The sequence below is a fragment of the Schistocerca piceifrons genome, chromosome 2 (genome assembly GCF_021461385.2).
Source record: "Schistocerca piceifrons isolate TAMUIC-IGC-003096 chromosome 2, iqSchPice1.1, whole genome shotgun sequence".
NCBI lineage: Eukaryota > Metazoa > Arthropoda > Insecta > Orthoptera > Acrididae > Schistocerca > Schistocerca piceifrons.
The window spans coordinates 426,479,457-426,551,545 of NC_060139.1; positions in this window are offsets into that span (position 1 = coordinate 426,479,457).

Below are 72,089 nucleotides of genomic sequence, written 5' to 3' on the forward strand. Positions count from 1 at the left end.
GAACCTGTGACAATACGAGTTACTGTTCTATGGATCTTCTCTGTTTACTCTATCAGTCCTTACTGGTGGGGGTAACAGCATGACGTTCAATATTCAGATATGAACGTTACTGGCAGGGGCTGTAAAGTTGATTCCATGTTTTTAGATATCCAGAAGGCTGTTGACACTGTTCCTCACAAACAACCTGTATTCAGATTCCATGCCTATATAGTATCGTCTCAGTTGCCCACCAGGATTCTTGATATACTATTAGAAAGGACACATTTCGCAATAATTGACGGAAAGTCATCGAATAAAACAGAAGTAGTATGTGGCGTTCCCCAAGGAAGTTCTGTCGGCCCACTACAGTTCATAATCTATATGAACGCTTTAGGAAATAATCTGAGCAGCCCACTTAGATTGTTTGCATATGATGCTGCCATTTACCACCTTGTAAAGCCATTAGAAGATAAAAAATAATTGCAAAACGATTTAAACAAAGATACCTTTATGGTGCAAAAAATGGTAATTTATAAAACAGCGACTACTATTAAATAAATAATATGCAGATAATATTATTCCTGTTAAAGTATACTTATTTGACTGTGATCGGACTAATTTGATTCCCTAGGGATATCTACTGAAAAAGCATTGCCAAGACAAATGGAAATCGGACCAAAGTTCAATCAGTAATCAAGTAAATCGTAATTAAGTAAAAGGAAACCGTCACCAGCATAATTAGGTGAAGTTTCACCCAGTACCAGCATGGTATACGAACAAGTTAACTATTGGAACTGACTTTCAATGATACTGAGTTTCTGTTTTGCTGGTAAGATACCGGGTGATCAAAAAGTCAGTATAATTTTGAAAACTGAGTAAATCACGGAATAATCTAGATAGAGAGATACAAATTGACACACATCCTTGGAATGACATGGTGTTTTATTAGAACCAAAATAATACAAAAGTTCAAAAATGTCCGACAGATGGCGCTTCATCTGATCAGAATAGCAATAATTAGCATAACAAAGTAAGACAAAGCAAAGATGACGTTCTTTACAGGAAATGCTCAATATGTCCACCATCATTCCTCAACAATAGCTGTAGTCGAGGAATAATGTTGTGAACAGCACTGTAAAGCATGTCTGGAGTTATGGTGAGGCATTGGAATCGGATGTTGTCTTTCAGCATCCCTAGAGATGTCGATCGATCACGATACACTTGCGACTTCAGGTAAACCCAAAGCCAATAATCGCACGAACTGAGGTCTGGGGACCTGGGAGGCCAAGAATGACGAAAGTGGCGGCTGAGCACACGATCATCATCAAACGACGCGCGCAAGAGATCTTTCACGCGTCTAGCAATATGGAGTGGAGCGCCATTCTGCATAAACATCGTACGTTCCAGCAGGTGTTTATCAACCAGGCTGGGAATGATGCGATTCTGTAACATATCGGCGTACCTCTCACCCGTCACGGTAGCAGTTACTGACGTTTTGCTGTCCAGCGCCATCTGTCGCACATTTTGTGAACTTAGTTTTTTTTTTCTTGTTCTAATAAAACCCCATGTCATTCCAAGCATGTGTGTCAATTTTTACCTCTCTATCTACATTATTCTGTGGTTTATTAAGTTTTCAAAATTTATATTGACTTTTTGATCACCCTGTACAAGACAGTAGCAGAATTTAGCAAGTGATGTATCAGTTATTTGTCTGTAATACACGGGGAAGTATTAATACGTTTAGGCAACATGTGGCTCTCAATAACACTTGCTGTCCGTACATTACAGTAGGAAACTAATGACTGATGGTGGAGCACTACTGACCTGGACAAGATTTTATTTTGTCAGTTCAGTTATAGGAAATTACCACTATTGAAATAGTACTGACTACTATTTGCATTCTCAGGGGAAATTCACTTTCTGATATTAATTATCTTAACTGGGACGTGTGTTGCCTGGATCTAGTATAGTTTGAATATTTGTATCCAGTTGCTTATTCTTGATTGCTGTTATTGTGATACAGGTATGACATTTAATCTGGGTCATCTATTACATTGGGACCCCAGAAGCTAAACTGTCGGTAGAGTGAAATAGAGGGTGACCAGTTTAATGACAACACAATATAGGAAACACTGTTAACTACATAACACATGAAACTGTAAATACTATTAATTCAATGAGAAGAATCTTTGAACTGAATGATTTAAATCTTGTCTTAGTAATTGTAGTTTGATGAAACTTTAACTGTCCATTTCTGAAAACTACGTGGAATATTTCAACACTTATGCTCAAGAAATGATTATGTACTTTAAAACTACACAAAGTTTTATAACTTTTGTTAAGGGAGATGGTTACTTTTCAGTTCAGCAAAATAGGATATTCGGATATATCGTAGCACTTGGGATAGGACCTGGTCTAGGTATATGAATGAGGGCAAAAAACGGCTGCTCAGCACAAAGTTTACAGAACATAAAATTGTTATTGAAAAGAAAACCATAAAGCTGGTCCATGAAATTATACAGTACTCAACTGATAAGTTGAGCTGAAGGTGGTGGCAATGTCGATCTCCTGTGCTATTCAAGAATGGCGGCAAAAGTATCGATGGCTCTTTGGTACAACAAGTTCTTTAAATTCTCTTCTCAGCGTTTGATTTTCATAGTACAGAGCGAACCATAGGATGCCATGAATAATAAGACGAATTACTACAACATCCGAGGCTATGTTATATAATCTTGCAGTTCTTCCCGCCTCCTTCAGTTTACATGATGCGCACCCTTTGCCTGCTAGCCGCAAACTGACGCATGCCACACAGCACAGCTCCACCTTTTCTGTTCCCACCTAACCATTTTCGTTGCGGAGTGACTTCCCCCTAAGTTTTACACGATTACAAATCTACTTTCGCTGTCCATGTACCAGAATTACAACTAAATTTGTTGACTTTTACATTCTTTCACACCACATTAATTCTGAAATTACATTCACAGTTTAATTACAATTACATAAAGTATCATAAGTAGCAACTAAAGCATTTACATATATGTTGCATCAAAGAGCATGGTTATACAGAAGTCACATTAGGTAAAAGCAGACAAAGAAGTTAGATAAGACCATTATAGGTAATATCGATAATAGTGTTACACACTGACTCTAAACAAAGTGTGAAGGCATCCACATTACTAAAAGGAATCCGCAAAATTTCGTCTACACGATTAATCACACAAATCTAAAGACTCGAAATTCGTTTAAATGCTTTGGGATTACAATTATGAATAACTTAAATTGTAACGATCACATGGATAATGTTGTGGGGAAAGTAAACGAAAGACTACGATTTTTGGCAGAACGCTTAGAAAATCCAAAAGGTTTACTTAAGAGACTGATTACACTACGCATGTCCGCCATCTTCTCGTGGTCAGTGTACGATCAGCATTATTTAGGGTCGACGGAGCACACTGAAAAAGTTGAAGAAAAGGGCAGCTCGTTCTTATTATTGCGAAATAGAGGAGAAAATGCCACGGATACGGTAAGCGAATTGGAGCGGCAATCCTTAAAACAAAGTGGTTTTTCCAGCGGCAAGTTCTTCTCATGAAACCTCAATCACCAATTTTCTCGTCAGAGCGTGGAATTATTTTGTTGGCGCCGACCTACATTGTGAGAAAAGATCATCATAATAAAATAACAGAAATCAAAGTTCGCACGGAAAGATTTAAGTGTTAGTTTTTTCCGCGAAGTGTTCAAGAACAGAACTGTAGAGAAACAGCTTGAAGGTGGTTTGATGAACCCTCTGCCGGGCACTTAATTATGAACTGCAAAGGAATCACATAGACTTACATGTACATGTTTCAGTTGAACGAGACTTCTATAAGGTTCCTCCTTTGTAAGTGGACTTCCTGAGCGTGATTACACTGTATCTCTGTTCGGCATGTGAATTTCTAATTTTAAGTGTTCGTCCCACTTTGAATCGTACGTATGTGTACTGGAAGGACCCGCGGTCTGTGGCTACCATCTTTGATTAGTGAGCGAAGAGTCCTCGGTCTAGGTTTGAACTCCACGACTGCTTAAATTTTGACTAAAAATCGTCAGAAGTGGCGGCTGAAGACATCCGACATAAGAAGTCATCCTCATTCAACCGACGGCCTTGTAAGAGAGAGCGGAGGAGCAGGTAGAAGTTCAGGATATTCTCTTGCCCTTGGGGAGCGAAACTGCCCCACAGGGCGGAAGATTCAGCAATGATCAACGGCATGAGGATGCAGAAGGCAATAGTAACCACTTCATTAGACATACATAAAGCGAATCCACAGGACATGTGGCCTGTAATTGTAAAAGTGTCATGATGACCTCTGCATTGGTAAAAGATTCCGGAATAATATCTCATTCAAATCTCCGTGAAGGCACTGCCAAAGGGGAGGTGAAAATGAGAAAAAGGTTAAATAATCAGCGAAAGGATAGCGCTCTACGAGTCGAGGGGGGGGGGGGGGGGGGAACGTCAGAAGTTTGAACATGGCATGGAAGCTAGAAAATCTGAAAATGAAAATGGTAAATCTGAATCTGGATCTAGTGGGTGTTAGTGAAACGAAATGCAAGGAAGGAAAGGATTTATGGTCAAACAAGTATAGAGTAATCAGCAACAGCAGAAAACGGTATAACTGGAGTAGGATTCCTTAATATTAGAAAGGTAGGACAGACAGTGAGTTATTATGAACATTTCAGTCATAGAGCTGCTCTCATCAGAACCGACAGCAGACCAACACCGACAACAATAGTTCTCGTACACATGCCGACGCCGCAGGCAGAGGACGAAGAGATGGAGAAAGTACATGATGATATTGAAGGGCTAATACAGTACATAATGGGAGACTGAAATCTAATAGTCATGGGGGACTGGAACTCAGTTGTAGGTGGAGTACAAAAAAGGTTACTGGAGAATATGGCCTTGGGACAAGGAATGAGAGAGGAAAAAGACTAAGTCGGTCTGCAATAAGTGTCAATTAGTAAAAGCGAAAACTCTGTTCAAGAATCGCAAGATGAGTAGGTATTCTTGCAAACGGCCGGAAGATATGCAAAAATTTCAGTAAAATTACGTCGTGGTCAGGCATAGATCCCGAAATCAGATAACGCATATTAAAGCGTCCCCAGAATCACGTATAGACTCATACCAAAATTTAGTAATAATGAAGAGCAGGCTGCAGTTTAAGAGACTAGTCGGGAACAATCAGTGCCCAAGAAGTGGGATAACGAAGTACTAAGGAATGGAGAGACGCCCTTCAAGTTCCCTGATATGAAATACCTCAGCCGATCAACGAAAGAGGGAACTACAAAAATGTTCAGGAAAATTCGGGAATAGAGAAATACATTTCAGTTAGGAACGAAATAAATAAGAAGTGTAGGGAAGCTAAGGTAAAATGGATGCACGAAACGAAAACTGCAAAAATCGAAAAAGAAATGTTTGTCGAAAGGACTGACTCAGCATATACACTACTGGCCATTAAAATTGCTACACCACGAAGATGACGTGCTACAGACGCGAAATTTAACCGACAAGCAGAAGATGCTGTGATATGCTAGGGATTAGCTTTTCAGAGCATTCACACGAGGTTGGCGCCGGTGGCGACACCTAAAACGTGCTGACATGAGGAAAGTTTCCAACCGATTTCTCATACACAAGCAGCAGTTGACCGGCGTTGCCTGGTGAAACGTTGTTGTGATGCCTCGTGTAAGGAGGATAAATGCGGACCATCACGTTTCCGACTTTGATAAAGATAGGATTGTAGCCTATCGCGGTTGCGGTTTATCGTATCGCGACATTGCTGCTCGCGTTGGTCGAGATCCAATGACTGTTAGCAGAATATGGAATCGGTGGGTTCAGTACGGTAATACGGAACGCCGTGCTGGATCCCAACGGCCTCGTATCACTAGCAGTCGAGATGACAGGCACCTTATCCGCATGGCTGTAACGGATCGTGCAGCCACGTCTCGATCCGTGAGTCAACAAATGTGGACGTCTGCAAGACAACAACCATCTGCACGAACAGTTCGACGACGTTTGCAGCAGCATGGACTATCAGCTCGGAGACCATGGCTGCGGATACCCTTGATGTTGCATCACAGACAGGAGCGCCTGCGATGGTGTACTCAACGACGAACCTGGGTGCACGAACGGCAAAACGTCATTTTTGCGGATGAATGCAGGTTATGTTTACAGCATCATGATGATCGCATCCGTGTTTGGCAACATCGCAGTGAACGCACATTGGAAGCGTGTAATCACTGGCGTATCACCTGGCGTGATGGTATGGGGCGCCATTGGTTACACGTCGCGGTCACCTCTTTTTCTCATTGACGGCACTTTGAAGAGTGGACGTTACATTTCAGATGTGTTACGACCCGTGGCTCTACCCTTCATTCGATGCCTGCGAAACCCTACATTTCAACAGGATAATGCACGGCCGCATGTTGCAGGTTCTGTATGGGCCTTTCTCGATACAGAAAATGTTCGACTGCTGCCCCGGCCAGCACATTCTCCAGATCTCTCACCAATTGAAAACGTCTGCTCAATGGTGGCCGAGCAACTGGCTCGTCACAATACGCCAGTCAGTACTCTTGATGACCTGTGGTATGGTGTTGAAGCTGCATGGGCAGCTGTACCTGTACACGCCATCCAAGCTCTGTTTGACTCAATGCCCTGGCGTATCAAGGCCGTTATTACGGCCAGAGGTGGTTGTTCTGGGTACTGATTTCGCAGGATCTATGCACCCAAACTGCGTGAAAATGTAATCACATGGCAGTTCTAGTATAATACATTTGTCCAATGAATACCCGTTTATCATCTGCATTTCTTCTTGGTGTAGCAATTTTAATGGGCAGTAGTGTAGAAAACTCAGTACAACCTTCGGTGAAATTAAAAGCAAAGGCGGTAACATTAAGAGCTTAATGGAAATTCCACTGTTAATTCCAGAGGAGACAGCGGATAGGTACACTGAAGACCTGTACCAGCGGGAGGCTTGTCTATTGTCCTGACAGAAGACGAAACAGGAGTCGACTGGGAAGAGGTAAAGTATGTAGTATTAGAATCATAATTTAAAAGAGCTGTGGTGCACATACACTCCTGGAAATTGAAATAAGAACACCGTGAATTCATTGTCCCAGGAAAGGGAAACTTTATTGACACATTCCTGGGGTCAGATACATCACATGATCACACTGACAGAACCACAGGCACATAGACACAGGCAACAGAGCATGCACAATGTCGGCACTAGTACAGTGTATATCCACCTTTCGCAGCAATGCAGGCTGCTATTCTCCCATGGAGACGATCGTAGAGATTCTGGATGTAGTCCTGTGGAACGGCTTGCCATGCCATTTCCACCTGGCGCCTCAGTTGGACCAGCGTTCGTGCTGGACGTGCAGACCGCGTGAGACGACGCTTCATCCAGTCCCAAACATGCTCAATGGGGGACAGATCCGGAGATCTTGCTGGCCAGGGTAGTTGACTTACACCTTCTAGAGCACGTTGGGTGGCACGGGGTACATGCGGACGTGCATTGTCCTGTTGGAACAGCAAGTTCCCTTGCCGGTCTAGGAATGGTAGAACGATGGGTTCGATGACGGTTTGGATGTACCGTGCACTATTCAGTGTCCCCTCGACGATCACCAGTGGTGTACGGCCAGTGTAGGAGATCGCTCCCCACACCATGATGCCGGGTGTTGAACCTGTGTGCCTCGGTCGTATGCAGTCCTGATTGTGGCACTCACCTGCACGGCGCCAAACACGCATACGACCATCATTGGCACCAAGGCAGAAGCGACTCTCATCGCTGAAGACGACACGTCTCCATTCGTCCCTCCATTCACGCCTGTCGCGACACCACTGGAGGCGGGCTGCACGATGTTGGGGCGTGAGCGGAAGACGGCCTAACGGTGTGCGGGACCGTAGCCCAGCTTCATGGAGACGGTTGCGAATGGTCCTCGCCGATACCCCAGGAGCAACAGTGTCCCTAATTTGCTGGGAAGTGGCGGTGCGGTCCCCTACGGCACTGCGTAGGATCCTACGGTCTTGGCGTGCATCCGTGCGTCGCTGCGGTCCGGTCCCAGGTCGACGGGCACGTGCACCTTCCGCCGACCACTGGCGACAACATCGATGTACTGTGGAGACCTCACGCCCCACGTGTTGAGCAATTCGGCGGTACGTCCACCCGGCCTCCCGCATGCCCACTATATGCCCTCGCTCAAAGTTCGTCAACTGCACATACGGTTCACGTCCACACTGTCGCGGCATGCTACCAGTGTTAAAGACTGCGATGGAGCTCCGTATGCCACGGCAAACTGGCTGACACTGGCGGCGGCGGTGCACAAATGCTGCGCAGCTAGCGCCATTCGACGGCCAACACCGCGGTTCCTGGTGTGTCCGCTGTGCCGTGCGTGTGATCATTGCTTGTACAGCCCTCTCGCAGTGTCCGGAGCAAGTATGGTGGGTCTGACACACCGGTGTCAATGTGTTCTTTTTTCCATTTCCAGGAGTGTATTATGAAATACGGAAGATGGGATGGACGGCATTCAGTCGGAACAGTGGCAACAAAATGATTAGTCACGTCAGTGTGTAGAATGTATGAGACTGCGATACACCATCAAACTTTCGCAAAAACGTCATCCATATACTGTTTCGACGATAGCAGGAACTGACAAGTTTGTGTTTTCTCGTACACTCAGCTCAACAGCCCATGCATCCAAATTACTGACAGGAATAATACGCAGAAGAAGGGAAAAGAAAACTGAGGATCTGTTAGATGTTGATCTGTTTGGCCTTAGGAAAGGTTAAATCTCTAGAGAGGCAGTTCGTCATGGCGATTGATAATGGAATCAAGACTTAGGAAAAATTGAGACACGTTCATATAATTTGACGGCCTGTAGCATGCGTTCGGAAATTTAAAATTGTGCAAGATGTTCGAAATTAAGAGAGAAGTAGGGGTAAACTATAGGGAAATGTGGGTATTTATTTTTATTTAATCGTGTCTGAGCTACATCTGTAACTAATTAATAGGCGATATATACTAGGTTACAAATAAAACTAAATAATAGTTATACATTCATATATACATTCATGATCTTCACATATCGTAAGTCACCGTTATTGTCTATAGCAAGGCTCTCCAGTGTTCGGCACACTTCACTGCAGCGTCGTTGGCCAACCACAGGCCTTGGAAAGTGCATGGGGCCAGCAAGTATGAACAGGTCAAAAGATGTGTCGTCGTTTGTTTTCCTCCACATTAGCAGGGCTCTTCTTCGGCGTATCCCCACACGAACAGGTTATCCTTCGATCTTCCCATTTGACATTTAAGTCTGTTTGGACTCTTCCAGACTCTCCATTCCAATTGTGATCCAGCAGGAAGTTTTTCTTTCATGATCCAACATTTCAGGCTGCCTTTATTCAATTCCTGTTTCCACATTCATTCTCTGGTTGTGGATTGACTTTCGTTTAGTGGACATTCAACTTCTATGAAATCTTTCCTAAATTTAACTCTTGCCACCTCTGGCTGATGTGCGTACAGGGGATGTCTTCTATCTTCGCACTACCTGCTTCGTTCGGCCATCGCCAACGTTTTCCGTCTGATCTGTGTGTGGAAGCTACTCCAGAACACATATAAAGGAGATCACGGTTTGCAGGCTTCAGGTATCCCGTAATTAATCGACATGAGTCATTCAGTGCTGCATCTAGCTTCTGGCCATGTGTCGATCTTCTCCATACGGGGCAAGCATATTCAGCGGGAGGAAAGCACAATGCCAGGAACGATACACGTGTAAATCCAGGATTTTCTCCCCAGTGGGAGTTGGTAAGTTTGCAGATTATACCGTTCCGTGTGTTGACTTTCACTCTAGTTTTTTCTACATATTTCTTGTAAGACAATGTTCGACCTAACGTGACTCCAAGATAAACTGGGTCTGGGCAGTGTTTGAGTTTAACTGAGTTCCACATCAATTGTAATTCCCTGTTTGCTTCCTTATTGTTCAGATTAAATAATCAAGTCTGCGTCTTTGCTGGATTCGGTCGAAGCTGGTTCCTGTTGTAATATTCAGTTAGAACTTTTCATGCATCTGTTAGGTTTCTCTCAATCTGTTTGATCTTGATTGGCAGTTAATTTCTGGTTGGTCATTTGTGTACAGATTGAAAAGTAGTGGTGACAAAACACTACCTTCTGCCATCCCATTCTTATGGTTCCTGTAGCACCTTCTTTGCTCTTGAAATTCCACGTAGAATCTTCTGTTGGAGATCAGTGATCTCACAACTTCAGTAAGTTTGTAGTTTCCGGTGATTCTGAAAATTTTTCCCAGGAGGGTTTTATGGCTTATATTTTGTGATTTATCGTGTCGTATGCTGCTGATAAGTCGGCAAACACCACAACAGTCCTTTCTCCCTCCTCAAAACCTTCCTCTATGTATTGTGTTAGGCAGAGGACCTAGCCAGTGCAAGACTTACCGGGTCTGAATCCTGCTTGTTGTGGAATGATTTGGCTTTCTAGATGCGGTCCTTATTTTATTCAAGATAAGACTTTCATATAGTTTGAAAGGGCAACACAGCAGCGATATTGGACGATAGTTCTTGGCATCATCTCTTGATTTACCTGGCTTTGGGATAGCTACTATTTGGCCTTCAACCATAGGTACCGTCTTGTTAGACCAGCAGAAATTATAAAGAGCCATTCCTTAGCTATTGGCCCTATGTTCTTTATGAATTCATTAATGACGTCATCGTGACCCGCTGCCTTCTCTGGTTTCAAGGAACTGATAGCAGCTTCCAATTCTGTTGAAGTGAAGTAGGCTCAGATGGTATTTCAGCTACTTGTGGCCTCCTATATGAGGTGGCAATCTTGCTGTTCCTCGTTGGTTTACCATTCAAAATGAGCTGATTGTGCGATTTGATTAGCTGTCCTTGGGAGCTGCCGGGTGACTAGTCAATCGTTTTATGAGGTTCCACGCTCTTCTGTTAAGACTCTCCAACGTATGTTTCCAGGATTTGTCAGTCTTTGCTTATAGTTTCAATCAGCTGATCCCCAAGTTTTATTGTTTCTTCACTGAAGGGGCCCTGGCTGTTCTGCTCCAGGTATTCGTTATAGATTTGTTTCATGTTGTTGGAAACTCCAGGAATATAAAGTGTTCTACAGTCTCTGGGTACGCTGAGTCTTGCTGATCTTTTAACAGCTTGGACGAACTTTCCATAGTTTTCAATGTTTGATGGGAAATGTACGATTTTCACATCCAAGGTGTCTGCAAATTTTTTCCTGTTGGCCCTTTTGAAGTTAAAAAGTGTTTTGAAGGGTACTTTTTGTGGCACTATTACTGGTTTAAGCTTTAGCATGATTGGTCTGTGTTGGGTCTTTAGGATAAGGTTGAGAACGAATTTATTGCATGACTCAGACTAGGTTTTGGAAATACATATGAGGTCTCTATTCCATCTTGCACCGTTGAATGATGCAGGCTCTTTCTGATCATGGATGAGATTCAGCTCATTTCTTCTGCCCAGCTTTCCAGTAATTATCCGTCATCATTTAGTCTTGGTAGCCCCACACTCTACTGTGATAGTTAAAGTCTGCCATTGTTAGCTGTGGGTGACAGACATGTTGCCTGAAAGCAAACCTTTCCCCTGGTGGTTTATATGTTGGTGACACCATAATGCTTCCGATGGTAACAGAAATGATTTCCGTGTTGTTAACGGTGTTAACTTATGTGCTGGACACATTGATTCCAGGCCGAATAAATAGAGCACTTCCATATTGGTTGTGAGGGCATTCCTTCACCAAGGTCATCCCAGGAATAGTTGTGATGGCCCTCTATGTGTCTCCTGGAGACGCAGGACGTCGCAGGAATGAAGTTTACATGCGTTGGGAATAAGTTCTTCTTTCTCAGTTGATATGCCCCCAGTATTAAGAGATATGACTGTCAAACATGGCCTTGAAAAGGGCCTTTTCTTCATTTTCGATTTTAAATAGATGTAGCTCATTGTGTGCAAGGATCTGCCGGTATTCACCGCTGCCCAGGGGATGCCCCACTGCACATGTACAATCATCTGGGAGGCTCCCTCCTTGTATGTAAAAGTATGTAAATAGCCAATAGGGACCTATAAGACTGGAAGATCAGAAAGGAAGTGCTCAGATTAAAAAGGTGTAAAATAGGGATAAAGCCTTTCACCCCTACTGTACATTTGTTAAGACATCAGGGAATGACTTCCATGGTACCAGAGAGATATGTAGAGGGCAAAATCTTTAGAGGGAGAAAGAGATTGGAATACATCCAGCAAACAATTGAGGACGTAGGTTGCAAGTGATACTCTGGGATGAAGAGGTTGGCACAGTGTAGTGGGACGTGAAATTGAAGCGTCACCCATCCACCAGTGTCAGCCCAGTTTGCAGGTGAATATAAGTTAATTTACTGTTTTGTTTATGTATTTTTGTAATATTTGTAATGGCTGTGAATTGTCTAAAGTTTGTATTTATTTTTTATGTTTCATGTACGGAGAGGGCGGCGCAACGAACGGAGACAGCATCTTCACTGCCGGGACCAGAGAGAAAATTGCTGGCCACTATACGTCGCGGGTCGACAGCCAAAGAGCAACAAAAGATCCTGAAACCGAGTTGTTGCGTCGTGCTTCTAAAAATTGAAAATTAAGAATTCGTAATGTTTCTACAACAATGACGTCATAGAAAGTTTAATCATGTTGTAAATGTTCAATCTTGTCAAGGCTCAGGTTCATGTCTATATGTAGGAAGATAATAAAGTAGTGGATGCTACAAAAGTTTAAATACGTGTTCCGAGAATTTATTTATGAAGAGTTATGTTACGTAATTTATTTGACAAGATTATTAATTTTTGACAACGTTCATCGCGAGTTTGATTCTTGAAAGTTTATTCAATGTGGTTCTAATATTTATTAAATCAGATCACTTGCATTAATATAATTTCTGAGAAGAAACAAACGACATCTAAATTGAAAAAGTTTGCGCAAACCAATTGGACTGAGTGACGTAATTCGGCGCATACTACTCAAATGATGATGTTTTAATTACAGTTTCGTTTCGTTCAAGAACCATTCAGAGACAATTTAAAAAAGAATTTAAATAATTTTGAAGTGTGTTGTAACTGACGTAGGTGACGAAGTCTGCACATGGTCGTATGTCAAAAGAAAATAATTTATACAAAACGTACGTCGTTACACTACAACAGGAGATCAATTCGTGGCGGGCCGCGTCAAAAAGTTAGTACACTGATGACACAAAGAAAAAAAAAAGACAGGGATGATGCAGTCTTTCGCCCCTAAACGTTCAAGCGATATGTCGAAGAAGCAATGAGGGAAATAAAAGAAAGGTTCAACAGTTCGTTGAAATTCAGAGTAAAAGGATATCAATGATAAGGTTCGCCGATGACGCTGCTATTGAGGCGTAGCGCCGTATAACAATCCTGCCTTGGAGGCGGTTAAGTGGGAGATGTGTCTCAGAGCAGGATAGTGACAGATGGTGACGCGAGACTGGACGCGCACGTAGTTTATCTATCAGCCGATAGAGGACAATATTGGATAGGGGGACTGTGATTTAATTTCGATTGTGCCCACTATAGTGCACTAAAGTAATAGAACGTTTTTCATAAACTGTTCTAGTATTTTCATAAAGCCTTATTATGTCTTTTTGTGTATGTAAAATGTTATAAAGGTGTTTTAGCAGTATGAATGATGCTTGAGTGTGGTTTAAGGTTAATATGAAGATAATTGTTTAACGAGTTATGTAGTAGGATTTAGTGTGGGAGCATTTCCAACAAGTATGGATATGGACAAAGGGAATTTTTGTAGAATAGATTTGTAAAGTAAGTTTATGGTAAAGGGAAAGTTAATTCTGGTATAAATAACAATAGTAAATAACTTTATGCATAAACAGAACTTCAGCGTATTAGATAATTACGTCGGTAAAAAGTGCAGTCGTTAGGTTTACTGTTTTGCGATTGTTATGGATGAAAAGCACAGACTGACGCGGGAGAATGTTGTTTTGCTATTGGCTGTTGAGTAAACTGACCACTGGTAAAGCAATATTCTTCGCGCGCCTTTCTCTGCTGGTAGAGAAGACTTACAGTATTCTAGGGGAGAGTCGAAGCCTAGCCATGAAACAGTTGGGAAGTGTGTAGTAGTAGTTCCGATGGAAACGATAAGTTGCCGGATCTAGCAGTGTTTCATACATCAAAAGTGTTGTAAAGTGACGGCATAATTATTCCGATGGGTGTGAAGAAATTTCGGAATTTTTAAGTGAATTTTGTGACGAGAAAAGACATATATTCCGCGTGGCGTATTGAGCAGGTCGGTGGCTAAAAATTGTGACTGCATTTGGCACCGACAAACTTAATATTTGGCGAGCATTATCAATCAAAAACAATCAGTATTTTTGTAGCTATTACGTTTTCGGGAAATGCAACACCATAAACTTGCTAATGTGAGTGAAAGGGATTATGAGTGACTGTGTTAAGCCGGCCGCGGTGACCGTGCGGTTCTAGGCGATACAGTCCGGAACCGCGGGACTGCTACGGTCGCAGGTTCGAATCCTCCCTCGGGCATGGATGTGTGTGATTGTCCTTAGGTTAGTTAGGTTTAAGTAGTTCTAAGTTCTAGGGGACTGATGACCTAAGATGTTATGTCCCATAGTGCTCAGAGCCATTTGAACCATATTTGACTGTGTTAAGACTAGCATGGGCTTGGCAGTGATACTTGTTCACCTAAGTTTCAGAATATATTAATTGAGGATAAAATTTCCAACCTTTTATTTGTGTGAAAACTTTCTCCCGAAACGTAGATTAGTGACGTAAATTGTAGCCTGGTCCACGTCGAGGTACAGTAGGTTTCACTCGGCTTTCTTACTGATGATCCGCTGAGACAATGTTCACAGGTAGGTGCAGGTTCGTCGTAAAGGGACGGAAAGAACCACGCCGCCGCACTATCCTACATCTACATCTACATTTAAACAACGCAAGCCACCCAACGGTGTGAGGCGGAGGGCACTTTACGTGCCACTGTCATTACCTCCCTCTCCTGTTCCAGTCGCGTATGGTTCGCGGGAAGCACGATTCTCTAATATTACATTCGTGATCTCCTCGAGAGGTATAAGTAGGGGTAAGCAATATGTTCGATACCTCATCCAGAAAAGAACCCTCTCGAAACCTGGACAGCAAGCAACACCGCGATGCAGAGCGCCTCTCTTGCAGAGTCTGCCACTTGAGTTTGTTTAATCTCCGTAACGCTTACCAAATAACCCTGTGACGAAACGCGCCGCTCTTCTTTGGATCTTCTCTATCTCCTCCGTCAACTCGATCTGGTACGGATCCCACACTGATGAGCAATACTCAAGTATAGGTCGAATGAGTGTTTTGTAAGCCACCTCCTTTGCTGATGTACTACATTTTCTAAGGACTCTCCCAATGAATCTCAACCTGGTACCCGCCTAACCAACAATTAATTTTATATGATCATTCCACTTCAAATCGTTCCGCACGCATACTCCCAGATATTTTACATAAGTAACTGCTACCAGTGATTTTTCCGCTATCATATAATCATACAATAAAGGATCCTTCTTTCTACGTATTCGCAATACATTACATTTGTCTATGTTAAGGGTCAGTTGCCACTCCCTGCACCAAGTGCCTATCCACTGCAGATCTTCCTGCATTTCACTGCAATTTTCTAATGCTGCAACTTCTCTGTATACCACAGCATCATCTGCGAAATTCCGCATGGATATTCCGACACTATCTACTAGGTCATTTATATATATATTGTGAAAAGCAATGGGCCCATAACACTCCCTTGTGGCACGCCAAAAGTTACTTTAACGTCTGTAGACGTCTCGCCATTGAGAACAACATGCTGTGTTCTGTTTGCTAAAAACTCTTCAATCCAGCCATACAGCTGGTCTGATATTCCGTAGGCTCTTACTTTGTTTATCACGCAACAGTGCGGAACTGTATCGAACGCCTTCCGGAAGTCAAGCTAAATGGCATCTACCTGGGAGCCTGTATCTAATATTTTCTGGGTCACATGAACAAATAAAGCGAGTTGGGTCTCACACGATCGCTGTTTCCGGAATCCATGTTGATTCCTACAGAGTAGATTCTGGGTTTCCAGAAACGACATGATACGCGAGCAAAAAACATGTTCTAAAATTCTACAACAGATCGACGTCAGAGAAATAGGTCTATAGTTTTGCGCATCTGCTCGACGACCCTTCTTGAAGACTGGGGCTACCTGTGCTCTTTTCCAATCATTTGGAACCTTCCGTTCCTCTAGAGACTTGCGGTACACGGCTGTTAGAAGGGGGGCAAGTTCTTTCGCGTGAAAGTGAAGAAGAACTGTAAGATATTTTGAATGAAATGAACAGTCTAATGAGTGGAGTATATGGATTGTGGATAAATCTAAGAGGGACCAAAGTAATGAAAAGTTGCAGAAATGAGAACAACGAGGAACTGAACATTTCAATTGGTGATTACAAAGTAGGCAGCGGAATAACCTATGATGGACGGAGCAAGGAGGACATAAAAGACAGCCTAGCCTGGCACTGGGCAAGAGAAGGAAATTGCTGAAAGTGTACGTTTGGAGCAAAGTATTGTACAATAGTGGGACATGCGCTGTGGCAAAACAAAAACAGAAAAGAGAAGAGAATCGGAGACTTTTAGATGTGGTGCTTGAGAAAAATTCTGAAAATTAGGAGTACGGATAAGGTAGGAGGAATCAAAGAGGTCCTCCGCAGAATCGGTGAGGAGTGTAACAAACCAGTGAGAAGGCTGATGACTCAAAAAAAAGTGGGCATTAGAAAAATGGTGGGAAATTGTTGAGGGTCAACTGCCAATCCGTGCTCCAAGCATTGAATACTTCCTGACAATTCAAACGGCTCTGAGCACTACGTGACTTAACATGTGAGGTCATCGGTCCCCTAGAACTTAGAACTACTTAAACTTAACTAACCTAAGGACGTCACACACATCCATGCCTGAGGCAGGATTCGAACGTGCGACCGTAACGGTCGCGCCTAGAACCGCTCGGCCACCACGGCCGGCACCTGACAATTTGCTACAATTATCTAGCATCCCGGGATTTCTGTACACAACACCATCACCCATGGAGATCCTCATGGAGCTTCTGATATTATCCACTAGATCATTAATACTTATTGTTAATAGCCATGGTCGTGCAACACTCACACATCAAATACTTAACGTCATTCAGTAACTGCAATACCAGATCGCTTACGTCCAGTATCTAGGCTGTAACTCTTGCGTAACATTTAATCTTTCTCGATCTCCTTCTCCATTTCAGTCATACGACAGCCGAAGAAACTACCCTGTAAACTACGTCTTACCCAAAACACTCCGCATTCATAAGATTAAAGCTTCATGAATTGTAGTTGTAGCTTCTATCTTGGCTGTAAACCAACTTTTCCCTTCTGCCAAACAGTGAATCAGTATCTGTCACACTGTAAGCTATCCCTGATTTTATTACTCATATCTATTTGTGTATTCTTTCTTGTATCTAATATATTATCTTTAACCTAACATTTCGTGCTCGTCCTCAGGCCAATGTACTTCTACTCAAGGTATGATTCATTCTGTACTGTTACCGTATGTTTCTGTTAGGTATAATTACTTATGTTGGACGAGAACGGAATGAGGATACTACTTAATAGAACGTTAATTAGGCTGTCGTTTCTTAAATTCTGTGTTTCCATTAATTGTTATTACTAATATAAATATCGTTATATATAGCTCTGCACAGTGTAACGTTGACTCATTAAGGATATGTGGCTAGATGTAAGAGGGGGCCGAAAAAACCTAACCCTTCAAGGTGAGACAACTTCGTAGATAAATGTATAAATAAATGCAGCTACTCAATATCAGTGGTAAAGAACCTCTCAGTCTCTTATTTAGCAATGTAAAACGAACATAAGCTATTTTCTATATCTGCCTAACGCAGGAGAACGAGTGTCTCAGAAAGTCATTCGGTTTGGCAAGACTAAATTTTTACTCATGAATGAATATACGAACTTGAGATAAAAATTAATACATATGTGTAGTGTCTGATGTGTTGGACATGTCAAACACTACTGACACCAGTTGCATACATTTGTGTAAGAGAGTGACGGCTCCTTGACGTTTGTCTCAGTGCGGATGCACCACTATCGCCCGAACCCAACCGGGAATCAATAATTTACGAGTAGCGGCTAATGGACGAGGGACGCTGCATCGCAGCGTGCGATAAGTTGAGCATTTGGGTCGGACTGAGAGGATGGCCGAGGCGGGTTGGCAGACGGCCCATAGCTGTGGCACGAGGCGGACATGTTAGGCGCTCCGAGCAGCGCTCCTCGGGCGCGTATGTTAGGAATTCAATTCTCCATCAAGAGCAGCGTCGTGTACATCAAACTGTGGACCGAAGAAGTTGGCGCTGAGGTTTGCGAAGTTCCATCCGCGGACTGAAACTCAAGTACTCCGATGGCCACGTCATAGATGTTCTTTTAGAACCTCGGTTTGAGATACCGGAAGACGTGGTAGTATCTGCCTTTAGACCTTACGGCAACATAATCCGTCACGTCGCTGAAACATGGCACATCTTCGAGACCTAGCACGTCTTAAATGGCGAGCGTCAGACTAAAGTGGAAGTGAAGAGGCGTGTTACTGCTTATTTGTGACAGACGGAGTGTGGACGATAGTGACGCACGACGGTCATCCGCGAACTTGTGCGGGCTGTGGCCAGGAGGGGCACGTCCGGTTGGATTTCCTCCGCAGGCGCCTGATACAGACAGCGACAGGAAATGTCACGGCACTCGTCATATCTACAGCACTCCCTGTCACCTACGCCGCTGCTGCAAAGATGTCGGACGCACCGCCCAGATTCTTTCCGATCTGCCATCATTACTGCACACTGACGGGGCGGAGAGTCTTCGGATTCCCTCTCCATCACCTCCCGTGAAAACGACACCTTCCGACACCGATCAGAAACAGAAAAGCGACGTTACAATTGCGATGGACGTCGACTCGGGTGTCGTACCATCTTTTACTTTCCTTCCGGTTAGATTGCCGTCGGATAACATGGAATAACACGTACAAAAGCAGGAGTCACTGAGGAAGCGCAAGAAACGGAGTCATACGCCATCTAACGATTGTCTCCACTGGATGGCCACGAGGGACTGCGAACCGATGTCGGAAGATCTTGAGAGACATGTTGTTGAGCGTGCCTCCTTCCCCCACTACTTCAACGGTTTTCCTCCGCAGCCTCTGATGCATTCTACTCCGCCATTTGTGCTCTCTGTTGACAAGACACCTCTGGAGGTCTCCGATACGTGACGGCATCCTAATGATTCTCACCCTGAAAAACACATTGGCGCTACTTCTGTTTCTTGGGCGGATGACGTAGAGGAAGAACCGGAACGGCCTGTGAATACCGTGTGTGCTTTGTTTCCATCAGTTTATCCCTCCCCGCTACCTCATCACAGTGAACGCCGCAGCTTGGGCCCTCTTATGCGGCCTGGTCCCGCAGGATTCCACTGTAGACCCCATGTATCGACAGCATAAGTGCCAGAGGAGGCATATTACCTAGCTATGATCAACGTCAACACTATCCGAGGCCCATATAACTGGCAATGCTGCACAGTACACTTATTGCGGCGGGGTTTAGAAGTGGCCTCAAACAAAGAGTGTGCATCGATAGTTTTTTTATCTCATTTTGATATATCCTTCTCGTCTTCCAAGCATCAGATACTAGTAACCGTGTGGCGATCCTCTTCCATGAATGGTTACCTGTCGACGATGTCCAGTATCTTCCGGATGCAGGGGAATAACTCTCGTTATGGTGTCCAATTTATTAGCTTCCACCGTCCTTTATGTTCGAGGAGGCAAAGGGAACGCTCTGCCTCCTTTGTGGGGGCGCTATTATCTCTCTCCGTGGTGCGGTAAGACGCACTGGTGCTGGGTGTCCACCGCAAAGATCAGCTGCCGCTTTATCCAGGTTGACCACAGTCTACAAATTGTGAATACGTGGGAACAAGTTCACGGCGATCGGCCCGGTTTCACACACTTCAATTCACATTCTTTCAGTCACCTTAATCCATTTTATACCACGACCTCGCTGGTAAGAGGAACATGACTGACTAGTCGCTTTTGCTGACTGTGTAGCATATGTCTACACAGTCACACTCGAGGGTGTGGCATGGAAGGGGTGTTTGAAGCTGAATGTGGCCTTGCTAGCATCTCCCGACTGTCGGTAGTTTATCCAGGTGACTTGGGTTTCATGTCGGCTTCGCCTTAGCGCTTACCCATCTACGTTGTAATAGTGGCTGCCCTGTGAAAAACCCGCTCTTCCGATTGATGACGTACGGTACGGACTCGGCACCTTGTAGGAAGCATTCATTGTTTATTACCAACCGTCGATGGACTGCTCTACTATGCCTTTTTCGCCTAAATGATGTACAATAGTGAACTGCACCAAAGCACAGATAACAGTCCTCACGCACTGCCACCTTGAGGAGATGGTGGTACGAGCCTGTACTTGTGGCGATATGGCTTCAGAAGCTCTGCCAATGCACTGGTTTCTAGCAGACATGCAAAGGCAGCGACGGGCCATGTTCCGAACCATCATTGATGACGAAAGCAGGCAACATGACGCCCAATGCGGCACTGGAAACGACCTTCACAACCGTTCTGTTAGATTGTATGCTGACCACCCCGATTCACCAGCTGTCATTGAGGAAGTCTCTCTATTGGCTCAAGTTCCTCACGATAGCTGAGCATGTGGCGTTGGCATTGGAGGCACCAGCAACAGAAGATGAAGTCCTCGTTGTTGTCCAACTGTGGGTTGCTAAGGGTTTTTCGATATCGAGGTGGGGCTAGATGATCTACTTACGTATGGGGTCAGTTGGCGTTATCTATGACAACTCGCCGCATACCAATGCCAAGTGAGCAATCCATTATTTTATTGTAAATATCAGTCAGCTACACTGCTCTTTAAATCGGTTTTATTTTATAAGTCTTTCAAGATGAGCTCATTTCGGCATATTTCCATCAGGTGCTCTGCAAATACGTAAGCAAGTGATGGTGTTAATAAAATGGTTTGTAACTATGATCTGAAAATACATTCGTTTTGTGTTTTTACCTTACATATAAAATCGTTGCTACCATGTCCTGTCTTTTTTATAAGTTTTTTAGAACTATTAGTTCTTCCTTGAGGGCGTATATCTGACTTCGGTCGGTTTTACGTAAGCTACTTTTGTCTCGACAGCCTGGATGACCGTGAATGAGTGATATTATATGTTTACATAGTTACCATTAGAAGGATGGTCTCTAATTGTAAAAGTGTCATGGTGATACCTCCGTTGGCAAAAGATTCCGGAATAGTCCCCCATTCGGATTTGTGGGAGAGAACTGTCAGGGAGGAGGTAACCATGAGGAAAAGACTGAATGACCAACGAAAGGATAACGTTCTACGACACGAGGCGTGCGATGTCAGCAGCTTTAATGTAGTAGGGAAGCTAAAAAATCTGAAAAGAGAATCGCAAAGGCTCAATCTAGATATAGTAGGGTTCAGTGAAGTGAAATGACTAGAATACAAGGATTTATGGTCGGAAGAGTATAGGGCAACAGCAACAGAAAATCTTATTACGGGAGTAGAATTCGTTATGAATAGGAAGGCAGGGCAGAAGGTGTGTTACTGTGGACAGTTCAGTGATATTGTTTTTCTCATCAAAATCGGCAGCAAACCAAACATCGAGAACGATAGTTCAGGTATACATGCCAACATCGCAAGCTGGACATAAAGAGTTAGAGAAAGAATATCAGGATACTGAACGGGTAATTCAGTACGTAACGGGAAATAAAAATATAATAGTCATGGGAGACTGGTATATAGATGTAGGGGAAGGAGTAGAAAAAACAGCCACTGGAGAATATGTGTTTGGTACTAGGAATGAGAGGGCAGAAAAACTATTTGATTATGCAGTAAATTTCAGCTAATAATAGAGATTATTGTGTTCAAGAATCATAAGAGGAGGTATACTTGGAAACAGATGGAAGATACGGGAAAATTTCAGTGAGATTACATCATGATCAGACAGCGATTCCGAAAACAGATACAGGATTTTAGGGCGTACCCAGGAGCAGATATAGACTCGAATTACAGTGTAGTATTGATGAACAGTAGGTTGAAGTTTGAGACTGGTCAGAAAGAATTAGTACGCAAAGAAGTGCGGTATTGTAGTACTAGTAAATGAAGAGATATGCTTGAAGTTTTCTAAGGCTACAGGTACAGCAATAATGAATAGTTCAGTAGGCAGTTCAGTTGAAGGGAAATGGATATCTCTAAAAAGGGCAATTGCAGAATTTGGAAAGAAAAACATAGGTACAAAGAAGTTAACTACGAGGAAATAGTGGGAAAGAGAATAAATATTTCAACTGACCGATGAAAGAAGGAAGGAGAGAAATGGTGAGGAGATTCAGGAATACTGGAAAACAAGTCGCTGAGGAATGAAATAAATAGGGAGTGCATGGAAGACAAAAAGCAACGGCTGCATTCAAAATGTGAAGAAACCGAAAATGAAATACCTGTCGGAAGGACAGACTCAGCATGTAGAAAAATCAAAACAACCTTCGGCGAAAATAAAAGCAAGGATGGTAACATTAAGAGTGTAAAGGGAATTCCACTGTTCATTGCAGAGGAGAGAGCGCATAGGTGGAAAGAGTACTCGTATATTGAAGGTCTATATGAGGGTAAGATTTGTCTGGTGTAATAGAAGAACAAATAGGAGTGATTTAGAAGACAGAGGGGATTCGTTAGTAGAAATAGAATTTAAAATATCTTTGAGAGAATTAAGAACAATTAAGGCAGAAAGGTTAGATAACATTCCATCATAATTGCTAAAATCGTTGGGGGAAGTGCCAACAAAACGACTATTCACGTTGGTGTGTAGAATGTATGTCTCTGGCGATATGCCATTAGAGTTTCGGACTAATATAATCAACATAGTTCCGAAGACTGCAAGAGCTGACAAGTGGAAGAATTATTGCATAATCAGCTTAAGAGCTCATGCATCCAAGTTGCTGACCAGAAGAATATACAGAAGAATGGAAAAGAAAATTGAGGATCTGTTAGCTGAGGATCAGTTTGGCTTTAGAAAAGGTAAAGGCACGAGTGGAGCAATTCTGACGCTGCGGTTGATAACGGAAGCAAAACTATAGAAATTCACGACAAGTTCATAAAATTTATCGACCTTGAAAAGCGTATGACAGTGTAAAATGGTGCAAGTTGTTCGAAATTGTGAGGAAAATAGGAGTTAGCTGCATGGTTAGAAGGTAATATACAACATTTACAAAAGCCAAGAGGTAATAATAAGAGTAGAAGACCAAGAACGAAATGTTCACATTTAAAAAAGTGTAATACGGGGAAGTAGTCTTTCATCGCTACAGATCAGTTTGATCCAAGAAGAAATGATGGAAATAAAAGAAAGGTTTAGGAGTGGAATTAAAATTCACGGTGAAAGGATATCAATAAGCAGATATGCTGATGACATTGATATCCTCACTGAAGGTGAAGAAGAATTACATATTCTGCTGAATGAAATGAACTGTCTAATGAGTACAGAATATGGGTTGAGAGTAAATCGAAGGAAGACACAAGTAACGAGAAGTTGCACAAATGAGAACGGCGAGAAACCTGACATCAGAGTGCTGATCACGAAGTAGATGAGGTTAAGGAATTTTACTATGTCGGCTGCAGAACAACCAGTGATGGAGTTTTACTATCTAGGCTGCAAAATAACCAATAATGGAAGGAGAAAGGAGGAGATCAGAAGCATACTAGCTCTGGCAAAATATGTATTCGTGGCCAAGAGCAGTCACTAGTATGAAACATAGAACTTAATTTGACGAAGAATATTTGCAGCACAATATTGCATGGTTGTGAAACATGGACTGGAAGAAAAGTGGAACAGACGAGAATCGATGGATTGAAGATGTGGTGTTACAGGCGAATGTTGAAAATTAGATGGAGTGATGAGGGAAGGATTGAGGAGGTTCTGCGCAGAACGGAGAGGAAAGGAATATGTGGAAATTACTGTGAGGAAGCCGGAAGAGGATCGTAGGACATCTGTTAAGAGATCAGGGAATAACTTCTATGGTACTAAAGGTAGCTGGAGAGAGTAAAAACTTTAGCTAAAGACCGACATTGCAATACAGTTAGCAAATAACTGAGTAAAATGAAAAAAAAATCCTTGCAGCGAGAGGCTCTGTTAATTATTTAATTGCCGATCACATACGGCTGCGTTCTTAAGATCCACTACGATGGATAGTCAAGATATGTCAAGATATGCTGGCGATGTTGCGACGGGGCGGAAAATAAGTGCAGTTGCAGAGTTCACACGAATGTGCATATACAAATGTTCGTTAAAAATGTTAGTGGAAATTTTGGCTCTCACGTAAGTCTCAGGGGATGATTTCCACACTTGGTGCAATAGTACAAAGTTCTACACCCGTGCATTGGTTATAGTTTTTGAATTAATATTCACTGAGACATGGGTACAGTTTATGCTAGGGAACAAAATTAGGCGATTATTATGGCAAAATCATTTTTCACGACGCAGTTCAGTTAAGTTTTTATCATAACTATTTATTGCCGTCGTCCTTTTCTTTCACACAATGAAGTTAGCTCTGGTGAGACGGTTTACACTTTTACTTTAATAATAATTTGACTCCGAGCCCCCGATAGCAGTAATGTAGGCTGCTACAATCGAAAGTTCCTCAACCAAGTCGAACAGGACCACGAGTCCCACTGTCCTCTTTGTTCTAGCAGTTTTGGCGCGAAATCACAGATCGCCACATGTTCACTTACGCCGATGTATACCTCCTAATTCGTACTCACACAAATAATCGTATCACTTCCAGTTCACCAAGTAAATTCTTGCACATTTTCGCAATGAAACAATACTCTTAGTCGAAATAAATCGGCGCTAAAAATTCTTACTCAAACGACGACATGGGCCACCCACCGGCCAACCGACTGCCGAACGACTCACCAATGACTGACCTCTGTAACCCCCCCCCCCCCCCCCCCCCCCGGTTATGCAAGTACCAATCTCACCAGTTAAGGGCCGGCCGGAGTGGCCGTGCGGTTCTAGGCGCTACAGTCGGGAGCCGAGCGACCGCTACGGTCGCAGGTTCGAATCCTGCCTAGGGCGTGGATATGTGTGATGTCCTTAGGTTAGTTAGGTTTAATTAGTTCTAAGTTCTAGGCGACTGATGACCTGAGAAGTTAGGTCCCATAGTGCTCAGAGCCATTTGAACCACTCAGTTAAGGTTAAAAATTTTGACACATACATCCCTCAACAGAAATAAGTACACCATCGGAACCGCATTAAGAAATGCATCTTATTTACTATGTTACATTAATTTCTATGATTATTCTATCGCCCATAAATCAAGTTTTAGTGTTTGCAAAATTTCGTCACTTAGCGCAAATTTGTTTGTTTACATCTGTGCTGCAAAGTTTTAACATAGAACTACATATAGCACTGTTTTTAGAAGTAATGTATAGCGTTGTGCACTGCTCAAAAATTCATATATATAATAATTAATTATGGGCAATAAATGTTAATAATAATTTGCAAACAATGAAAACTATTGGAAGTTAAGTGTATGGTGTAACTTAACTAGTGTAAAATACGTGTGATGCCACCCAAAATATTATATAGTGCCGTTCTTTACGTCATGAATTTTCTATTGAATTTTATAAGCAATTTCTCATCAAACACTGTTTATTGCTCTTTATGAGCTTAATTATTTATTAATCTTAACATATGGCTGCAGCTCTCGACCCACTACGACGAGACGTTTTTAACGAGCGCTCGCTCATCCTTGTAAGTTGTTATTTACTAATTTTATTAATCTTTCAGTATTCGTGTTATTAAACAATTTTCAAGTTACTATGAGTTTTGCATCTCGTGACTTAAAATAAAGATCGATCTTTCAGAAGGTGCATATTGCTGACCACAATCCACTGCCGCATCGCTCTTCACCGTAAGTTACATAGTTTTCGCGTAATGTGCGAAAAACCAAACAATGCCCCAGGGTGCTGGCCACGTGGCCGCCCAGCGATGGAGGCATCTCAACGACCGTTGCAAATATTGCGCGGGCGCGCCACGCGCTTCCGTGAATGGCGCACCACGTCGCGTGCTCGCTCTCCACAAAGCAATCCTTGCATACTAGACGTATTCATCTAGTAACGGGGGTTTGTACCGTCACAAAGTGTTTTTGATGCGGAAAAGCTAAGGAACAGCCGCAGCTAAACCAAGGCCAGGTGGAGCTTACGTGCTGACGGACTTTAACCGTCGTGCACAGTGGAGTGTCTTTGTAAAATATCAGTGGGAGGAGTCCAAAGTGCTACCAGCAATCCAGCTGACTGTGAACAGAGAGTTAAAAAGAATGGGCCACAGTGGTCCAGCTGCTCTTCACACGTCACAAATGTCTGTACTCAGAGCTTAGAGACGATCGGGATGGTTTAAAGAGTGACACCAGTAGGCGGTGGATGACAGGAAACGACTGACGTGGAGTGACGAGTCACGTTGTACCCTACGGCAGTCCCGTGGAAGGGTCTGGGTTTGGCGAATGGCTGGAGAAATTTACTTGCCACTGTTGTAGTACCAACAGTGAAATATGGAAGAGGTGATGTCATGGTGTGGGGGTTAGTATGTGATCGCCTTATTGCGCTTAAGAAAACTCAAACTACAGGCTGGTATGAACACATTTTACAGCAATGTGTACTATGTATAGCGTAGGAACAACTTGGAGACTGTATGTGCAAGACAATGCACCCTTCAGGAAGCACATTCCACAAATGGACTAGCTTTACCAAAGTAAAGACCTAAACAAACCGGAACCTTCACGATGAGTTACAACGTGACTTCCCTCTAGACCCCAGCATTCAACATCAGTGCTTCTGTAGGAGCAACACAATGCAACCTTCAGGAAACACATTTCTGAAGTTGACTAGCTTGCCCAGAGTCCCGACCTAAGCACACTGGAACCTTCGGGATGAGTTAGAACGTGACTTCCTCCCGACCCCAGTATCCAACATCACTGCTTCTCTTTTTTTTTGGCCATTGAGGAAGAATGGGCTACCAACCCTCGCAGACATCCAGACACCTCATTAAAAGTGCCCATGTCAAAGTTCAATTGCCATAAAGGCTAGAAGAAGACGCACTAATGTCCACTAATAGGTATCCAGATACTTTTGATTAAAAAAAATGGTTCAAATGGCTCTAAGCACTATGGAACTTAACATCTCAGGTCATCAGTCACCTAAATTTAGAACTACTTAAACCTAACTAACCTAAGGACATCACACACATCCATGCCCGAGGCAGGATTCGAACCTGTGACTGTAGCAGCAGCGCGGTTCCGAACTGAAGCGCCTATAACCGCTCGGCCATAGCGACCGGCGGCTTTTGGTTAGATAGTGTATATGGAAACTAAAGTTTGATGGGGAAAAGGTGTCTTACTTCTGAAGCATCGTTGTAGAAAACTTCCGAACAGGAACTACTATCGTCTATTTCTTCCTCAAGCCACCTAACGTGATGCTGATGACACGTTGTATGCTAAATAGAGCAAATACTGATCTCTTTAATGTGAAACCAGTTATTAAAAATTCAATCTCTAATTTATACGGTGACATGTATTTAGTAACTCAAATTGTTACTGCAGCTGTCCCTACTACTATCTGCTTTTGCTGACTCCGCAGGCTCCTCATGAGCGTCACGGACGACTAATCATGGATGATCCATTCTCTCTTATCTCGTAATTTACATCAGAACCGTTGGCACGTTTTTCAACATTCGTCATTTGCCTAGATTATAAAGTAGCATACTAATGTCTTATCAATTACGCCTAGCATAGTTCTAAGCGCTTTCTTCAATTTTCCTTTTGTACTATTTTGTTTTTCAGGATACAAATATCAACACAAGACAGTAGATACAGTCATCATTCTATATTATTAAGATCCTTCATATTTCATTCCTTATCTTGTAATGTTGTCTCTCATTACACTAACTGGTCCACATCTTTGTATCGCCACGGTGCAAAAGAGCAGGTTCAAAGGAGAGGGTATACGTACAGGCGAGTGTTCAACATTCCAGCCAGACATATCTTTGTATCTAGGGACAGGAATTCTAAGATCGTAGGATTTAAAAAATCAATAGACTGTTGTGAGATCATTGTTACAACTTTCCATTCGCTATGTTTCGAGGCGTAAATAACGGCGATTTCTGGACATAGAGCACTTGCCATGACCAAATAAAGGAGAAAATTGCATTTTCTGTATTGTATCATGACATGTATTTCGCTAGCTAAATTCCAACTATCTCCAGAAATACAAACACAAATTACTGCAAATCATCTAAGAGATGTCACAAGTGATATAATGTACACATGAGGAAATGCACCCAGTAATTCTTTCAGCTTCATCTGTAAATGAATATAACAGAAACTGGAAGCTGACAAAATAGTAGTTGTTGTTGTTGTGGTCTTCAGTCCTGAGACTGGTTTGATGCAGCTCTCCATGCTACTCTATCCTGTGCAAGCTTTTTCATCTCCCAGTACTTACTGCAACCTACATCCTTCTGAATCTGCTTAGTGTATTCATCTCTTGGTCTCCCCCTACGATTTTTACCCTCCACGCTGCCCTCCAATACTAAATTGGTGATCCCTTGATGCCTCAGAACATGTCCTACCAACCGATCCCTTCTTCTGGTCAAGTTGTGCCACAAACTTCTCTTCTCCCCAATCCTATTCAATACTTCCTCATTAGTTATGTGATCCACCCATCTAATCTTCAGCATTCTTCTGTAGCACCACATTTCGAAAGCTTCTATTCTCTTCTTGTCCAAACTATTTATCGTCCATGTTTCACTTCCATACATGGCTACACTCCATACGAATACTTTCAGAAATGACTTCCTGACACTTAAATCAATACTGGATGTTAACAAATTTCTCTTCTTCAGAAACGCTTTCCTCGCCATTGCCAGCCTACATTTTATATCCTCTCTACTTCGACCATCATCAGTTATTTTGCTCCCCAAATAGCAAAACTCCTTTACTACTTTAAGTGCCTCATTTCCTAATCTAATTCCCTCAGCATCACCCGACTTAATTAGACTACATTCCATTATCCTTGTTTTGCTTTTGTTGATGTTCATCTTATATCCTCCTTTCAAGACACTGTCCATTCCATTCAACTGCTCTTCCAAGTCCTTTGCTGTCTCTGACAGAATTACAATGTCATTGGCGAACCTCAAAGTTTTTATTTCTTCTCCATGAATTTTAATACCCACTCCGAATTTTTCTTTTGTTTCCTTTACTGCTTGCTCAATATACAGATTGAACAACATCGGGGACAGGCTACAACCCTGTCTTACTCCCTTCCCAACCACTGCTTCCCTTTCATGTCCCTCGACTCTTATAACTGCCATCTGGTTTCTGTACAAATTGTAAATAGCCTTTCGCTCCCTGTATTTTACCCCTGCCACCTTTAGGATTTGAAAGAGAGTGTTCCAGTCAACATTGTCAAAAGCTTTCTCTAAGTCTACAAATGCTAGAAACGTAGGTTTGCCTTTCCTTAATCTTTCTTCTAAGATAAGTCGTAAGGTCAGTATTGCCTCACGTGTTCCAGTATTTCTACGGAATCCAAACTGATCTTCCCCGAGGTAGGCTTCTACTAGTTTTTCCATTCGTCTGTAAAGAATTCGTGTTAGTATTTTGCAGCTGTGACTTATTAAGCTGATAGTTCGGTAATTTTCACATCTGTCAACACCTGCTTTCTTTGGGATTGGAATTATTATATTCTTCTTGAAGTCTGAGGGTATTTCGCCTGTTTCATACATCTTGCTCACCAGATGGTAGAGTTTTGTCAGGACTGGCTCTCCCACGGCCGTCAGTAGTTCCAATGGAATATTGTCTACTCCGGGGGCCTTGTTTCGACTCAGGTCTTTCAGTGCTCTGTCAAACTCTTTACGCAGTATCGTATCTCCCATTTCATCTTCATCTACATCCTTTTCCATTTCCATAATATTGTCCTCAAGTACATCGCCCTTGTATAGACCCTCTATATACTCCTTCCACCTTTCTGCTTTCCCTTCTTTGCTTAGAACTGGGTTACCATCTGAGCTCTTGATATTCATACAAGTCGTTTTCTTATCTCCAAAGGTCTCTTTAATTTTCCTGTAGGCGGTATCTATCTTACCCCTAGTGAGATAGGCCTCTACATCCTTACATTTGTCCTCTAGCCATCCCTGCTTAGCCATTTTGCACTTCCTGTCGATATCATTTTTGAGACGTTTCTATTCCTTTTTGCCTGTTTCACTTACTGCATTTTTATATTTTCTCCTTTCATCAATTAAATTCAATATTTCTTCTGTTACCCAAGGATTTCTACTAGCCCTCGTCTTTTTACCTACTTGATCCTCTGCTGCCTTCACTACTTCATCCCTCAAAGCTACCCATTCTTCTTCTACTGTATTTATTTCCCCCATTCCTGTCAATTGCTCCCTTATGCTCTCCCTGAATCTCTGTACAACCTCTGGTTCTTTTAGTTTATCCAGGTCCCATCTCCTTAAATTCCCACCTTTTTGCAGTTTCTTCAGTTTTAATCTACAGGTCATAACCAATAGATTGTGATCAGAGTCCACATCTGCCCCTGGAAATGTCTTACAATTTAAAACCTGGTTCCTAAATCTCTGTCTTACCATTATATAATCTATCTGAAACCTTTTAGTATCTCCAGGGTTCTTCCATGTATACAACCTTCTTTCATGATTCTTAAACCAAGTGTTAGTTATGATTATGTTGTGCTCTGTGCAAAATTCTACCAGGCGGCTTCCTCTTTCATTTCTGTCCCCCAATCCATATTCACCTACTATGTTTCCTTCTCTCCCTTTTCCTACACTCGAATTCCAGTCACCCATGACTATTAAATTTTCGTCTCCCTTCACTACCTGAATAATTTCTTTTATTTCATCATACATTTCTTCAATTTCTTCGTCATCTGCAGAGCTAGTTGGCATATAAACTTGTACTACTGTAGTAGGTGTGGGCTTCGTATCTATCTTGGCCTCAATAATGCGTTCACTATGCTGTTTGTAGTAGCTTACCCGCATTCCTATTTTCCTATTCATTATTAAACCTACTCCTGCATTACCCCTATTTGATTTTGTGTTTATAACCCTGTAGTCACCTGACCAGAAGTCTTGTTCCTCCTGCCACCGAACTTCACTAATTCCCACTATATCTAACTTCAACCTATCCATTTCCCTTTTTAAATTTTCTAACCTACCTGCCCGATTAAGGGATCTGACATTCCACGCTCCGATCCGTAGAACGCCAGTTTTCTTTCTCCTGATAACGACATCCTCTTGAGTAGTCCCCGCCCGGAGATCCGAATGGGGGACTATTTTACCTCCGGAATATTTTACCCAAGAGGACGCCATCATCATGTAATCATACAGTAAAGCTGCATGCCCTCGGGAAAAATTACGGCTGTAGTTTCCCCTTGCTTTCAGCCGTTCGCAGTACCAGCACAGCAAGGCCGTTTTGGTTATTGTTACAAGGCCAGATCAGTCAATCATCCAGACTGTTGCCCTTGCAACTACTGAAAAGGCTGCTGCCCCTCTTCAGGAACCACACGTTTGTCTGGCCTCTCAACAGATACCCCTCCGTTGTGGTTGCACCTACGGTACGGCTATCTGTATCGCTGAGGCACGCAAGCCTCCCCACCAACGGCAAGGTCCATGGTTCATGGGGGGGAAAATAGTAGTAGGAGATCTAAATATGTACGACAGTCCGACAAGGAATGAAACTAAAGAAATGCCTCCTTGCAAGTGTAAGAACAGTGACAGGAAAAGAGAAGCACATATCGACAATGAAATCTTAAGGAGTAGAGAATGTAACAATTATAAATATTTCTGGACTACTCCATCCACGCCCACAAGTTGTCATTTGGGCAGGAGTATGACAATTGTGACCCCCGTCTGCCAGCCATCCTCAGCAACTTTGCGCTGACGTTGGCAGCGGTTGTAAGACAGTGGCGCCGCGCTGCGGCTACTCCCGTAATGGCCGCCCGTAGTAGCCACCGGATGTCGCCGGCCGCTAATCATTTATTCACTACTGCGAAGCCCGCAGTACCTTCAGCAAGGCGCAGCACTTTGGCACCAAGTTTCTGATCTCACCAGCGTCGCCACCAAACCCGAGGAACTAGTTACAGCTCGAGAAGTGCGCAACGACTATCCGACGGAACTATAACTGCTGAGAACAGTACAGGAATTTCGTTGTTCTAAAAGTCTGTCAAATAACCACAAACTCCTTAAGTTGACGGTTAAATACACGGAGTTTAGACTTTAGTTGTACGAAAGCTGCCTTTAATTGAGAAAAAGGTAAATAAGGTTTATTTACAAATGTTCAATGTAGATGTCTTTTATAATTCGACAAATGTACCATCAGTAATCAATTCCTAGACTAATTCTATGAAGCAAGTCTTGCTGTATGGTGGCATTAGCTTGTGATAACCATTGACAAAACTAGTCGACGTTTCCCAGAAGTGAAGGAACAAACACTCTGTCTTTCAAAAAAATGTTCAAATCTGCTAACATCATCAGTCCCTAAGCTTACACACTACTTAACCTAAATTATCCTAAGGACAAACACACTCACCGATGCCCGAGGGAGGACTCGAACCTCTGCCAGGATCAGCCGCCTTAGACCGCTCTTTTTATTATTTTTTTGTTCTTTATAATTTTTTATTTTTCTTGTTGTTTGCTTTTGTTTTTACTTCTTTTATTATTTTTTAGTATACTCTTATTCTTTGTATTTTTGTTTTTATTTTTTGTCTTTTATTTTGTTTGTTTATTTTTCTTTTCTTTTTTTCTTTTCCTGTTTTTTTCTTTTTTTATTTCTTGTTTTTCTTGTTTTCTTTTTGACCTTTAGTTTGTATTTTTTTAAAATTATGTTTTGTCTTTTTTTTTTCTTCTTTAAAAACCATCTGCAGGCTGGCCGGCACACTGGACCTCAACACTAATCCACCAGGCGGATTCGTGCCAGGGCCCAGAATGCCTTTTTTTTGTGCTGAGCACACAGCTATCTTTTTTTTTTCAAAAGAAAACAAATACTCCAATTATACTGGTTTCTCCATCCAGTAAACAAAAATAAGTCTTGAGGGGAAGAAGCAATCTATTGGAACTAAAAAAGTTTCTCAAAGCCAAAATCAAATTTTATTTTCCTTTGTGAAGAAATTATGAGGAATAATTAAGGAAAGGTTTTTTATTGTTTTTTTATTTTATATATATATATATATATATATATATATATATATATATATATATATATATACTCCTGGAAATTGAAATAAGAACACCGTGAATTCATTGTCCCAGGAAGGGGAAACTTTATTGACACATTCCTGGGGTCAGATACATCACATGATCACACTGACAGAACCACAGGCACATAGACACAGGCAACAGAGCATGCACAATGTCGGCACTAGTACAGTGTATATCCACCTTTCGCAGCAATGCAGGCTGCTATTCTCCCATGGAGACGATCGTAGAGATGCTGGATGTAGTCCTGTGGAACAGCTTGCCATGCCATTTCCACCTGGCGCCTCAGTTGGACCAGCGTTCGTGCTGGACGTGCAGACCGCGTGAGACGACGCTTCATCCAGTCCCAAACATGCTTAATGAGGGACAGATCCGGAGATCTTGCTGGCCAGGGTAGTTGACTTACACCTTCTAGAGCACGTTGGGTGGCACGGGATACATGCGGACGTGCATTGTCCTGTTGGAACAGCAAGTTCCCTTGCCGGTCTAGGAATGGTAGAACGATGGGTTCGATGACGGTTTGGATGTACCGTGCACTATTCAGTGTCTCCTCGACGATCACCAGTGATGTACGGCCAGTGTAGGAGATCGCTCCCCACACCATGATGCCGGGTGTTGGCCCTGTGTGCCTCGGTCGTATGCAGTCCTGATTGTGGCGCTCACCTGCACGGACCCAAACACGCATACGACCATCATTGGCACCAAGGCAGAAGCGACTCTCATCGCTGAAGACGACACGTCTCCATTCGTCCCTCCATTCATGCCTGTCGCGACACCACTGGAGGCGGGCTGCACGATGTTGGGGCGTGAGCGGAAGACGGCCTAACGGTGTGCGGGACCGTAGCCCAGCTTCATGGAGACGGTTGCGAATGGTCCTCGCCGATACCCCAGGAGCAACAGTGTCCCTAATTTGCTGGGAAGTGGCGGTGCGGTCCCCTACGGCACTGCGTAGGATCCCACGGTCTTGGCGTGCATCCGTGCGTCGCTGCGGTCCGGTCCCAGGTCGACGGGCACGTGCACCTTCCGCCGACCACTGGCGACAACATCGATGTACTGTGGAGACCTTACGCCCCACGTGTTGAGCAATTCGGCGGTACGTCCACCCGGCCTCCCGCATGCCCACTATACGCCCTCGCTCGAAGTCCGTCAACTGCACATACGGTTCACGTCCACGCTGTCGCGGCATGCTACCAGTGTTAAAGACTGCGATGGAGCTCCGTATGGCACGGCAAACTGGCTGACACTGACGGCGGCGGTGCACAAATGCTGCGCAGCTAGCGCCATTCGACGGCCAACACCGCGGTTCCTGGTGTGTCCGCTGTGCCGTGCGTGTGATCATTGCTTGTACAGCCCTCTCGCAGTGTCCGGAGCAAGTATGGTGGGTCTGACACACCGGTGTCAATGTGTTCTTTCTTCCATTTCCAGGAGTGTATATATATATATATATATATATATATATATATATATATATATATATATATATATATATAAAGTCGTCGTGCGACTTGTAGTTAAAGACCAGTTCTTACAGGAGCACCTGCAGTGTCTCCGCCTACAGCAGGCCAGCTCGTCCAAACGTGTCTTCTCATTGCGTAGGCGTGGGTTCTGGGTAGCAGATCTATTCAGTTGAGTTCGGTTAATACACTTTTCAGTTTCTCAGGGCTTGGACGTTCCAGCTACGAGGTGGGTCATCAAAGGTGCTCCGTAAGAAATTGGAAAAATATTGCTTATGGCGTGGGTTGCGTATCAGGACGCAGTGTCGTTCATTGGGATAAGTCCGATACCCTAGCGTAGACTTGTCGCCAGAAGTAAAAAGATAGCGGATCGTGTGGCCACAGATCCAATTCACAGAGTGAGTTTTGGCGGAGGGGTAGAAAGTCTTATCGGGGTACAAAAGCATGTGGACGTCGATCTAAGCTGGTGTCTGTAGAGTACGAAACGCCAAAATTCGCCGCGCAAGTGTCCAGACGTCGAACGCTGTGCCACAGTGGAACCGGTGGACATCCGTGTCATCCACTCCACAGTGGGTGCAGAGGGATGAATCGGCGAGATGGATGCGGTGCAGACGATCTCGGTTAACTTGTTTGCCATTCACGGTGATGTACCACGCTGATTGAACGCCTGATTCGAGAAAACACGCATGGATCGCCTTCCATATGTGTCGCCACACGTACTGTGGATGCTTACGTTCGATGGGGTTGGACGAGCGGCACTTTTGTAACAATTCGGAGACTGTTTCCGTGAGGTACAAACGTGTAAGTGGTAAGGAAAGGTGGACATGACTGAACTCCAGGAAAAATCGTTGGATGTAATAAAAGGGGGTTGGAATGGTCGATACCAGTACTGGGGCCGACAAAGAGGCCGGCACAAAGTTGTGAAACAGGAGGCTAGTAAGGCTCTACGGGCAACGATGCCAAAGTTTTAATTGGGAGCTGACGTAAAGTGCCATGACACGAGTCGGCACGTGGATGAGTCCCACCCCGCCACGATCTCGTGGCAGTGCAAGGGATTCATATTGCACCTTGAATAACATCCCAGAGCTGACGAAGGAGCCGAAAGCCATCAACAGTCGTCGGGCCAGGAGATTTGGGACTCGTAGTACTTGAGCCACGTGTGGTATACGGGAAGCATGATACATGTTCACGTATTGCGCGCGTTGGATAACGTCGAGAGCTCGTAGCCGGTGATCTTCGAAATTTGCTCTGATTGTCTTTAGCAAGCGTCTACCATTGATAGTCGCTGAGCGGCGCAGATCTGCTGCGAAATCAAGACATCGTATGGTGGCGACGACACTACGGGGGGCAATGCATCTCTCCGGCAAGCCCTCACCAGTGAGCAGGACCTTAGATTTTGACACGTTGAGGCATCTCCCCGACGCTTCACTGTAAGTCGCCACCCATGTCGGTGCTGCTCGTACTTCATCTTCACTGCGCAGATATAGTACTATGTCGTCTGCGTAGACTGTACAACAAAAACGGTGGCCGTGCACAGCCATACCTTAAAACGTTGGCGCATGCCCTGGAGCAAGGGTTAAAAGGCGAAAGCATACAAAATCGTGGAAAGAGGGCAGCCTTGTCGTATACAGGGTGTTACAGAAAGGTACCGCCAAACTTTCAGGAAACATTCCTCACACACAAGTAAAGAAAAGATGTTATGTGGACATGTGTCCGGAAACGCTTAATTTCCATGATAGAGCTCATTTTAGTTTCGTCCACCTACGCTCAATGGAGCACGTTATCATGATTTCATACGGGATACTCTACCTGTGCTGCTACAACATGTGCCTTTACAAGTACGACACAACATGTGGTTCATGCGCGATGGAGCTCCTGCACATTTCAGTCGAAGTGTTCGTACGCTTCTCAACAACAGATTCGGTGACCGATGGATTGGTAGAGGCGGACCAATTCCATGGCCTCCACGCTCTCCTGACCTCAACCCTCTTGACTTTCATTTATGGGGGCATTTGAAAGCTCTTGTCTACGCAACCCCGGTACGAAATGTAGAGACTCTTCGTGTTCGTATTGTGGATGGCTGTGATACAAAACGCCATGCTCCAGGACTGCATCAGTGCATCCGGGATTCCATGCGACGGAGGGTGGATGTATGTATCCTCGCTAACGGAGGACATTTTGAACATTTCCTGCAACAAGGTGTTTGAAGTCACGCTGGTGGGTTCTGTTGCTGTGTGTTTCCATTCCATGGTTAATGTGATTTGAAGAGAAGTAATAAAATGAGCTGTAACATGTTCACATAATATATTTTCTTTCTTTGTGTGTGAGGAATGTTTCCTGAAAGTTTGGCCGTACCTTTTTGTAACACCTTGTAGATCGTGCGATGACCAGGGGCGGTGTGAGGCGACCATTGTACATGATTTTAGAGGCTGCACTACTCAACAGGCGAATAACCACTGTGACAATATCGCCAGGAAATCCCATATGCTGAAGAACTGTCCGTAAATAGAAGTGGTCAACACGGTCGAAAGCGTGGCTAAAGTCCAGTGAAGCCAAGGCGCCAGGGAGACTTTGATAATGCGCCAATGCTATCATGTCTCTGTAACGGCAAAGGGCCGTACGGATGTTGTTGTCGCTTCCTAGGGAAGTCTGGTCGCAGGATGTGACGTAACGTGCGACCTTCTTGAGTCGCGATGCCAATAGCCGTGTGAATATTTTCATGTCGCTGTTGAGCAAAGTAATTGGTCGATAGTCCTGGACCCTCGATAACCAGTGCGGTTTATGCACGGGGATAATAATGCCATCTAGAAATGCGCTCGTGACCACTGTCATCGGTGACATCAGCTCTTGTGCGATTGCCGTCCACGTGGAAGCCAACAAATAGTGAAAACTTTTATAAAATTCGATGGGTATGCCGTCAGGTCCAGGAGATCTGTTATCGGAACCCGCCTTGATAGCATCTACCACTTCATCTGTGGTTACGTCGTCTTGGAGGTCATGCACTGTATCCTCCGGAAGAGTGTTCGTAGTAAGCTGAGCGACTTCTGTGATCAGTGCTGCAGAATGCGGTACGGCTGCATATAGCCCGGCAAAATGAGCATGGAGAGCACGACCGATGCTTTGTTGGGTGTCGTGCCGGCGCCCTTCCACATCAGTGAGTACTTGGATCAGAGCTCGTCGTCGTCGTTGTCGTTCCTGAAGGAGGTGGTACATCGACGGACGTTCTTGAGGGATACGATTATAAGCACGAGAACGGACTACAGTTCCTTCCTAGTAACGCCGCATGATCAAGGAGATCTGCGCCATCGTGCGATGGGCCATAGACTGCCGGGCTGGCGAGAAAGGCATCATCGCACAGTCACGTAGTATGGTGTAGTAGAAGTGCAGGGTATTAGTTTGCCACGCCTTAAATTCCTTCCCATACCTCATCAGTGTCTTCCTGAGGGTCGGCTTTGCACAGGAGAGCCACCATGATAAGGTTGAGTCATAGGCTTCTCGACGATGGCGACAACGTGCCCACGCTCCTTCGACCATACGGCGACAGTCTGAGGAGGTCAGGTGAGCGACATTGAGTTTCCACAGACCACGACTATGCCACACTCGCTGTCGGGCGAGAGTGACGTCACAGAGGTACGCATCATGGTCTGAAAAGGCCAAAGGCCAGACTTCCCCATGACGTGTGCCATCAGCAAGGGAGCGAGTAACGTAGATGCGATCTATGCGGCTTGACGAGTGAGGGGTGTAGAATGTATAGCCCGGTTGAATTCCGTGAATCTTCCTCCAAGTGTCAACAAGTCGTAGACGGTCGATGACCACTGAGAGAGATGCACCAGGTGAATGTCGCGGGAGTTGGTCCGCGGGCTGTTGTGTCGAGTTAAAATCCCCACCGAGTACCAAATCGTCCTGCGGAGGGGTGTGACGCTTTCGCGAAAAAACGTTTGTCGATCATGACGGCGGCCAGTTCCGGACGGAGCGTAGATATTAATAATACAAACGCCGAACAGTGTGAGGGCCATACCTCGCGCAGTGGGGAGGTAGATGACGTCCTCTGCAGGATGGCGACGCCGCTACCGGAGTCGGATGCGGGGGAAACATGTGCGTTGTGTCCGGTGGGAACTAGGAAGTCAGCCACAAACACCTCTTGTAAGAGTGCTATATCAACATACGCAGAGTAAGTAGTGTCTCTGAACATGGCCAGTTTATGGGGGACACGAATGGTGGCAAGATTCATCGTGGCGATACTATATTGCTATGTACGGCCATCGTCAGTATTTGCCGAACGTGCGGTTGAAGTAGCCGGCAGGTGGAGACCCGCCGGTGGTGCCGCAGTGGTGATAATTGCTGGCGGGGCGCCAGCCGCAGTGTCGCCGTGCTTGACTCCTGTGCAGACGCGCTGGCAGTCTGTTCCACTTCTTCTTCAACGTCATCGGCCCAGGAAGCTGACGACGTGGACAGTGACGGTCACGTACTTCCGGAACGGGTGTTGTGAATTCCGCAACATGAGTGGCAGGGGGACCGCCGTCATCATTCGTTGACAACGGTGAGGACACGTCCCAAGCTGGGAGAGGAGGCGTCACAGGAGGGGCGCCTGTTGCCGCCACATCGCGTGACTGGACGCAATGTGGGAGATCACCATCAGACATCAGGTCGACATCTCGCGGGGCCGTCTGAGAAAGGGCGTCATCGGAAGGCGTTCGTCGTCGTTTCCTGTGTTTGCGAGGCGACCGCTGTTTTCTGATGTGGTCTTCTGAATCAGAATGTGGTCGCCCGTCGTCTGACGCCGAACCTGTCTGGAGAAAGGCAGACGTCGGCACGACACCGAGGTCGACGTCCATGGTTCCAACAGGAACATCGGTTTCGGTCTGCAACCCGGACGGTCCTGATGCGAGCACTGGAGGCGACGCCGTGCTCGTGTCGTCGGCGCGTTGTGCTGCGGCGGGTGGTGTTGACGATGCTGCTGGTGCAATCGGGAGTGGCACGACGGGGTCTGTGCAACCTTGACGTAGGTGATGGGTAAGGACGTGACCGTCGAAGCATGGGTCTCTTCACGTAACGGCGTCTGTATTAAACGGTGGTGTAAGCATTCGGAACGTTCATGTCCCTCCTGGCCACATCCTGCGCACGTTCGTGGCTGTCCATCGTACATGACGATGGTCCTCACACCGCCAATCGGCAGGTACGATGGGACATGTTTCGTCAGCTCAATTTTTATTTGCCGGACGCCATTTAATACGGGGTAGGTGGTAAAGGTTTGCCACTTCTCCGCGACGTGACCCAAGACGAAAAAATGATTCAAATGGCTCTGAGTACTATGGGAGTTAACATCTGAGGTCATCAGTCCCCTAGAACGTAGAACTACTTAAACCTAACTAACCTAAGGACATCACACACATCCATGCCGGAGGCAGGATTCGAACCTGCGACAGCAGCAGTCGCGCGATTCCGGACTGAGCGCCTAGAACCGCTCGGCCATCGCGGTCGGCAACCCAATACGGTGGCATATGGTTGGAAAGCGGCAAGGACCACGTCCTGAGGCACCTCGTACGGGAGCTCAAACACCCCAATGTCCGGAGACCGAATCCAGCATGGCCGACTGTCCCAGCACCCATACGGCCATCAGAGTGTTTAAATTTCAGTCCGGTGGCATGACGGTCAATTATGTCATTGCAAATTTCCTCCGTCGACATCTTGATGTAGACAACACTTCCAGTGATGGGAAAGTGTATGCCGTTTACGTCCTGGGGGTTCAAACGTAGTTCCTCTCGGATGAACTGTTCGACTTCGAAAGCTCTGGGTCGTGGATGTTCGGCCTGAAACGTTACTTTGATCGTTGCACGGCGGCACGAGTGCGCCATGGAGTTCGTTAGTACTGGACTCGATAGACACAAACACCGCGACGCGGAAGTCAACACCACCGAGAGCGGAGCGCCGGACGGCGCGCGGAGCAGCTCCGCACGCTAACACGGCTGTGCATGACTATCCGCTCGGCTAATCCCACGCGGCACTCTGTCTTTAATGTAACACCATACACAGAAGTCCATTGGGGTTAAATCAGGTAATGGTGGTGGCCAGGATATTATTCTACCATGTCCATTCGAAGTCGGCACCTTTGACGGAGGATATACGCGACAACTTCACGATGATAATGTGATGCAACGGCATCGTGCTGGAAAATAAATTCTGTGCCGATAACCTGCGGTAATTGAGGCATCAGATGATGTTCAAGTATGTCCACGTACGATATGCCAGTTACCGTTGACTCAGCAAAAAAAGAAAGGGCTGTAAATCTTGTTGCAGCTTATAGCTCAAGGAATATTTACCTTAGGTGATCCCCGTATTCCAACACAATGCCGATTCACTTTAGCCCAGGTATGGAAGGTGGTTCCGTCACTGAACACAATTGTGTTACAAAAATAGTCTTCAGTAACTTTATTAAACATCTCTACAAAATACTCAGCTCATTTTCCACGATAAAGGATGACAACCAAAACAGTTGCAGAATAAAAATTTATTACAATTCTTGACCAGGGTTTCGGTACATATAAATATACCTTCATCAGAAGTAAAAAATCCTGAACAGGAAGACACTTTCATTAGAAAAGCCTTAACATCGGAAGTGAGAAACACAAAAGCTTAAGTAACAGTGAAATTACCAGAGTAATACAGGAACAAAATCTTTTAATTACTTACTAAAATTACATCATGCAAAGGAGATTAATAAAACAATTTTGCCAAAGGCGTCGTCAATAATTAAGACATCTTCTCCATTTGCCCAAGGTGACTATGGGCACAGGGTCAATGCGAACAGTTTAGCACCAGTACTTCGCCTATGAACTATCGAGACAAGAGTGTGAAAGCACTAGGGCAGATGGTTTCGCCGAGAGAGGGCACTTGTGGTATGTGACAGACACTCGCACATATTAAAATCTATGAATACCTACTTAAACGCATCAAAAATTATTAAATATTTTGTTAATTCAAACTTTCTGTCTTAATAAATAAAACGTATCAGACCATTTTAAAATATTTATGTAAAATAGAAAATATGGAACCAATTTACCTGTGTCCTAGTGTCAAACAGATGAAGCTTGCGCTAGGGAACACATCTAACGAGAGAGGGCACTAGTGTAATGCGCGAGAATCTCGCGTAACGTAGGCGGTGAAATACATACTAGCGAAAACAACCAAAATGTTATAATAAAACGCACCATCTGTCGTTGTGAATAAAACCATACTAGTCAATTAACCACACATACACATCGAAAATGGCAAACAGCAAACATAAAAAAATACGTAAAATCCTAACAAGACAGGAAAAGCGCATTTCACCAGCATCAACAAGCAAGAAAACTAACTTCTAGTGAGCCAGACTATATTACATTAAGGCAAGGAGGGGTTTGAAATTGTCTAAAAAATTTTTGTTTCTAAGCTGCACCTGTTCATTAAGAACAAAACCATCTTTTAGATGCTTGAAAATCTCTAATTCTTCCAGCAAATCCAGTTTGTAACCCTTATTCGTTTCGTGAAACAACTCTACGTCGTCCAGTTCACGTGGCGTATGCTGTAAGAGCCATAGATGTTCGGCAAACGTGGAATTATATACGTTTTCCCCATTTTTACCTAGCACGTGTTCTTTATACCTTACTTTAATGGGTCTACCTGTCTGTCCAATGTAATAGTTTGGGCAGTCGTTACAAGTAATTTTGTATACACCGGATTTAGTGCCGAGTTCTTCCAATGCTCCAATAGTATGAATTACTCTTTGTTTCAGGCTATTATTTACGGAAAAGGCAATTCTGTAACCGTATTGTTTCTGTAAAAGTCTTCTTATCGTATATGAAACGTTTCCCAAAAATGGAATAGAAATAAAGTTATTACCCTCATTCTTTTCGCCCTGTTATCTCCTAAAGTTGAACATTTTGCAGCTGTTTTTTTCTTAACAATTTGGTCAACTAATTTAAGGTCATATCCATTGTTAGTAGCCATTGATTTTAATAAAGATATTTATTTTTCTAAACAATTCTGTTCTAAAGGTGTGCTCACAGCACGATGAACTGCAGAATGAAGGAAGGCGATTTTGTGAGTTTGAGGATGACAAGAATCTACTGGGATAATATTATGAGAAAAAGTTTCTTTACGAAAAATGTCGAAGCTAATAGTGTTACCAGATAACTTAAGTTTCAAGTCAAGGAAATGGAGTTCTCTCTCATTGTTTTGTATCTCTTTTGTGAATTTCATTTTCTCGTGAAAAGTGTTAAAAACATGAAACAGTTGTTGTAGTTCTTAGTCACTCCCATTGAAATATTATGAGTATATCATCAATATAACGAGCATAGAAAGAAATCATATTTCCCAACGCAGGGTTGTTTTTGAAGAAATTTCCTTCTAACGCATTCACAAAGATGTCAGCTAAGATACCAGCTAACCGGCAACCCATGGCTAAGCCGAATGGTTGCTCATACATTTTGCCATTAAACTGAAAGTAATTGTAATCTAGTACAACCTGCAGTAGTGACATAAGTTCCGACAATTGTAGCTCACTTAGAGTTCTATTTTGTCGAATGTTATCTTCACCTGCGAATGAATGCAACATAGACTGGACACTGACAAAATGATGTTGGGTCTCTCTCGGAGTACCTATTTTCCTGCAACACAGACGTCAAGTGTGCAAGTTCCTGCGTTGGACTATCCGCGTCAGACATACCGTATGCTCTGTGTACTTATCATGCAGATATAGATCGCTCAGTGTCCTTTTCCGGTAACACAATGTCCCAGAGTACCATAATGTTTTTTGTAAGTCATTACGTTCAAAAATGTAAACTTCTCTTCACTTTAAACCTTCGTTATAAACTTAATGCTAGGACCAAGATAACCGAAGTGGTCAAAAAATCTGCTAAGAGCATCACGTCCATGGGACCACAAAAGAAACATGTCGTCAAAATAACACCTGAAGCAGGCTGAAGTCCTCAGTGCACTATCCACGACGTCTCCACGAATAAATTGGCAACTACGGGCGATAAATGGCTACTCATAACCACCCGTCATCCAGTTAAAAGATATTGCCATTACATGAAAAACGTGCATCTCAGCACATGAAGACAAAGCTTCAACAGCTCCTCATGCACTTTCTCTGTCTAAGCAAACTCAAAGAAACTTTCAGAGGGACTCATTTAAATAGAGATACCGCATCAAAACTCACAAGAAATCCGAGGGATGTAGCCACAAGGATTTCAGCGGTCGAATAAAATCCATCGAATTGCTGTGTTCACACATGCCAACAAATGGTCGAAGAACAGATCTTACATATTTCGTCAGGTTATAGGTGGGCCCACACAAATTACTATACCACCTCTCTCTATCCGTCACTTCAATCCTTCATATTTACTGAACAAGATGTCCTACAATGAATCAATTGTGTCAGTGCATTCAGCAACATATGAGGATACTGTCTGCTAAATGTGTTGGGAATAGTGTTAGTAGATAAGAAGCAATAAATATAAATGCCATGACGTCAAGACTGATGCTGTGTTTTACTGCATGAACAGCTACAATGTAAACAATTAACTTTTTCTCCTTTCATAATTTTGTGCCGGATTGTCAGCGGTGAAGTTTCGTACGGGCTCGAAATTATGTGTAAAGTTTGTTGCATGTCACACAAATTTTTCTCGCGCTGAAATACCAGATAGTGCGCATAGTCCGTATATATTGTGAAACGTCTACATAATGCAACAAATATTGGGGATGGGTGGAGTAAACACATTGAAGACTGTGTAAGCATTGAATTCATCACTTTGAATCGTACCACGAAGCTCATATCGGCCAAGAAAGGCATTTCCACAAACATGATACCATTTCTTTAGGAGCGTTGGCAGACCTTATATCTGTGGCAGAACGACAGCACCGGGATATTTTCTTTTTCAAGTTTGTCGACAAAGTGCTCGTTTTCTTGTGTTTAACCCTTACCATAGCGTCGATAGGTAATTTTGTGTAAGGTGCGTCCTTGAGTGGTAAATCCAATTTATGGACATAATCATCTCGTTTAAAAACATCCACGGTATTCCCGTTGTCATCCTGTAAAAAGTATATCATCAGCACTCTTGAGGGAAGGAACAGCTTCTCTCTGTTCAGAATAGATTTACCCTGCGGCGACCGAGTCTGACGCAAAAGTGGGACCCATCTTGCCTAATTTCCCTTACGCTTAGAATTAATTTGCGTATACCCGCTTTTAACCCGTCGAAGCACTTAATATCTGTTCTTCGTCTATTTGTTGGCAGCTACGGACACCGTAACTCCAAATCGGTGGATTTTATTCGCCGCTGAAACCTTTGAGTCAGCATTCTTCGGATTTCCTTGTGACTTTTGATGTGGTATCTCCATTTACGTGGGCCTCTCTGAAAGGGTCCTTGAGTCTGATTAGTGAAAAACTGGATAAGCAGTAGGTGATACTTTGTCACGTGCGACAGCCACGAGTTTTTCATTTAAGGGCAATATTTTTGATCAGAGTGACGTAGTATCTATGGGTAGCTCTTTATTGCCCGTAGTTGCCAATCAATTCGTAGAGGATTCCGAGGAGGCGGCACTGAACTTCAGCTTTGAAACCAGCCCGCTTCTGGTGTTACATCTATCTTCTCTGGCTCTACGATTTTTGTACAATTTCAACTACACTGTGCAACAGAAATAAAGATCTCTTTTTCGAAACGCCGTTATTTCCACTCGTTCTGATGCTCAAGGATCACATTTGGCTCAAAAGTGCCTACAGCCTTCCTCTCTAAAGGAGCGAAAGTGTGACGCCCTGCAGCGTCATCCTTGGGCTTGCCAACGCTTCAAACAGAAAGCTATCGACGCTTGCCAAAAAGGACACAACTCAGAAGTTCATGTGACATTTAAGGTAGGTCAGTGATGTCACATTGACAGAAAATTTCACGCTAATTCTATCCAGTCACTTCGTGGACGTATCAAACGATCAGAAGGTCGTCATATCCCCTAATACTCATTTTTCACCCCTCCGTTTGAGGCCTCTGCAGTGGAATACAAAACTACGCCTTCTAGTGTTGAAACCACGCTGTTTTCTTATAGTGTCCGAATGAAACGTTCCAAACAGACCGCCCTTACATTGGACACGAAAAGGCTGCAGGAGGTGGCATAAAGGGCGTCAATGAAACCATCCCTTTTCTTAGGGCGTTGATTCCCACACATTTGGCGGTCGAAAACGGCAGTTCGCAGGGTGATGGACGAAAGGAAGACGTTATTCACAACGTTTCGTCCCCATCGAACGTGATCGAACACTGTTGGAGGGCTGCACGAACACAATTATTGCTCTCGGGTACAGGGTGGAACCAATACGGAGATTTCAAAGTCATTCAACGAAATCTGAACATGAGATACAGCAACTAAGAGAGGTTATGGTTTTTAAGAGCTCCTATTTAATGTCCTCCTGCACCACTGCGACACTGACATATACATGAATAAAACAACTCAGTTAAGCTAGCTTTCGGAGGCAGCCACCTAACTTTAACGAGAATTAAAAAAAAAAAAAAGTGCCTATACAGACAGAACCCGTGACGACATCCTAGGCGCTACCAGACCGTCAACCCCTCTGACAAACTGCGATCCATGGTGGCCTGCCATCGGGTGCAAGAGCGGCCTTGTAGGGGCGAAAGAGCAACACCGTAGTCTGCCTGCAGGAGCCTGGTACTCTCAGTTTTAAAATTCTCAATAAGTGTGGGCGGGTACCAACGAAGGTTTCGCGGAGGGGGTGGGGGTTGAGGCGGGGGAGGCGAGTGTCTTAGGTGTGCCCTTCGTCGTTATGTCCACGCAGGCGTCAGTTTGACATCCCCCTGTGATCACGCCACAGGAGGACACAAAGGAAGAGCGCTGAAAAAGCGTAATCACCCTTAATTGCCCCGGATCACCTTTAAATTTTTTTTTAGTGAGTGGCCGGTTTCAACTCTATGACTCTATGGATGAGTCATCTTCAGACTCCAGAGCGGTGAATGTACGCTGCTAAATGAGTTCTGTTCTGTCAACCCTCTATTACGAAGACCATATCAGTCAAGGCATATTTACAAATATGATAAAGTTCAAAACACAGAGAGTAAATAGCTATTTCAAAGATGAAATATTTCTTTTGCTCAATTCACATAATATTCTTTAAATCGGTAAGTTTCTTCTACTACCGACTTTCTAGAGTAGTCTATGCCCTCTCTCAGCGTTAAAGTTATCTCCTTACCAAATTTCATTCAAATCGGTTCTAAGGGTTCGTAATAATAAATTTAAACGCCATGTATGATGCGGCAGTCTTTCACGCATCTCAGTGTTTATGACGTCATACATCCTGAACTATGTATCGAACATACGTACATTCACTGGCATATGTGAACACTGTCTGTAAAACGTATCTCGAGTACAGCTAGTAGTAAAGAAGTAATAAATTAAAACGTTATACTTGATGCTAAAATAAACAGCAAAAATATTGTACTGAATAAAATTTTTCCTATCATCATTATGCGGAGGGGTGGATATCATCGAGAGTAAGTTATCTGAGGGTTTTTTTTTAAGTCGCCCTTTGATAGGTAAGTAGTTTTCACCCAACAGCGATTACTTCCAGTCAGTAAGTGATATTTGTAACAACTTTGGTTGAAATCGTTCCAGTAGTTTTGGAGAAGACGTGAAACATGTAAATATGTTTTTATAAAATCTATGAATATCCTTTCTTAACATGACCCGATTTTGATGAAATATACCCTGCACGGTGCCCCTAGTTACGCTGAAGTTACCAGTGAAAGCCCCTAAAAATCTGTCTAGTAGTTTTGGAAATTATCGTGTTCAGACAAACAGACAAGAAAGCTTTAGGAAATAAATCACATTTTTTCTGTGACCCGATTTTCATGAACTAAAGCCCGTATGGTTACCCAAACTATGCTCAAGTTACCTATGAACAATTCGCAAAGATTTCTCTGGTAGTTTTAGAGATCAGCGTGTTCAAACACAGACAGACAGACAGACATGATGGATTTACAGATTTATTATAGGAATAGATTTACTTGGTTACTTGGTCTCAAATCATAGTTTCCAATTGCAAATTTTTTGAAATTTTCTAGTGGATTAAAATCCACGATCGTAGTCAGGAAGAATCAATGCACAAGAAATGGGATAGGGAAGTACTATGAAATGGAGAGTTACGCTTGAGGGTCTCTGAGGGTATAGACACTGCGATGATGAATAGCTCAGTAGGCAGTTCTGTTGAAGAGGAATTAACATATCTAAAAAGGGCTACACAGATGTTGGAAAAAATGTGCAGGTACAAGTAAGTTAATGTGAAGAAATCTTGGATAACATAAGAAATACTTCAGTTAATCGACGAAAAAAGGCCGTACAAAAGTGTTCAGGAAAATTCAGGAATACTGAATTATAAGTCGCTGAAGAATAAAGCTGAAGTGCAGGGAAGCTAAGACGAAATAGCTGCATGGAAAATGGGAAGAAATCGAAAATAAATGGTTGTCGAAGGGACAGAATCAGCGTATAGGAAAGTCAAAAGAACTTTCGGTGACATTAAAATCAAGGGTGGTAATAAGAGTGCAACGGGAATACCACTGTTAAAGGCAGAGGGGAGAGCGGATAGGTGGAAAGAGTACACTGAAGGCCTCTATGGGGAGGAAGATCTGCCTGATTGATAGAAGACGAAACAGGCGTATATTTACAAGACATCCGGGATCCAGTATTAGAATCAGAATTTAAAAACAGCTTTGGACAACTTAACGTGAAATAAGGGAGGAGGCCACGTTAAAATTCCATAGGAATTTCTAAAATCACTGGGGTAAAGTGTCAAAAAGAACTATTCACTGTTGTGTGTAGAATGTTATCACACTTCCGGAAAAATAGCATCCACACAGTTTCGAAGACCGGAAGTGCGAGAATTGTCACGCAATCAGCTCAAAAGCCCATGCATCCAAGTTTCTGACAGGAATAATATACAGGAGAATAGAAAAGGACATTGAGGATCTGTTGGACGACGATTAGTTTGGCTTTAGGAAAGGTAAAGACAGGCAGTTCTGACGTTGCGGCTGATAATGGAACCAAGAATAAATTTAAAATCAAGATACGATAATGGGATTTGTCGACCTGGAAGAAGCGTCGGATAATTCAAATGCTGCAAGATATTTGGAATTCTGAGGAAAATAGAGGTTAGATACAGGGAGAGACGGTTAATATACAACAATTACATGAGCCAAGAGGTAATAATAAGAGTGGAAGGCCAAGAACGAAGAGCTCTGGTTAAAAAGAGCGTAAGACAGGATGTAGTTATTCGCTTTTACTGTTCAGTATATCTATCAAAGAAGTAATGACGGAAATAAAAGAAAGGTTCAATAGACGGATTTAAGTTCGAGATGAAAGAATATCAATATTAAGATTTTCTGATGATATTGTTATCCTCAGTGAGAGTGAAGAAGTGTTACAAGCTTTGTTGAATGAAATGAACAGTCTAATGACTGCAGAATACGGATTGAGAATAAATCGAAGAGAAGCTTAAGTCATGAGGACCCAGGACCCACATAAAAAGCAGACTATCAAATAGCATTCCTGACCAAGAAAAGTCTACTAGCATGAAAGATAGGTCTTCATTTGAGGAAACAATTTCTAAGAATGTGCGTTTGGAGCACAGCATTGTATGGTAGTGAAACATAAATAGTGGGAAAACCGGAAAAGATGAGAATCGAAGCATTTGAGATGTGGTGCTACAGAACAATATTTAAAATTAGATGGACTAACAAGGTAATGAATTTGTAAGTTGTGCGCAGAATCGGCGAGGAAAGGAATAAATTGCAAACACTAACAATAACAGGGGACAGGATGTGGAGGAAGACACAGATACTTGAGGACTTAGGCTGCAATTGTTACTCTCAGATGAAAAGATTAGAACAGGTGAGTAATTGGTGGGGGGCAGCATGAAAGCAGTCAGAAGACTGATGAATCAAAAGTTAGAAAAGACAGACAGTATCTGACCAGGATTTAAAGAAAAAAAGAGCTTCCTTTTATCACCTAACAAGGGGATGTCCTCAGACACGGCCCACCGATGTGCTCATGACACACAATCGGCACAAAATTGAATGGATCGATAGATAATTGACACCTGAGCATTTCGCGTAATTGTAATTGAGGTCCACAAAGGCATACTTTCCTGGAAGTCGAGGAACGAAACTACCACCACGGACGCCATGACCACAAGATAAATGATGTTCAACGAAATCGCCGCTGGTATCGCGAATCAGGCATCTGGCGGGGGAGCAGAGAACCGATCGATTCTCAAATGCGTTCTGCAGTTTTTTATTAGTACCTTTTACCATATCAATGTTCGGTAGGAGTAGGAAGGTTAATAAGATGATCGGTAAGGACTTATGACAAGGATTAGTAAAGAACTTGGATTAGTAAAGAATTAAAATTTTAAACCTCGCTGTGTGGGAACACCGCTTTATTCTTGTTTACATCGAGGCAGAAATTTATGGTAGTTTCAAAAGTGTGATATGCTTCTGAAAGTCCAGAGGGAACTGTACGACTGCATGGATGCAAGAACTATTCATAGCGTATTTCGTCATCAACTATCAGCACCAATTTTTCAAGGAATGTCATCATATGTATGACATGCATTACAGTTAATTCCCGTGAAAGAAATATTTTTGAAGTAAAAAAAGTCTGTTACCGCCACTACTCCGGATGGCACGATGTACTTGAACGAAGACTGCATTCATTAGATAACTCGAGTGTCTGTGTGACAATGTAGTTGCTCGACGGAAAGTGAGGACATGTAACACAGTATTGAAAGAGACATTGTTAGGCAACCAGGATTAAAATTTTAATTCTTTATTAACCCAGGCCGTTAGAGAAATTGAATAGCCTGCTTAACTAATATTCCTTACTGATTACCAAATTAATCCTATTTTAATAAAAAAAATAGAAGTAAAAAATAACTGCTGAATGCATTTCGGAATCGAACATTTGTTCTCTCTTCCCACGCCAAATGCCTTGGTCGCAACGCTATCGGTTTCTTTTTATTTGAAAGCATTGTCTACATCGTGGATGCATAAGTGGCAACCGTTGCAGTTTCTTTCCTTGAATTCTAGGAAAATATTAGTTTACGGTCCCCTCATGTGATAGTGAAAGCTTAGTTTTCAATTACCTATCGACTCTGTCAATTCTGAGTCGATTAAGCGTCATGAAACTTTAGGATGGATTTGTCAAAAAAGGGGGGAGGGGGCAGCGGAGTCGAGCCAGAATGTATTAGAATCTTCCAATTTAGGTTCTACACAAGCGATCTCCCAAATATGAGTCGTATTGGTTGGCCCTGTCTGAGGTCTTCTTCCCCGTGAGAAAATGCAGGCTAATCAGGGAAATGGGTAAAAAGATAAAACTGACATAATTCATCACCAGTAATACTTGTAGCAAACGATCATTTTCCATGATGATTAAATTCAAGCACAAATGTCAGTTCTTTCAATAAAAAGATCTATAAAAAGCGAGACTCGTCATAATGAAAACGAAAGATCGAAGAAACATATGAAGAAACAAAAAATACAAGAAATACATTGGGAATGGTCAAACAAAGTTGCTAATACATAGTAGAAAGGCAACTGTGTGCCTTTATTATGTACTGAGATATCTGGAGAAGGTAATTTATTTTTGTGATAAACTGACAAAAATAAAACCGAAAATTTATCCAGTCGAACTATGTAAATTTCTGAAAGAGGGATCTGCTCCCCATAATCGGAGAAACCTTGCGATTTGTGGAATATCAGATTATAGTGTATGGAAATGTGGCACCCGGAGATGGAACTTGCTGAACATTAATCTTAAGTGAAGAAACGGATGGAGAACAAGTGATCGTACGAACCGAAGGAAACTTGCCAAAGAAGAATGTGAGATAATTGGGCTAACGCGTAGTCATGGAAGAAAACATTTGAAATAATATTATTCATCTCTGGCCGGCACGAAAACTAAAATAATACATCGCACTATGGTTTTTCCTATTCAATTTTATCACAACTACTGATATGTAAAACCACAAGTAATGTGAAGAAAGTAAACGTTCTGGGCGATGGGCTCCTATTCCACCTTATTTATAATTATTCTTTGTAATACTTACGTGTTATTAAGAGCAAATCTGTAATAATAATTACAAATAACTTATGTCTTTACCTTATTATCCGTGTGATAGTAATGCAAAAATACTTACATACAATGTTTCCCTTAAAATGATGATAAGCACTACTTTCTAACATAAAATGTCAAATAAACTGCAGCTTTGCTTCGTATAGGACGTTTACTGCAGAAAGATTACACAGATTTGAATCTAGACACTCCCGGATTACAAGTTTTTATTTGAAATTCGTCAAGCAATGGAGGAAGATATAACGAAATGGAACCGAAATTGTGATTGATCCCTCGCAGCTCAGCTCGTGGCAGCGACAGCGTCGGCTACGGTCATGTTTCCGTATAGAACTCATCGTTCCGGCTTAATTTCCCTGGAGAAATGCACCAATATCCGGTGAGATCAATATGTATGAAGCACCACCTCACTCACCTCGATATACAGACGGCGACGAGACATTACCGATTATACATACACTCCGTCAGCGCCCAGACACATCGTAATCATACTAAGGTAATTTCGCAGAACCTAATTAAACTGAGGGCCCTATGTGGGATGTGAAAATAAATCATAATTGGTTCATATGAGAACAGCGTGCAAACAATAATTTAGAGTTCTTGTGATGTCCGAGAGCAGTTACTGGGTTCCAAACGTACTGTCCGTATAATCTACATTAGCAACGAGCAAGTAGCTACATTTCACGTAATGGGGTTTATATATTGAAACCAATAAACCGCTCAGCAGCGTTCATGTTTCACTGCTTCCGCTAATGAAATCGACGAAGCTGTGCGACCGTTTATCCGGTACTGTTTATCTGCATGAAATATTTTTCTTCAGATTCAATATTAATTTGGTAACTGCAATATATGTATATAATATGAAAAGTCACATATCTGCATTACGTACATGTAATACTGTTTCGTATTCTGCGGAACACTGACAAATATTCATTTATTCTCAACCAGAAAAATATAATTACTGATATAAGTGATCTGCCTTCGTCTTAAAATAGCATACAGAAGTATTTTGAAGAGAAAAATGTACATGGAGTTAAAACATTCATCTGCAAGAGAGAAATAGTAATGGGATTTATGATAATTTTAAATCACTAATCTGATACTTCTAAACTGCCGGCCGAAGTGGCCGTGCGGTTAAAGGCGCTGCAGTCTGGAACCGCAAGACCGCTACGGTCGCAGGTTCGAATCCTGCCTCGGGCATGGATGTTTGTGATGTCCTTAGGTTAGTTAGGTTTAACTAGTTCTAAGTTCTAGGGGACTAATGACCACAGCAGTTGAGTCCCATAGTGCTCAGAGCCATTTGAACCATCTTCTAAACTTATTTCCGTTTGTACGAAAAGTGTCACTGGTTTCAATTCTTAGTTCAACTGTGGTTGTCGCCTGACCAGCCTCTACATTCTGTTTTTATATAATATATAGCATAACTCGTCAAAGAATTTCAGTCAAGCTTATACAACAATTTTAGTTTAGGAAATTGTTAGTTGAGAAACTCTAAAGCAGGAATGAATTCTTTATAATGTAAAAGCTTCTAAGATATTTGTTGTTCCAGGTTTTTTTTAGATATTTAATTTCTTTACTACTTGAGCTTAATCTTCTTAGTGTTTCATGTTTTCTAAATTTCATTGGAAAGAAATCCAACGTATTTTATTCGGAATCTTATTCTGATATATTATGATGTGGTATCTTACAGATTTATTTCTTTGATTCAGATTTACATTTTTCGATAATTGTGACCATAGACGTAAATTAAAGGAAACTAATTAGATAATTTAATCACTTGACTGTATATACAGTCTGTAACTCCCTGGGAGTTCTTCATTTCGTTAAGGAGAAGAGAGAGACGGTTTTTATCACACCTCGGTTCCCACCGGTATTTGGGGCCTCTACCTGTTTCTAATTTGAGGCTTCTGTTGCAGAAAATATACCACAAGCTGCAAGAGGAGGAAACGATATGTTGGAGTGCGTGCTGAAAAGTAATGCCTCGGAATTTTATATGTAAAAAGTCTCAAAGCTTCACTATCAAAGTGAAGTTCTCCAAGGTACTCTTTGAGTTTTGGAAAGAGATGAAAATCCGAGGGGCTCAAGTCGGACTGTATGGAGGATGATCAACGAGAGTGAACCTAAAGTGTCGGATTGTTGCAGATATCTTAGCGCTCGTATGCAGTGTGGCGTTGTCATGTTGAAGGAGAGGATGTTCCATGTGTGGATGAACTCTTCGAATTCGATATTAGATTACAGCACTCTGTTTCTTACGCACCGTCATAGTCACGTTACACACCACTACGTTACACGCTACAATTCTGAGCCCTCTAGCGGCAGAGCTGCAAATATATAGACCTGGGGAATGAAGGTGTAGATTGTTATAAACGTTTGATTTATTTTAAAAGCCTCAAGAGTTTTCACGTAAAAATTTCGGAGACACTACTTTTCAGGTCGCTCTCGTATGTTTGTTAGTTGTGAGAAAGGAAATAAGAGTAATTTGCTGCGTATTATGTAATACTCGTTTGGCGTACAACAGGATTGGAGGGATCAGATAGTGGACCGAAGGTACGCTCCGCCACGCACCATTAGGTGGCTTGTGGAGTGTGATGTAGATGTTGTGCTTAACCGATGCGAAGTGATGTCATGAAATGTTACTCTTTTGGCTGTTCCGTCCTTGTCGTGTCACTTGCCGCTACTAGTCTGGTTTCCTCTAAGTTACGGGAAGTTGTGGTTTCTTCATTTTTTTTCTGTTACATTCACTGCGGTAAGGCTGGCGGTGTTGCTTTACACTTTTATATTGGAATCCAATTTTACTAAATTATTGAAGCGTTTGCATCTGGCACCACGCGAGTGATGCAGTGAATGTCTTCCGTGTTATCAAAACATTTGTTAAGGTGTTAAATGCCACAAGGATTATAGGGATGAAACTTTAAGGATGTGATAGTGGTGTTCCGTATGTTTCTATGTAAAACCGAGGCTTAAGACGCGGTATGCCAGCGCGCTATTTCACTGCTGGTCAGTGTGTATTCAAATTCTAAAAAATCAGTTAGAATCGCTAGTGCTTCAGGGGGCCACCTCTTTAATCTTATAAGTGATGCACCACGGTAATTTAGGTTCTTGTTTACTTTCCGGTTAAAGATAATTTAAATCACTAGTAAAGCTGTTAAGCAACAATTCTTTAGCATAACTTTAACTGCGCTCAGCCATTAAATAGTGCTGTTCTATTTGCTTGGGTTCTGGCATTCGGCTGGAACGAGTTAAACCACAATGCTGCATGACAATCCGGTGCAGAGGGCATTAGTGATTGTGTTGTACATGTGGTTTGTAGTGGTTGATGACCGAGGTGTGTGTATATGTCCGTCGTACTTGATTTACGTGCGCATATTGTGATTCTTGTCCAAGGCGTCAAAGTGATTAAACTCAAATTCTATATCTGATCAGTTTGTTTTATCATTGTTTTGCTGAGTAAAATTTGTATTAATGAACAGATGTACTTTGAAGGTGGTAATGTTAGTCTGTCAGGATAGAAGCTTTAAAATTCTTTTTGTCTAAGTTATTGAGAACTTAAAGTAAATGAATTACTTTGGTCCTTTTAATTAGATTTCAACTATCTACAGTACTTTCAATGTCTGCCTGTATCGCTGTTGGCTTAATTACTTCCATTGTGGTTATAGGCTCTGGGAACATTGTAAGTGGGCTGTTGCCTTATGCCTATGTTATTGGCAGGTTGAGATCGGCGCTAACGACGGGAGAAACCGTGGCGGCCAGAGAGTCCCCCTGAGCTGACGGTCCTGCAACCGCAACGCGGTCAGCCCTGTAGCTAGCTAAGATTTTTTTGTTAATAAATGGTATTCATCTCAGACTGGTCACTTAATGATCCAGCCCTCCACTCCCAAACATAAAAAAACACTGAACAGAACCAACCAGAACGCCGGATTCTGTAAACTTAAATAGAACATAATTTCGTAGCGTCGCTTCTGAGGTGGTGAAGATTCACACATTAGGCTCTGGGAAAGCGACTCCTGGCTAAATATCTCTTGTCTTTCTAAAAGGCTTCTACGAACAGTGCCGCGTATTTTCGACAGAAAGAGGCGTCCGCTGTCCAGCCCTAAGAGTATGTGCTGAAGGAACTGAATGCTGGTCTCTCTACCTAAGGCTGCGACTTGGCCTCGGGCTCTGAACATTTTTATGACAGCCAGCTCCCCATAAAATGACTCTTGTCCTCTGATAGACAGCTCGAAGGTCTACCTTCACTGCACTAGGAAGAGAATTGAACATAAAGCAATAAAAACACTGGAGGTAATGAATCTTGCTGGAAATGAGCAAAAAAATTTTCTGAAATATGTTAGTTGACAGTTTCAGGGAAAACTGGCCACCGAACAGTTTCATCTATGTACACGGAAAATATCATACAATTTTACGTCATCTTTATTGTTCTCAGTTCCTGCAAACTATTTAAAGTGAATGCTGAGATTATTCGTATGAATAGGACGTTCAGTCCTAGTGAGATTTCTAATGCCCTCGTTGTCGACAGATCGTAGTACCATCTACATCTACATACATACTCTGGAAGCCACGATTTGGTGAGTGTGGAGAGTATCCTGTACCACCTAGAGTCACTTCGTTTCCTGTTCCAATTCAAAGCGAGGAAAGAACGACTGTTTACATTCCTCTGAACAGAGCCTAATTTCTTTTATCTTCGTTGTACGTTGGCAGCAGCTGAGTCATTTTGCAATCATCGTCAAGTCCTGGTTCTCTAAATTTTAGCAAAAAAAGAAGTCGTCTTTCCTCCAGGGGTTCCTGTTTAAGTTGATGAAGTACTTCGTATACTTGCATATTGGTCGAACCGACTGGTAACAAATCTAGAAGCCCGCAGCTGAATTGCGTTGTTACTCTATAATCCCGGTGGGATTCCAAAAACTTCAGCAGAGTTTGAGAGTGTGTCGCAGTAATATTCTGCAGGGTGTTCCGAAATTTACATTATAAACTTCTACGATTTGTAGGGGAGGAGTAAGTAGAAAATAATTGCTATAGCCGCGCAGGATTAGCCGAGCGGTCTCAGGCGCTGCAGTCATGGACTGTGCGGCTGGTCTCGGCGGAGGTTCGAGTCCTCCCTCGGGCATGGGTGTGTCCGTTTGTGCTTAGGATAATTTAGGTTAAGTAGTGTGTAAGCTTAGGGACTGATGACCTTAGCAGTTAAGTCCAATAAGATTTCACACACATTTGAACATTTTGAACCGTGCTACAACCATTTGAAAACATGTTGGTAACGCGACCACTTTTACAAGTAATTGATTAGGCGTGCCCTTTACATCAGTCGTTTTACTATTCCATTCACTAATACCCAAAAAAATTGCTAGTGTACTCGTTGACGGGTTCTCTTCAACGTGTTGCAGTACGGCCTCTTCCAGTGCGGTGTGAACGTATTCTTGGAGCACCTCAGTAACGCCTGCTGACGGTGAAGTACCCTTTCTAGAAGCCGTTGCGTAATTGTGGCGAGAAGGGTATGCGATGGAATTGGACGCTGTGCAGAACGATCTAGATTAAGGCGACGTACAGATCTTCCCTTGCCGTGAGTTTTGGCATTCAGAAGGATCGTGTCCGTGTATTCTGCAAACGTGTACACAGCCATTTTGCTCTAATAACCTCACAAACACGTGAGCGAGGCTCAAACCAGACGTTCTATAGCCGATCCGACGTAACCACCCCCAACATGACTGCCGTATTACATACCCACCAAGCAAACATTTTTAAACGGCTATAGAACGGAAACGGTAAAGTTCTGGACATGGGTTTCTATTCAAATTGTTATCTACCCATTTCGCTATACAAGTTCTAGAAGTTTGCAACGGGAATTTGCGAACACCCTGTACATGCAGTCTCCTTTGTAGATTCTAAAATAAACCGAAATCGACTATTCGCCTGCACTGTATTCGTTCCATTTCATATCGCTTGCAACGTTACGCGTAGATAGTTAATCGACGTGACTGTGCCAAGCAACATACGGTCGTTAATGTATTCGGTAATTACAGGCTTGTTTTCCCTACTCATCCTCATTAACATGCCATTTTCCATATTTAGAGCCTGTTGCCATTCATCACACAATCTTCATAATCTGTCTGTCGTCTTGTATCATCCTAAGTCACTCAACAACAAATCCTTCCTGCACACAGCAGCATCATCAGCATACAGCGGCAGATTGCTGCTCACGCTGTCCGTCAAATAATTTATGTACGCAGAGAACAAGACCGGCCCTATCACACTCCTGACAATACCCTTGTTTCTGACGAAAACTCTGGCCGTCGAGAAAAACGCACTGCGTTCTATTACTCAAGAAAGAGCCACTCACATTGATGGGCTAATCCGTATGCTGGGACCTTAGTTAACAGTGCAGTGGGGCACCGTGTCGTATGCTTTACGGAGTGAATGTGGAATCTGCCTGTCGGCCTGTTGCCCTTAATCCATGGTTCTCAGGATATCATGTGAGAAAAGGGCAAGCTGAATGATAACGAAGTTTACCATCAGTTGCCGGCCGGTGTGGCCGAGCGGTTCTAGGCGCTTCAGTCTGGAACCGCCCAACCGCTACGGTCGCAGGTTCGAATCCTGCCTCGGGCACGGATGTGTGTGATGTCCTTAGGTTATTTAGGGTTATGTAGTTCTACGTTCTAGGGGACTGATGTCCTCAGATGTTAAGTCCCATGGTGTTCAGAGCCATTTGAACCATTACCATCAGTTTTTGGGTTCAAAAATTTAGGAATGACTAGTGTTAAGGGTAGGTATTCGAGAATGGAGATAATCTTTCAAATTAACGATGTGAAACATCTGAAACTGCGTGAATGTATTTTGTAAGAAACTTTAAGTGATGTACGAGACGACAAGAACATGACAGACACTTAGGTTCACTCTATTACTTCCTCCCTCACCTCCCACCGTCCTCCTCCTCCTCCTCCTCCTCCTCCTCTTCCTCCGCTTATTCTTATATCCCACCTGTACTTTCTGCCGAGCAGGAAATCCTGCAGTTACTTCATCCCTGCCGCTATAATCGTTATGGAGTGGGAGGAAAGTCGTGTGTGCTATCTGTCTGCCTATCGTGTAATCTTGACCAACTGCGTGTATTGTTTTTAACTATATTTGCGTTTTGTGTTTTCTAGGAGAAAACTGAGAATGATCATCGCATTTGCCCGGATAAGTGTAGAAAAACGACAAAAACAGAAAAACTGAACTGCAGCTACCTAGCATATCACTACGACTGCTCTAGTTGGCAAATTCGATCCATGTCTGATATGTAAGGAATACTACTCGTCATTAAGTAATAATTATGTGTTTCCTAATAGCGATACACTGGAGTCCTCGAACGGACGAGGTGCTAAAATTTGAAAAAGTGTTTAGTATTCTCTAGTAGTACAAGGTGACCCAAAAGTCCTTTATCGTTTGAAAATTCAATACCACAAGGAATAATGTAGGTAGGGACAGAAAAGTTGTCACACGTGCTTGAAATAATATGATATTTTACTGAACCCGAAAAAATATGCCCAAAATGAGCAACAGATGGCACGTCATGTTATACAAAAGCAATAATAAGCATAAAAATGGATTTTTAGCTTAGACGATGCTCTTTATAACAAATGTTTAACGTGTCGGTTTATCACCATTACCTGTTGTCCAGGGACAATGTTCTAAACAGCATTGTACAGCACATCAACAAGTATGGTGAGAAAATGCCGTCAGATGTAGTCTTTTAGCATTCCTAATGAGCTTGGATGCTCGCGGTAGACGTGCGACTTCAAGTAGCCCATCAACCAATAACCTCACGGATTGAGGTCTGGGGATATGGGAGGCCAAGCATGACGTAGGTGGCTATGGCTACCCAGCTCGCGATCCCCGCCAAACGATGTGTGTGGAAGATCTTCCACACGTCAGCGCCATCCTACATACAAGTCGTACCTCCCAGCGGGTGTTTATCAGCTAGGCTAGGGATGATGCGATTCTGTAATATATCGCGGTACCTCTTACTCCTCAAGCTGACAGTTTGTTAAGCAGAAGCACACTTTTCCTCGAAGACAAACCGTCCAATCGCGATTGATGTGGCACCTTTCTCGTCATGCAATGTGGTTTCCACGTCAGGTTCAGGGCTTTCGGTAGCCCAAAGCCTACTGTCGCGGGCGTTGACAGACCCTAGGATTGTGAATTGGACTTCGTCGGTCCGAAAAACATCAGACAACCAACCATCATCTTCCTCCATTTTCTGAAGTTAATACACCGCAAATGGAATGACACAGTCTTGGAGACGTTACTGGTCTCATAAAACATGATTTTAGGTGTATAGACTGAAGCAGAGAGAGAGAATTTGTACCTAAGCGTTTTTCACTCGTCGCTTTAGTCTATGTACGTAAAAATCATATCTCTATGATACCAGTAAAGTCTCTGAAATTATGTCATTTCATTTGCATAAGTGCCTGCACCTCGGTTTGAGGCTGGGTCTCTGAAATTCTTTTCGTGTGTAAGGGGGGGAATTTAAAATAGACTGAGGCGGCAGTGAGAATTTTGATCGAGGAATGGGGCGTGCCACTGTAGTCCGTGCAGTTTTTTGAACCTCCGTGGGAAGGTGGCTTGGTGGCTAACGCATCTGCCTAGTAAACAGGAGGTTCGGGCTCGATTCCTGGCCTTGGCACAAATTTTCATTCGCCGCCTCAGTCTACACACATAAAACCACACTGCAAATGCTCTCCGTGAAACAAAATCAAACAGTTCATGATGGCGCTGGATTTGGTACGGATAGCATATTAGGGTACGCCTTAGTGCTCGCCAAGCAGTAATGAGGAGAATGCCCGTACGACGTGAGACTTCACGAGTGCTGACTTCATGATGCGTGTATGAACCCGCTCTCCATTTTCTTCTGAACTGTCCGACAGGCATTAGCACTTGTCGCTGGTAGCCCACTACGTGGAAGATCGTCTAAACAAACCGTGGCTTCCAACTTCGTGAACATTTTCTTCATAGCGACACTCGTTAGAGGATTACAGCCCGTTACAGTACCCATCTTATGGCGATAGGCTCATAATGCTGCAGTGGCAGATTCTCCATTCTGATATTAAAGCTTAACTAACAGTGCCTTTTCAGGTAAAGTCAACAAGTCGCGATGGCTGCCGCATCTGACTTCCTATATCACTGTAGCTCATTTTATACATACTTCTCATATGGCTTCACTGAAGTGTTGCTGTCCAACGTCGTACGCATATGCCATACGCATATGTCATTTCATTTTACTGGTGTGCGAACACAGCCGTTAGTGAAAGCTGGAAAAAAATTCTTATACAATTCTGAACGTGTTTAATCTTTGCCAATCCATACATACTATTATGAAACCGAAAGTAGCTCTGTCTCTCACATTTTCACGACTAAACTGCGGAACCGATATTCATGAAATCTGGCGTGAGAGGGCTTGAATCCTAAGTAACAACAGATGCCACCTTGCATATTTTGTAGTAAAAGATATTTATTGATTTGAAGAAAATTACGCAAATTAAGGACAAGTATCTACTGTTTGAAAAAACTATTTGCTTTTCACATTTGAATTTTCCCATATTTGTAAAAATGCTTTTATTGGTTGACATGTTATACGGAATATGTTATTGTTGTTGTTGTTGTTGTGGTCTTCAGTCCTGGGACTGGTTTGATGCAGCTCTCCATGCTACTCTATCCTGTGCAAGCTTCTTTAACTCTCAGTACTTACTGCAACCTACATCCTTCTGAATCTGCTTAGTTTATTCATGTCTTGGTCTCCCTCCACGATTTTTACCCTCCACGCTGCCCTCAAATGCTAAATTTGTGATCCCGTGATGCCTCAGAACATGTCCTACCAACCGGTCCCTTCTTCTTGTCAAGTTGTGCCACAAACTCCTCTTCTCCCCAATTCTTTTCAATACCTCCTCATTAGTTATGTGATCTACCCATCTAATCTTCAGCATTCTTCTGTAGATCTTCAGCATTCTTCTGTAGCACCACATTTCGAAAGCTTCTATTCTCTTCTTGTCCAAACTATTTACCGTCCATGTTTCACTTCCATACATAGCTACACTCCATACAAATACTTTCAGAAACGACTTCCTGACACATCTATACTCGATGTTAACAAATTTCTCTTCTTCCGAAACGCTTTCCTTGCCGTTGCCAATCTACATTTTATATCTCTCTACTTCGACCATCATCAGTTATTTTGCTCCCCAAATAGGAAAACTCCTTTACTACTTTAAGTGTCTCATTTGCTAATCCAATTCCCTCAGCATCCCACTTAATTCGACTACATTCCATTATCCTCGTTTTGCTTTTGTTGATGTTCATCTTACACCCTCCTTTCAAGACACTGTCCATTCCGTTCAACTGCTCTTCCAACTCCTTTGCTGTCTCTGACAGAATTACAATGTCATCGGCGAACCTCAAAGTTTTTATTTCTTCCCCATGGATTTTAATACCTATTCTGAATTTTTCTTTTGTTTCCTTTTCTGCTTGCTCAATATACAGATTGAATAACATCGGGGAGAGGCTACAACCCTGTCTCACTCCCTGCTGCTTCCCTTTCATGCCCTCGACTCTTATAACTGCCATCTGGTTTCTGTACAAATTGTAAATGGTCTTTCGCTCCCTGTATTTTACCCCTGGAACCTTTAGAATTTGAACGACAGTATTCCAGTCAACACTGTCAAAAGCTTTCTCTAAGTCTACCAATGCTAGAAACGTAGGTTTGCCTTTCCTTAATCTATTTTCTAAGATAAGTCGTAGGGTCAGTATTGCCTCACGTGTTCCAAAATTTCTACGGAATCCAAACTGATCTTCCCCGAGGTCGGCTTCTACCACCTTTTCCATTCGTCTGTAAAGAATTCGTGTTAGTATTATGCAGCTGTGGCTTATTAATTCGGTAATTTTCACATCTCTCAACATCTGCTTTCTTTGGGACTGGAATTATTATATTCTTTTTGAAGTCTGAGGGGATTTCGCTTGTCTCATACATCTTGCTCACCAGATGGTAGAGTTTTGTCAGGACTGACTCTCCTAAGGCCGTCAGTAGTTCTAATGGAATGTTGTCTACTCCTGGGGCCTTGTTTCGACTCAGGTCTTTCAGTGTTCTGTCAAACTCTTCACGCAGTGGCGTATCTCCCATTTCATCTTCATCTACATCCTTTTCCATTTCCACAATATTGTCCTCAAGTACATCGCCCTTGTATGGACCCTCTATATACTCCTTCCACCTTTCTGCTTTCCCTCTTTGCTTAGAACTGAGTTTCCATCTGAGCTCTTGATATTCTTACAAGTGGTTCTCTTTTCTCCAAAGGTCTCTTTAATTTTCCTGTAGGCAGTATCTATCTTACCCCTAGTGAGATAACCCTTGCATCCTTACATTTATCCTCTAGCCATCCCTGCTTAGCCATTTTACACATCCTGTCGATCTCATTTTTGAGACGTTTGTATTCCTTTTGGCCTGCTTCATTTACTGCGTTTTTATATTTTCTCCTTTCATCAATTAAATTCAATATCTCTTCTGTTACCCAAGGATTTCTACTAGCCCTCGTCTTTTTACCTACTTGATTCTCTGCTGCCTTCACCACTTCATCCCTCATAGCTATCCATTCTTCTTCTACTGTATTTCTTTCCCCCATTCCTGTCAATTGTTCCCTTATGCTCTCCCTGAAACTCTGTACAACCTCTGGTTTAGTCAGTTTATCCAGGTCCCATCTCCTTAAATTCCCATCCTTTTGCAGTTTCTTCAGTTTTAATCTACAGTTCATAACCAATAAATTGTGACAGATTATAATATGATCCAATGTAATCAATACAATGCTTATTCGATTCTCAACGTCTTTAATACATAATTGTTAAGGTTTTCGTGGCCACTTGTTGACAAACTGCCTGTTGGTTTCCATCTCGTGTTCTTCGGCCGACGTTCGTCTGATGATTTTTTTGACGTTTCGCCAGCACGAGTGGCTGGCATTGTCAAAGAATCACCCACCATTGCTGGTGGTTGAATGGAGCCGAGCTCGCGGCTACAAACTATATGTACCTAGCGCATATAGACGCTCGTTTAATTGAGAACTATATTATCAGGCTTACTCTCATATAGGGGAGATGTGTTCGATGATACAGGAAATAATAAACATCACTGAAATAGTTTTAATTAAATTTATCGATACATAATCTCTCATCAGTATAACGCCCGCAGCAAAGCACCGCCTCAGAGATATCAAAGACGCTTCAAAGCGGCTACTTTTGTTTCTAAAGTCTACTTTATAAACCATGCGGGGGTATTGTCAGTTCTCTTGTTTTCCGCGCTCTGAATAAGTCTACATAGCTTTCGACGTGCGATATAGCTGGCATGCCTGTGTGATATGCTACGGAAGGGACCAGGGCACTTCTGTTAAACTGCAAGAAAAGTGACTATAGCTAATTTATACGGGACAGGCTTACGTTGAAAGTTATACTGAGGTCTAGGTAGATCACGGACTAAGAATGTCTGAGGAATTGTGGTCGCGAGAGAAAGTATCGTTCAGTATTAAACTCTGTCACATGCCGAATAACCGATGATAGGATCTGCGGACTATACGGAGGGACGTTAAATTGAGTATAAGAACGGAATTGGACACTTAGAGTACGAAGTTTCAATGACTATATAGAAATATAGTAATGAAACATAGTCCTTGCTATAATATCTTTGAGTGACGAACTACAAAAATCACGGACATTTTAATTGCCGTAATTGCTGAGATTAATGATAGAATCAACCCTATTTTTCTCTACATTTAAATGGTCATCATTCACGATCATTTAATTATTATTAAATGTTTTAATAAAAAACTAAAGTGATTTCCACAATAACGTATGTATTACTCCGCGATAGTCATACGCAAGCTGCAGACTATATCTCTGGATGACGGAAGGCTCGATTATCAAGTATTACGTAACGTAAATTGCGGCTTAAAAGCTCTTTAACATTTCATTTCCAATCGGAGAGAAATAATAAAAATCAGAAACTGTGCCGATAAGTAGTAACATCGGAAGAAGGAAGTTGAAATAATAACTGGCATCCAAAGACGTTGTTAACTATCTTGTCTTCGGTAACGCAGCAACAAATGAAGAGTGATAGACTGTGTAAAAAGTCAATGTTAATTATTATTACCCAAACCCGAAATTTAGTAGCCGTTACAGTGAAGTTGTTTGTTGCTGCTCTATCTGACGTGTAGATATAACGAGAAGTCGGGCATATACAGTAGATAACAACATCAATATCTTACGCAGAGAAGCCCACGACAGCAGATCGACAGAGGGCGGCTACAATTGGCGAACAATGCGTGGCTCGAAAAAATGTATGAAAAAACATTACAGTGGCGAAATATAATTGTTGTTATTGCGTAATGAACAGCGACTGAAAACTTGTAATGATATGTGTTATATTCTCCATTACGCCACGACACGACGCACGCGCCATGACAAGAGCAGACTGCGGGCGGAAGATCGCATCTGCGAGTGCGGCCGACAACGAGGCGCCTACCTTCGGGAACTGCAACACGTCAGAAGCTGTGCAGAAGGTAGGAAATAATTGACTTGCGTTACTGTGGCTAGAACTTGGATGCGTAAACACATTTTGTTTCTGTGCCTCATTGTGCTTCCTTTTAATTTTAATTGCGTGGAAAAATGAGGCAAGTCCGTAACGCAGAAACTGTATAAGTAGTTATATTTTATTTACTATGTATTATTATTTTGGTGTTATTCTGAAACTGTCTATTGATAACAATGAAAAATGGATACCATTTAAGATCGAATCTAGATACAAGTCTAGGGACTTTTGGGAGAGAAGATGCGAGCGAGAATGAAAACCGTGTGGAAACTTTAGATGTTAATAGGACAGAGGATTTTTTGGAACCTGAAATGTCAAATATGAGTAGAGCTAGCTTGTTAAGGAGTAATGGCCATACCGAAACTGACGAGGTTCAAACTGTAGGTACTTGTGAGAACAGCAATCCTACCAGTATGATGAATGTGCCATTTGGAGATATCAGTATCAATAAGCTGTTTGAATTTCTAGTTAATTCAAATCAGGAACTATTAGATCAAAACAGACAACATGAACTCAGAGAAACATAACTAAATGAACAATGTGATCTTAGAAATAAAGCCTTTACAGGGGAAATTTTAAAGAAAAACAAACAACGCGAGCTTAGAGAAAGCGAACAAGAAAAACGGCGCGAACTTGCGGAAAAAGCTTCTCAGGAGGAGATGTTAGAATTACAGAAACAACGAGATCATCCAAGAATTTAAGAAAGAGGTATTAAAGATTGTTAATGACCTAGAATCACGTACTAAGAAAAGGGATGAATACTTATCTGCCGAGATAGATAAATTAACATTAAGTGTAAAATCTTCTAATGAAATGAACGAAACGTTGCAAACTTTGGTCTCCACGTTATTGGGAATGTGGGGGCAATAAATAAACAACAGGCTAAAACAGCTAACATATCGATGAAGTAATTAAACAACTAGAAGATTTAAAAATCATAGAGCAGGAGTTTATTGATGACTATCTTAGTAAACAGACGTCTAACATAGAGTAGGATTTGCCAGAATGATTTAAAGCAAAGACGGGAGAAGTTCACTCGCAAGTTCAGAATGCTATCGAGAACGCAACGGAAGAGAATAAACCAAATGCACCACCACTCGAGGAGGTAGACAGCATGGAACAAATGAAAGCAGAATTCAATCTTATTAAGGAGAAAGTCTTATCCGAGATGCCTATGTGGCAGCAATACGTATCTAGTCTTTTGTCAAAAGGTGAAGGTAATCCAAAGAGAGGAAACCAATTTGAAAGATATCCAGAACCATATTCTAGAAATCAATCGCCCGTTAGGAAGCCAAAATAGCGAGATAGCGATCATAGTAACTGTGGAAGTCACGATGAATCGGCTCTTGAAGACAGATATCATAATCGCAAGAGGACTGGTTCAGCCTCTAAGGTTGAACACAGTACTTTCAAATCCAGGCAATTTCAAATATTTTCGAACGACGAAAATTGTATATACCCAATGATGTTTATAAGAAGTTTCAGAAAGGAATTTCTCCGATCTTGGGAGGAGCAGGATAAAAACAGTTTATAGTGTCAAAGACCAGTGGAGAAGTTTCATCATAGGCATTGGAAGTAGCTAAAAGTTGCAGAACATGTAGAGATTTCGAAAAACTATTCATCGTCAAATATTGGTCGCAAAGCAACCAAAATCGATTAAGGAAAGAAATTTATAGTGGATTTTACGAAAATACTTTGAAAATTACAGCAAAAGAACTCGTTACGGGGATAATCCCATTAGTTACAGAGACGTTGTTAGAATTCTCTAGGGAATTGTTTACGTGAAAAATTAATAAACATAGTGGATGACGATGTTGATCAATTTTTGTCAGTTGTTGATTCCCTGGACGTAATTCAGGAAGACGCTAAGAGCATGGGGAATCAATTTCACTGTACTAATTGTAACAACTCTCAACAAAATAATTGTTGTGGTGGAAATAACAGTAATAGTAACACGAAAGACAATGGAAAGGGTCACCGTTGTTGTTGTGGTCTTCAGTGCAGAGACTGGTTTGATCCATCCCTCCATGCTACTCTATCTTGTGCAAGCTTCTTCATCTCCAAGTAACTACTTCAACCTACATCCTTCTGAATCTGCTTAGTGTATTCATCTCTTGCTCTCCCTGTATGGATTTTACCCTCCACGCTGACCTCCAATAGTAAATTGATGATCCCTTGATGCCTCAGAACATGTCCTACCAACCGACCCCTTCTTCTAGCCAAGTTGTGCCACAAATTCCTCTTCTCCCCAATTCTATAAAGTACCTCCTCATTAGTTACGTGGTCTATCCATCTAATCTTCAGCATTCTTCTGTAGCATCACATTTCGAAAACTTCTATTCTCTTCTTGCCTAAACTAGTTATTGTCACTTCCATACAAGGCTACACTCCATACAAATACTTTCAGAACTGATTCTATCACACTTAAATCTATACTCGATGTTAACAAATTTCTCTTCTGCAGAAACGCTTTCAGTATTTCAATCGACATCAGAATAGCTAGTATAACAATCAGGATAATGGAAATCAGTCTGAAGATATAAATTATAAACAGAATAATTCTAATAACAGTTACGGAAACAATGGACAAAAGCAATAGAGATCAGCAGAATCAAAATGGACACAAATCAAACGGTTTTAATAGAAAACATAAGTACGAAGAGAGTCGGGACAGCAACGTCAAGTGCAAGACAGGCTTGTTCAGTGGGATAATGGACCGAATATTCAGAGGAGGTGGGGGGGGGGGGAGGGGGGGCTCCTACTATTGTTATTACAGCTAACGCACAATTTGTACTAGCGCCTGTAATGTCTATGCCTCAGAATATCTCTACTAACAGTAACAACCTATGGAATGGCAAGAATTCTGGGATTCGAGTGGTGGTACTCAATGAAATGGGTAACCATCAAACATATGAGACGAACTAAAACCAGCTGCCCTGAGCCTTCACAGTACAGCTGGCGAACAGACGGGAGACAACAAAATTTTAAAGGCGTGAGTATTGAGGTTTAATGGTGGAATGGATATTAGAGAAGGACTCTTAAATAATTCAGGAAAATTAGGTAATAATCCTGTTGATGTGATGCAAGCCATGGTTAAAGTTAAAATCTTAAATGAAGATATTAGCATCCTGTTGGGCACTGGCGAAAACTTTTAGTGTGATGAATAGGCGACTTTATAAATATTTGAATAACAAAGAGAAGTTGCTGGTATTGCACGGTAGCCAACTGTACTTTGTCTGGGGCATTAGGAACCCATTCTGTACCCGTAAAGGCAGAAGTAAAAACAGAAATAGCAGGGGAAGGTAAACGACTTATTAGCACCGTCTGGTTGGCTCCTAATTTAACTTACCCATGTATTTGGGGTTGGGATTTTATGCGTGAACGAGACGTAATGGTCGACACTGCGGAGGGTGTGTGCTTCTTAAACAATCAGGGACGGGTTGATGTGAGTTACCGTTTGTACCGAAACTGGAATTTCAAAACAAAAAGCAAAGTAAAATAAGAAGTAATTATGCTAAAATACTCTACTTCAACAATAATGAACCCATATATTCGTTAACTGATCAAGGAGCGTCAGACATCAATGAACTTCTAAAATTTAAAAAGGTAGAATCCGAATATCCAAGTAGTGAGCAAAGGTACGAACCAGCTGAAGTGCTTCGAAATCATGCAAATGTTTTTGATATAAAAAATGGTGTTATAAAGGAGTATGAATACGAGATGGATATATACCATCATCCGACGTTCTGCGCTGCGGTTCACATATTCGTCTTGGTCGCGTTACGAGCGTATTAATCATCCCCCTTTTCTGGCTCGGGTGGTGATTGAAAGTTTATGCAGGTACCAATCCGTGTGTGTCAGTTTTTGGTATATGCTGTGACCCAGGCTTTTACCATCTCTTGTGACCAGCACATCTAGAAATGGTAATTTGCTGTCCTTTTCTACTTCCTTGGTAAATTTTGTGTTGGCATGTAGGCTGTTCAAGTGTCTTAGGAAGTCACCGAGCTGTACTTCACCATGGCTGCACGCGACGAAAGTATCATCGACGTATCTGTACCACACAAGGTACAAGATGCCAAGTCCAGTGCCTGTGCTTCGAAATCTTTCATGAAGGAGTCGGCCACCACTGGACTAAGAGGATTACCCATGGCGACGTCTTTCAGCTGGTGGCAGAAGTTGCCATTCCACGTGAAATAGCTCGTGGTGAGACATGCATGAAAGAACTTTGTGATATCTGGCGGGAAAATAGAACCGATGTACTCGAGAGAGTCACTGAGTGTCACTCTCGTAAACAAAGAAAAAACATCAAAGCTGGCCAGGATGTCGTTGACCACAGAGGAGCCCTTGGACGTTGGCGTGCCATAAACATACAGCTTGCGGCTCCGAACTCGGCTCCCGTGTACCACCAGCAATGGAGGGTCTTTAATCCATGCTCCCAACATAATACCGGTATTATTGATTGCAAAAGTTAATCTGTCCGTTACGTTTTCACTATTGTAATGTTGAACCGATTCCGATAAAATGTGATACAGAATTAGCTTGAACCCCGAGGAAGAGCAAAGGCTACTTTAGAAAGTTGTACCTTTGTGGGTGTTATTAACATTTTTAAACATGGTATTCGTGACTGAGATGCAGACGACGATGGTGCCATGGTCGGCGACACCTTGGTGTTTATAGATTATTCCATGATAGTACAAATCCAATGTTATTCTGCGCGTTGTTTACGATATTGATTTGGTATACCATCTGACATTGTCGGAGAGTTTTGATGGAGCAATCCCGAAAACCATATTTAAAACTATTACAATAAGCATCGCAAACGTAAGTCTGATTTAGCGTGTAATTTCTAAGAAAGTTCAGGCTGGGACAATTAGTTGAATCCAGCAATCCTCAGAGGAATCTCATGTCCACCGGAACCTGAAATCATGATGTCAGACGGCCTCAACTGCTACAGGAACTCTACAGCGTCTGTTATAGCTTCTAAGATATTTAGAGAGACACAACGACGGCATTATTTAAAGGCTGTGTGACGAATAGAGAATCGTACCTTTACTTGTGGAAAAAGGGAGGCTTTTGGAGAGGCTGCATTTGATTGTGGTCTGTTCATTGACTGTTAATCATAAATTAGTCATCATAGAGGGATCGTTCAAAATGCTGACACTATAGTGCATTAAACAGGTTGGTATGAGAGATCAATGTATCAAGATCACGGTAATTCATGAAACTGCCAAGGGAGATAGTTGGTTCGTCCACAACAGAAAACAGGACGACAAAGGCTTTACTCGTGCATGTTTTGGATCATAAGTTTATATCGTTCACCACTCGCTCAGTAGAGGTCTTAGAACAAAAGCTATGCAGTGGATGGGAATTTAACTCATATTCCAGAGCAGCAATATCTTTCACCCCTTCCCCCTTATAATAATTAGGAATTGGATTCGTCGTGAAACACGTCGAGGTGGCAGTTTGTATCCATTGTTATCGCTGGATGCACCACTGCGCTGCCGGTGCACTTCCCTGTTGGCGGAGTTCCAGACGTGTCACTGCCATGTAGATAGTGGTCTTGCTTACTCTATGTACGTGATATGGCTGCACGATTGTACACAGCCGAGATAACAAAGTGCCCATTCTCCGTTGCGCTAGTAGCGCAGGGCCATTGACATCTACATCTTCAAATACACATAACGGAAAGGAAACAATACCAAGGATTTGGTAGGCGTGTTTCTGCATCTGAAAGATGATATTTATTGAAACTGCACTCCAGTTACAGAAAAGTGGCACCAGTAACACTACTATGAGTATGCAAATCAGGTTTCCTTAAAAATGCACGCTTTAAGTTCGTGAGCGTTAGTTACCTCTGAGACTGGAGGTGGTGAGCTGATGTTAATCAAGAATGACTTTAAGCCAGCAAAGACGACATTACCAACATATCACTGAATCTGAACAAGGTCGTGTAATAGAGCTACGAGAAGTTGGAAGTTCCTTCTGAAATACTGCAGTAAAACTTTACAATAATGTAGCCACTGTATATGATTGCAGGCAGCAGTATTGGTGGGAATGTACGGTTGCTAGAAGACCAGACTCGAGACAGCCAGGTGCAGTACCGAGAGAAAAGGCCATCCTGTTCGACGTATGGCTCTGGTGCATCGTACTGCATCTGCAGCAGCAACTTGAGTGGCAGTTATACAACGGACTGTTACAATTAGGTTACTCGGAACCAGACCCTCTGTAACGTGCAATGCAATGACCGTAAACGACCGCCATATGCGACTTCAGTGGTGTTACGTGAGAGCACGCTGTAAGGCAGGGTGGAGATCAGATGTGTTTTCGATGACAGCACGAAGCTACCTCTGTGCCAGCGTTGGCCGTGTGGTGGTTAGTATGACGTCAGTTGACGCTCTGCAACGAACCTGTCTGCCTGCTTTAGGCCTGCACTTACTGTCTGGGGTGCGATTTCGCATGACAGCAGAACCAGTCTCGTTGTTATTCCAC